This window comes from Ornithorhynchus anatinus, chromosome 2, assembly GCF_004115215.2.
Source record: "Ornithorhynchus anatinus isolate Pmale09 chromosome 2, mOrnAna1.pri.v4, whole genome shotgun sequence".
NCBI classification, from domain to species: Eukaryota; Metazoa; Chordata; class Mammalia; order Monotremata; family Ornithorhynchidae; genus Ornithorhynchus; species Ornithorhynchus anatinus.
The window spans coordinates 138,572,715-138,643,762 of NC_041729.1; the positions used below are offsets into that span (position 1 = coordinate 138,572,715).

Consider the following 71,048-nt stretch of genomic DNA (forward strand, 5'->3'; position numbering starts at 1 on the left):
TGATCTGTGCTCAACACACCAGGGTTTGGCTTGTGCTTTGTAGAGACCGTAAATTCCCATAGGGAATCCTGTCCTCTAAATATGGTAGCTTAGGTTGTCTTTCAGCAGCCCACAACCATTCCTCTTCAACGTTGAATAGTCCTCCCTAGATCTTTCATCTAAACCTCATTAATAATAATAAGAATATGAAGAACTAGAAAAAGTAGTGTTTGTTAAGTATTTACTATGTGCCAAGCACTGTGCTAAAATTCAAGACAGTCAGGTGAGATACTACCCTTGTCCCCTCTCAGGGTCACACCTGGAGAGTTTCCAGTACTCTACCAGTCTCGGCTATAGGAGAGAAAGTCAGAGGTGTACCCATTCCATTCCTAGCTTGGGCAGGGGCTAGTGAGAGGAAGGCAATGTACTACAGGTCAAAACACCCCCATGCTGGGCTGCAGCGGCATGGGAGAGAGTCGAGGGCAGAGATTCAAGCTGACTGCACAGAAGGAGGTAATGGTAAACCACTTCCCTATTTTTACCAAGAAAACTCTATGGATAAACTATCAGAACAATTGCAGATGGAGAGAGGGGCGTTCCGGGAGATGTGTCCGTGGTGTCACTATGGGTCGGAAATGACTTGACAGCATAAGACAAGACAAGACGGCCCTTGTCCCACATTGGCCTCCCAGCCTACGTAGCCATTTTACAGAAGAGGAACTTGAAAAAGAGAAATTGACTGATTTTCCAAAATCATGAAGCAGGCAAGTGTCAGAGCAGGGATAAGAACCCAAATTGTCTGACTCCCAAGTTTGTGCCCTTTCCAAAAGGCCATCTTATTTCTCAAGAACTAACCTGCACCTAGCGAAAAATTCCATGTTATTCCCACTGACTGGATCAATAACTGTTTCCTTTTTGTCAGTCTGTCATATTAATTGAATAATGTTGATATTTGTTGGTATTTGTTAAGTGCTTACTATGTGCAGAGCACTGTTCTAAGCGCTGGGGTAGACACAGGGGAATCAGGTTGTCCCACGTGGGGCTCACAGTCTTCATCCCCATTTTACAGATGAGGTAACTGAGGCCCAGAGAAGTTAAGTGACTTGTCCACAGTCACACAGCTGACAAGTGGCAGAGCTGGGATTCGAACTCATGACCTCTGACTCCAAAGCCCAGGCTCTTTCCACTGAGCCACGCTGCTCCTCCCAATTCAGTGCTTCCTTGGTGCAGAGCACTGTACTAAGTGCTTGGTTGGGTACAGTATAACAATAAACACATTCCCTGCCCCCAGACAGCTTACAGTCTAGAGGGCGTTTAAGGTTTTTGATCTACAAACACAGCAATTTCATTCTTATTTCTGGGGAGGGGGTGAGGTGAGTTTATAAGTATGTGTCACGAAGAAGAGGAGACCAAGCCAAAGAATAAGAATGTCAGGGATGCATTTGAAACGTTCTGGAGACCTGCCGTCTTTTGTGGATAGTTTTCTGGGAATGTGACAATTTGACCACAGCATCTATGGTGATCTTGGGAGCTTAATGCATCTCAGCCCACAGAGTCTACTGAACAGAATTTAGCCAAGTCACAGTTCTTTTGTATCTGTGATGGGAGGCTTTGGTATTTACATGTGTGCCTTACATGAGCTCTGACTGGGCCTCTGACAAGCTTTGCCTGGACCTCCATGGGGAGATGGAGGTACTTTTTTCTCAGGGCAGAAGGGGGAAACAACAGAAAAGTATATCCATAGATGGACCCTTCCTGGTTCCTAACACCCCACTCCTCAGGTCATTCCCACTCTGGGCATTGGAGATTTAGGGAGAAGATGGGAGCCTGAGACCGAGGAAACTTCCCTCCTCTTCTCTTCCCAGACCCCAATCACCTGTCACCCCCTGCACCCCCTTTCCTAGCCATTTGACCTGTACAGTTTGGACAGGGTAAATGTGGAATTGGTATTCCCCACATCCCATGCACTAGGAAAAAGCAACACATCTTTTAAAGCTTGTGGGCCAGACTTCAAAAGTGATGTCACCAGGAACCCTTTCCCTTGTGCGAGTGTCTCTGCTGGGCCAGAATCACTCTGGATACCAGGTGCTACTCTGGGGCTCCCAGCAGACCCAAAGCCCAGCACGTCTTCCTTTTGCAATTGCAAAGTGGCTCTTCCCTGTCCCTTCTCACCATAAATACCCAGGGCATTCATTCATTCATATTTATTGAGCACTTACTGTGTGCAAAGCAAAGTACTAAGTGAAAGAGCCTGAAGAATGAGCCAGAGTCCCACTACAACCCCTGTCGGAGAGGGGAAGCCCAACCCACTTTGCAGACTGGTGAGTACCCAGCCCAAGCAGGTTCAATTTGGAGAGGAGTGGTCCTGAGAAGAATCAGGCCCCTTTGCAGAGTTCAGGAGTCAACAGGGTCAACTCGGAGGGAGGGTCGCAGTGAACCAAACTGATTCAGATCTGTGGAGATAGCCGGTCAATGCCCATTTGTTTTTCCTAGGATTCCTCCACTGCCCCCAAGACCTGTACTCTTATGTGTAAAAGAGCTATGATTTTTTAGCATTAGATCTACTGGGGGAGAGGAGATTCATCTTGCTTTCCCCTGCCCTAGAGGGAAAGCAAACAGCACCTGCAGCCTGAAATCTCCACCAAACCGCCGGAAGACTGGGGCTGGTCAGGCAGCACCGTGGCTATAAGTGAGCCTTCAGATCTAAGCTACATGGAACCTGAATTACTGATCCTCTAGCCACTGCGCCCTGGTGTTTGTTGTTTCTTCTTTGTTTATCATTATTATATTTTATGCTACATTGGTGTTTTATTGTTTCTTCACTCTTTGTGTGTGTTTCCAGGCCCCGTCCATCACATCTATTCTCAGATTGTGAACCCCTGTAGGAGCAGAAACTATATCTCATTCCCACCTCTGTATACTTTCCCAGCACTTAGTACGGTGATCTACAAACATGAAATCCTGAATAAATGCTTAATAAGTTATTACTCTTACTCCATGGGTATGATTTGTTTTTTGTCTATGTGAAATTGCACCCCCAAATTTTCTTTCTATTGTTTCCAGATCATTTCTACTACCTTTGGGGTCAGCTGAGAAGGAACCCACACGCCCATTTCTGGACTAGCTAAACTCTGATCAGCTATTTGTTGGGTAGATGAAATATTTCTCTCTGTCATTTCGATGGCAATAGGGCCTGGTCCTCTACTTCTCTGTTGCCTTTTACTTATTTCTTTTTCTGTTTAGCTTCCTGCTCACTCCGAGGCTGGAAATACCTGAATTTCCCCAGCAGTATGCCTTTCTAGGAGCATGGAACTGTGATTCAAAATCTCTAAGATCCACAAGGCAATCAGAGAGTCACAGAGGCTCAGAGTTACAGAGTTACAGAGGACGGTAACTGTTTTGGAGAGCTGAACAGGAACTCTAGTGAAAGGGCATTAGAAGAGGTGGGTAATACGAAGGCAGTTACTTCAGGGACTTCCCGCCACCAGCCTGTGCATCCCAAAAGGATGTTTCTGTCCATCGGGGCCTCCAATGGCTCCAGTCCCCAGGTCGCCGAGTTCATCCTAATGGGTTTCCCGGGCATTCACAGCTGGCAGCACTGGCTGTCCCTCCCCTTGGCCTTGCTCTATCTCTCAGCCCTTGTGGCCAATGTCATGATCCTGCTCACCATCTGGAAGGAAACAGTTCTGCACCAGCCGATGTTCTATTTCCTGGCTGTCCTGGCCCTGGTGGACATGGGTCTGAGCACCACCATCATGCCCAGGATCCTGGCCATGCTCTGGTTCAATGCCCACACCATCAGCCTCCCAGAATGCTTCATTCAGATTTATGCTATTCATATCTTTGTGGGGCTGGAGTCGGGCATTTTTCTTTGCATGGCAATTGACAGGTATGTGGCTATCTGTCACCCCCTCCGCTACCCCTCTATCATCACAGAAGGCTTTGTCCTCAAGATCACCCTGTTCATGGTGTTCAGAAATGGTCTCCTAGTTGTCCCGGTTCCTGTCTTGGCCTCAGATCGTATTTACTGCTCCAGGAATGAGATTGACCACTGTCTGTGCTCCAACCTGGGTGTCACCAGCTTGGCGTGTGATGACAGGAAGGCCAACAGCATTTTTCAGCTCTCTGTGGCTTGGATCCTGATGGGCAGTGACGTGGGTCTCATCATTCTCTCCTATGCCTTGATCCTGCGGGCGGTGCTGAAGTTGCACTCGGCCGAAGCCGCCTCCAAAGCCCTGAGCACCTGCAGTTCCCACATCATCCTCATCCTCTTCTTCTATACAGTGATCGTGGTCATGTCTATTACCCATAGTACAAAGGGGAAGGTGCCCCTCATTCCTGTCCTTCTCAATGTCCTGCACAATGTCATCCCCCCAGCCCTCAACCCCATAGTGTACGCCCTGAGGACCCAGGAGATCAATGTGGGTATCTTGAAGCTGATCAGGTTGACTGGTGAGAGAAATTGACTCTGGGTCGGCCGTGGCTGCAAGAAGGAGCACGAGTGGCACTCCAAGCAAGGCTCTTTGAGGTCAGGTCAGTTGTATATCTTCACAGTGGTGATCCAGTTCAGTGAGACACATTGAACAGACATCCAGATAGACAAGATCCAATCTCTTCCAATCCCACCATTTCCTCCAAAACCTGCCTTCTAGTGCTGAGATTCAGGGCTGTGAAACCCATAAGGTAAAGGTTCCAGAAACCTTCCCAGCCCAGAAAGTCATCTCCAATTCTTTAGGGTTGAAACAGAAGTTAGGGTAAGTGATTCCATAATTGTACCGTAGCTTTCTAGTCTCTTCTGAATTTTATTTCATTATATATTGAAGATGACATGTCCTAGTACAGTTCTGGTTCTTTATATGTTCCTTGAGGGTAGGGAATATTGTAGCAACTCTATTTTATTGTATTCTCCAAAGGGCTAACTAGAGTGCTTTGGACAGCCTAAATTCTCAGTAACTAGCATTGACTAATTGATTAGTCAATTAGTACAAGCGGGCAGCCCCATGTTATGCTTTGGTTGACTGGTAAGAAACATAAATTGATGGTCATCACTCTGCTCTTTTGTTCACATGCTTCCATTGTGCTACCCATTTAACTTCGCTAAGGCTCAATTATTTCATCTGTAAAATGGTACTTAAGACTGTGACCCTTCTGTAGGACAGGGACTATATTCTACCTGATCAGCTTGTATCTACATCTTTGTTTAGTTCAGTGCCTGGCACCTAGTAAGCGCTTAGCAATTACCATAAAAAGGTTGGGCAGAACTCATAATTGCATATTTTAATTCATATTTGAGAAGCTGCTTGGCCTAGTGGAAAAAGTACGGGCCTGGGAGTCAGAGGACCTGGGTTCTAATCCCACTCAGCCACTTGTCTGCTGTGAGACCTTCGGCAAACTTCTTTGGGCCTCAATCCCCTCATCTGCAAAAGGGTATTCAATATATCTTCTCCCTTCTACTTAGACTGTGAGCTTCATGTGGGACCTGATTATTTTCTCTCTATACCAGTGCTTAGTATGGTGCTTGGCACATGGCAAGTGCTTAACTAATATCTAAACAAAGCATTACTTTCTATAGTAACAGTTGTGTTATTTGTTAATTGCTTACTATGTGTCAGGCACTGTACTCAATGCTGGGGCAGATACAAACAAATCAGGTTGGACAGAGTCCCTATGAGGCTCAGAATCTTCATGCTTATTTTACAGATGAGGAAACTGAGGTGTAGAAAAGTGAAGTACCTCGCTGAGTGTTACAGACCACCAGACCATGCAGCTTCTCTGTAATGCCTAGGCAGATTTGGCATTGAACAATTAGATCCCTAATCCAATTTTAAACTGTGGGAGAGGATGCCAGAGTCCAGGATTGAATATTAAACTGTGCGCAAACTGGATTACTGATCTCCCTCATGTACCTGAGCCTCCTTTGCCCAAACGTTTGATTCGCTGTGGATGTTGACTGTAGATCAGGGTCTTGGAGGGACTCAACTAGGACTCAGAGTAAAAATACAATTAGGAGAAATGATATCAATTTGGATTTTAGGGCGGACTAGCCTTTAGAGTGCCTCGTTCTCCCCTGTCCCGCCGTCAACCACTGGCCCACATCCTACCACTGACCGGATTATCCTCCCTCCTCACATCCACCAAACTAACTCTCTTCCCTTCTTCAAAGCCCTACTGAGAGCTCGCCTCCTTCAGGAGGCCTTCCCAGACTGAGCCCTCCCTTTCCTTCTGCCCCTTCTCTCCCCATTGCCCCTGCTCCCTCCCTCTGCTCTATCGCCTCCCCCCCGCCACAGCACTTGCGTATATGTGTATATATTATTTATTACTCTATTTCATTAATGATGTGTATATATGTCTATGATTCTATTTATCTATTTTGATGGTATTGATTTGACTACTTGCTTTCTTTTGTTATCTGTTTCCACCTTTCAGACTGTAAGCCCAATGTTGGGCAGGGATTTTCTCTGTTGCCAAATTGTCCATTCCAAGCGCTTAGTACAGTGCTGTGCACATAGTAAGCGCTCAATAAATGCAATTGAATGAATGGACTAGCAGAAAGAACAGGGTCATGGGAGTTAAAAGACTGGGGCTCTGATCTCAGTTTGGTCACTCATCTGCTGTGTGACCTTGAGCAAGTCAACTAACTTCTCTATGCCCAAGTTTCTTTATCTGTAAAATGGGGATTAAATCCTCCTTCCTCCTACTTAAACCGTGAGCCCATATGAGATAGGACTGTGTTCTGATCTGGTTAACCTTATATATACCCCAGCACTTAGTACAATTCTATTACAACCCAGCCTGCAGACTTTGTTCCTCTAATGATAACCCTCTCAATGTACCTCGATCTTCTCTCACTCCCTTCTGGGTCGTTCTGACTTGTTCCCTTTATTCATCCCCAGTCCCAGCCCCACAGTACTTTATATACCTGTCATTTATTTATTTTTATTATTGCCTGTCTTCCCCTCTAGACTGTAAGCTCATCATGAGCAGGAAATGTGTTTTTTTATTGTTACACTGTACACCAAGGGCTTTATAGTTCTCTGCACATAGTAAGCACTCAATAAATATGATTGAATTGAGTGAGTGAATGAGTGAATGAATACAATGCTTGGAACATAGTAAGCACCATGCCAAAGTGTAGAGTGGCAGGGATACCAAACATTCTGGAGACCAGTGCTGCTTTGTGGATGATGATGATGATGATGGTATTAAACTCTTACTATGTGCCAAGCACTGTTCTAAGCACTGGGGTAGATACAAGGTCATCAGGTGTCCCACGTGGGGTTCACAGTCTTAATCCCCCTTTGACAGAGGAGGTAATTGAGGCACAGAGAAGTGAAGTGACTTCCCCAAAGTCACACAGCTGACAAATGGCAGAGCCGGGATTAGAACCCACATCCTCTGATTCCCTAGTGCGTGCTCTTTCCACTAAGCCCTGCTGCTTCTCTGGGATCATGATATTCTGGCCACAGCACCTAATGGCACACAAAGTCTGTCAGACCGGATACACCCACTCTTGGGGCCTGCCTGGCTCCCAGCACCCCACTCCTTAGGCCATTCCCACTCTGGGCCACTGGAAATTTAGGGAGATGATGGGGATCTGAGACTCAGGAACCTCCACACCGGTTCTCTTCCCAGACCTCAATCAACTATCATCCCAACCTGGATGGTGTGGAAGCTGTATGTGGAACTGGGGTTCACCACACCTGGTGCACTGAGAAAAAGGGACTTGAATTTCAATGCTGTAGGAACCACTGATGTGATGTGAGTGACTGCTGGGCTGGCATCGCTCTGGCTACCAAGTGTTCCTCTGCGGCTCCTAGCAGCTCCAAGTCCCAGCCCACCCTCCGCCTGCAGCTGAATAGTGACTCTTTACCACTCCATCTCAATTTAAATACTCAGAGCACCATGGCTTCAGCACTGGCAGAACCCAGAGAAGGAGGTGGGCTCCCACTGGAGCCCCCTGTCAGAGACCAGGAGCCCTACCCTTGCAGAACACTGGTGAGTACCCCAGCCCAGATGTGATCGATCCAGAGATAATTGTTTTTGAGAAGAAGAATCAAATTCCTCCTGTTGCTAGAGGGGGTAGTGGAGACAGCTCAGAGGGAGGGTCGCAATTGACCAAATTAAAACAGAACCTTAGAGTTAACTGTTCAATGGCCAAGTGCCTTATCCAGGATCCCTCCATTGCCCACAAGACTTTTTTTTATTTAATTGTAAAAGCCCTATTATTGTACAGCATTAGGTCCATGGTGGAAGTGGGAGGGGAAGAGCCTGCACCCTGTCCTGTCTTTCACCACCCTGGAGTGAAAGAAAATAGCACCTACAGGATGAAGCCTCCACAAAACTATGGGAAGACTGGAGACTGGTGTGGCAGATGCTGTGGCTATGGATGAGCCTTTGAGTGAGCCACGTGGTGCTCGAAATTTTGATCCTCTAGCCACAGCATCCTGCTGTTTGTTTTTATTTTTTTATTGGTCTTTGTGTCTGTGTCTTTGTTAGTGTTTCATTGTTTCATCATTCCGGCAAGGAATGTATCTGTTTATCATTGTACCATACTCCCTCGAATGCTTAGTACAGTGCTCTACACACAACTGACTGACTGATTATATGTCTATTTGCAGGCCTTTCTCCCCAGTTTGTATTCCCAGAATGTGAACCCCTTTGTGGAACAAGGATCGTGTCTCATTCCCACCTCTATATTCATTCCCGTTGTTTAATATGCTCTGCAAGCATGAAATGCTGATTAAATAATGTAACTACTACTATTAAAACTACCGGTACTACTACTAGTATGACTACTTCCACTGCATGGGTAAAATTATTTGGTTTCTGTCCATTTGAAATCGCACCCCAAATTTTTTCTTTCCATTTTTTTCCAGATCATATCTGTCTGCTACCTTTGGGGTCAGCCAAGAAGGGACTCCCATACACATTTCTGGGCTAGTTTAAACTCCAATCTATTGGGAGGTGGAAATATTTTACCTGCCAATTTCCTGGCAATAGGGCATGACCCAAGTCTCTTCTCTTGCCTCTTGCTTTTTTCTTCCCCTGTTTGGAGTATCAGTTAAACCAAGATCTGGAAAAACCTGGGTTTCCCCATTAGTGTACTCTTCTAGGAGCATGGAACTTTGATTTAAACCTCCCAGAGCCACAAGCCGATCTGAGAGTCACAGGGGCAAGAAAACAGTTATTGTTACAGAGCTGAACTGAGACTCTGGAGAAGGGGAATTAGAAGAATTGGCTACTACAAAGGAGGTGACTTAAGTGACTTCCTGACATCAGCCTGTGCATCCCAAAAGGATGGATGTGTCCACAGGGGCGCCAATGATTCCAGCCACGGGGTGACTGAGTTCATCCTAATGGGTTTCCCCGGCATTCACAGCTGGCAGCACTGGCTCTCCATCCCCACGGCCATTCTCTACCTCTTGGCCCTTGTGGCCAATACCATGATTCTGCTCACCGTCTGGCAGGAAACAGTTCTGCACCAGCCTATGTTCTATTTCCTAGCTTTCCTGGCCCTGGTGGACATGGGTCTGAGCTCTACCATCATGCCCAGGATCCTGACCTTGCTCTGGTACAATGCCCGCACCATCAGTCTCCCAGAATGCTTCTTTCAGATCTATTCTATTCACGTCTTCTTGGGGCTGGAGTCTGGTATCTTTCTGTGCATGGCACTGGACAGGTATGTGGCCATCTGTCACCCCCTCCACTATCCTTCTGTCATCACAGAAGGCTTTGTTCTCAAGGCCGCTAAGTTCATGGTGTTCAGGTATGGTCTCCTAGCCATCCCAATGCCTATCTTGGCTGCAAGCCATCATTACTGCTCCAGGAGTGAGATTGACCACTGTCTGTGCTCCAACCTGGCCGTCACCAGCCTGGCTTGTGATGGCAGGAAGGCCAACAGCATTTAAATAATAATAATAATAATAATGTTGGTATTTGTTAAGCGCTTACTATGTGCCGAGCACTGTTCTAAGTGCTGGGGTAGACATAGAGGGCATTTTCCAGCATGCTGTGGCTTGGATCATATTGGGCAGTGACATGGGTCTTATCATTGTCTCCTATGCCCTGATCCTGCTGGCGGTGCAGAAGTTGCGCTCGGCTGAAGCCACCTCCAAAGCCCTGAGCACCTGCAGCTCCCACATCATCCTTATCCTCTTCTTCTACTCAGCAATCATCGTCTTGGTCATTACCCACAGTGCAAAGGAAATGGTACCCCTCATTCTGGTCCTCTTCAATGTTCTGCACAATGTTATCCCTCCAGCTCTCAACCCCATAGTGTATGCCCTGAGGATCCAGGAGATCAAAGTGGGGATCCTGAACCTGATCAAGCCGTGTGGGTTGAGAAAGTGAACCATATCTTTTGTGTGACCTTGGGCAAGTCATTTTACTTCTCTGTACCTCTGTTACGTCATCTGGAAAACGGGGATTAAGACTGTGAAGATGTGCAGGACACGGACTGTGTCCAGCCCAATTACCTCATATCTACCCCAAGCTTAGTAAAGTATCTGGCACATAGTAATTGTTTAACAAATATTACAATTATAATTATTACCCATTTCCTTTTGGCCTTATCTTCATCCTAAGGGAGATTCCATGGAACACCTCTAATTTTCCTTTGAATATTCCTTCCTGGATCTCTCATATAAATCTTTTTAATGAGATCTGTGGTATTTATGAAGGGCTCCTTATGGGCCAAGGACTGGGGTAGATGCGAGATATTTAGGTAGGAAACAGTCCCTGCCGGACTTGGGGCACAATCGAAGTATTTGGGGGGAAACATGTATTTAAAGTCATCTCCATTTTTACTTTTTTCAGGCCTGAAAGAACAGTTAGGGGAAGTGCTTCAATGATTGTTCTGTAGCTTTCTAAACTGGCTCCAGGCTCTTCTTTGTTTCTCCGCCCACCCCGCCGCCCCCCCATCCCCCTATTGTATATGGTACTTGACAAGATCCAGGAAGATTCAGGTCATTTTTCTGTTCCTTGAGGGCAGGGAACATGTCTACCAATTCCATTACATTGTACTCTCCAAGTGCTGAATACATTATCATCATCACCATCAATTGTATTTATTGAGCACTTACTATGTCCAGAGCACTGTACTAAGCCCTTGGAAGAGTACAGTGCTTAGATATTTTATGTCTAGGTCATAAGTCATTTTGAGAAGCAGCGGGGCTCAGCGGAAAGAGTACAGGCTTGGGAGACAGAGGACAAGGGTTTTTATTCCCGCTCCGCCACTGGTTTCCTGTGTGACCTTGGACAAGGTACTTTATTTCTCTGTGTCTCAGTTACCTCATCTGTAAAATGGGAATTAAGACTCTGAGCCCCACGTGGGCCAACCTGATTACCTGATTATCTACCCTCGTGCTTAGAACAGTGCTCGACACATAGTAAGTGCTTAACAAATACCATTATTATTATTATTAAGTGCTCAATAAATATCATTAACTGATTGATTGCTATTTGCTAGAGAATAAGAAGCGCCAAACTAGGCTCTGGGTGGTTCGTAATAGACAGAAATTGATGGTCATCATTCTGCTCTGGGTTTTCCCATCCTTTCATTTGCTCCATCTATTACATCAGACCAGAAGTAGGGAGAGACTCCTATCTTCACTAATACCTCTAGGCTGTAAGCTCTTTATGGGCAGGGAACAAGTCTACTAAGTCCCAGTACTTTTGCCTTGGAGTCAGAGGACCTGGATTCTAATCCCACCTCTGCCACTTATCTTCTGTGACCTGGGGCAAGTCACTTCACTTCTCTGTGCCTCAGTTATCTCATCTGTAAAATTGGGATTAAGACTGTGAGCCCTGTGTAGGACAGGGACTGTGTTCAACCCAATTAACTTTTATCTACTACAGTGCCTGGCCCTAGTAAGTGCTTAACAATGTGTCTGTTTATTATTGTATTGTGCTCTCCCAAGTGCTTACTAAGTGCATTGCACATAGTAAAGCCCTCAATAAATATGATTCTCTGCATATTTATATACTCAGTAAACATCATCGATGGATTGATTGATTGATTGAGATCTCTAAGAGAGTAACAAGCACCCAGCCCAATTTTAGGTTCTGATTGGTTTTAATAAAAGTAAGTGATGGTCACCAATCAGGATGTTCTGAATTTTCACATGTGTCCGTATGCTCCTCCTAGTGCATCAGGCAGACATAATAATAATAATAACAGTTATGCTATTTATTAAACGCTTACTCTGTGCAAAGCACTGTTCTAAGCACTGGGATAGGTGCAAGTTTGTCAGGTTAGACACAGTCCCTGTCTCACACAGAGCTCACAGACTTAATCCCCATTTTACAGATGAGGTAACTGAGGCCTAGAGAAGTGAAGTGACTTGCCCAAGGTCACGGAACAGGCATGTGGCAGATCCAGAATTTGAACCCATGACCTTGTGACTACCAGGCCTGTGTTTTATAATAATAATAATAATGTTGGTATTTGTTAAGCGCTTACTATGTGCAGAGCACTGTTCTAAGCGCTGGGGTAGACACAAGGTCATCAGGTTGTTCCACGTGGGGCTCACAGTCTTAATCGCCATTTTACAGATGAGGTAACTGAGGCACAGAGAAGTGAAGTGACTTGCCCACAGTCACACAGTTGAAAAGTGGCAGAGCTGGGATTCGAACTCATGACCTCTGACTCCAAAGCCCGGGCTCTTTCCACTGAGCCACGCTGCTTCTTTATCTTCCATAATTCCTGGGGCGATTTGGCATTGGGCATCTGGGACCCTGATCCTATCTATGGCTCTGGGAGAAGCTGCCAGAGTCCAGGATTGAATAGTCAGCTGTGGGCAGACTAGATTACTTATCTCCCTCTCGTTTCTGAATTTCCTTTGCTCAACCCATTTGCAATGTTTGCTCTGGATCTCAAGTCCACAGCACCTACTGTGGATTTGAGATCTTATTGTACCACAGTACACCAAATCTGCCAATCAGGATATAACTGATTCACACTTCTCATGTTCATGGGAAGGAACACTAGAGCTTTAGTATTTACATGTGTGCCCTGCAGGTACTCTGACCCATCCTTTGATGAATCAAAATCGGAATCAGAAAAATAATCAATTTGGAGACAAAATGTCAATTTGGATATTATATTGTCTATAATTTCATTAAATATGCTTCATGTTTTTTCTTGGCATTAGAGGTTTCTGGTCTCCTGTGCCAGTTTAACTAGCCCAGAATGGAAATATTTCATGTTGGGTCCTTCCAACCTTTGCCAACACCCCTGGGTATCTGGCCTAAGCTCTCTGGGAGTCCTCAGTTCCCACTGGGATTTCTGCTGACTTAAAACAGAAAACTCTATTAAATTCAATTCCCTCTCACCAACACACATCCGTTTCTCTCTGACCTTATTTCATAGTAAAAGAGAGACCATTAAATACCACCAATTTTCCATTGAATAATCCTCTTTGGATTTCTCATCTAAAATCCTTTTTTAAAGTTATTGTCATTATTATTAATAATAACAATAATATTTGTTAGGCACTTACTATGTGCCAAACTCTGTTACTAAGTGCTGGGGTGGATAGAGAAGCAGTGTGGCTCAGTGGAAAGAACCCACACTTGGGAGTCAGAGGTCATGGGTTTGAATGCCGGCTCCGCCGCTTTTCAGCTGTGTGACCATTGGCAAGTCACAACTTCTTCGTCCCTCAGTTACCTCATCTGTAAAATGGGGATTAACTGAGAGTCTCACGTGGGACAACCTGATTTCCCTGTATCTACCCCAGCACTTAGAACAGTGCTCTGCACATAGTAAGTGCTTAAAAAATACCAACATTAACTTTTCTGTGCCTCAGTTACCTCATCTGTAAAATGGGGATTAAGACTGTGAGCCTCCCGTGGGATAACCTGATTATCTTGTATCTCCCCCGTGATTATAACAGTGCTTGGCACATAGTAAGCACTTAATGAATACCATAATTATTATTACAAGATATTCAGGTGAGACACTGCCCTTGTCCCACATCATACTCATTTTCATTACCCTATTTATTTTGTTAATGAATTGTACATCGCCTTGATTCTATTTAGTTGTCATTGTTTTTACGAGATGTTCTTCCCCTCGACTCTATTTATTGCCATTGTTCTTGTCTGTCCATCTCCCCCAATTAGACTGTAAGCCCCTCAAACGGCAGGGACTGTCTCTATCTGTTGCCGACTTGTGCATCCCAAGCGCTTAGTACAGTGCTCTGCACATAGTAAGCGCTCAATAAATACTATTGAATGAATGAATGAATAGTCTAAGTAGGAAGATGAAATAGATATTGAATCCCTATTTTACAGGTAAGGAACCTGAGACCAAGAGAAATTGAATGACTTGCCCAAGTCACACAGCAGACAACTCTCAGAGAGGGCACTAGAACCCAGATCCCCTTACTTCTAAGATCATGTCCTTTCCAATAGGCCACACTGCTTATCCAGAACCAACTGCACAACTCTTGACAAATTTTACGTGCTTCCTAATAGCTGGCTCTGTTTCCTTTTAGGATTTTTGAACTGTAGACACTGTAATTTCATGCTCATATCCAGGGTGGGAGTGGGAGATAAATTTACAAGTGTGTGTCATGAGAAAGAGGAGACAAAGTCCAGTAATAAGAATGATTGGGATGACAATCAATCAGTAGCATTTATTGAGTGCTTACTATGTGCAGAGCACTATAGAGAAGCAGTGTGGCTCAGTGGAAAGAGCCCGGGCTTGGGAGCCAGAGGTCATGGGTTTGATTCCCGCCTCAGCCACTTGCCAGCTGTGTGAACCTGGGCAAGTCACTTGATTTCTCTGTGCCTCAGTTACTCCATCTGTAAAATGGGGATTAAGGCTGTGAGCCCCACGTGGGACAAACTGGTTACCTTGTATCTACCCCAGTGCTTAGACCAGTGCTTGGCACACAGTAAGCGCTTAACAAATACCAACATTATTATTATTACCAAGTGCTTTATCCTCACTCTCAGCCCCAAAGCACTTTCATTCATCCATTCATTCATTCAATATAACCATATTTATTGAGCACTTACTGTGTGCTGAGCACTGTACTAAGCGCTTGGAAAGTACAATTCAGTAATTAAAGGAGACAACCCCTGCCCATACCAGGCTTACAGTCTAGAAGGGAGGAGCCAGACATCAAAACAAGTAAACAGGCATCAATATAAATAAATAGAATTATAGATATACACACAGTAAAATCAGCACTTATGTACATATCTGTAACTTATTTATTTATCTTAATGTCCTGCTCCCCCTTTAGACTGTAAGCTCGTTATGGTCAGGGAATGTGTCTGTTTATTGTTATATTGTACTCTCCCAAGTGCTTAGTACAGAAAGTGCTCAATAAATATGATCAAACGAATGAATGAATGGGAGAGTACAATGCAACTAAATTAGCTGACACATTTGCTGCCGATAGCAAGTTTACAGTCTGGAGGGCGAGTTTACAGTCTAGATGATATGTCTGAAACATTCTGGAGACCAGTCCTACTTTGTGGGTGGTGCTTTTGGGAATGTGACATTCTGACCACAGCACCTATGGTGGATTTGAGGTCTCACTGCATTGTGGTACGCCAAATCTGTCAAGCAGGATATAGCCGATTCACAGTTCTCATGAGTGGCGAGCCCACAGTAAGCTTCCTTATTAGTGACTGTCTGTGGTCCCGTGAACGACAACAAGGAAGAGACTTGAGAAGGCACTGATGGGCTATACCTAGTGCAGGTGATTGCTGGCCTGTGGGAGTGGGCATGGAGGGAGGTATGGCCTTCTCTCCCTGTTCTATCTGGTAACAGGCCTGGACCAAACAATGATTGCCAAGTAGAACCCCAGATGTGACAGCTAAAGCAAATAAAAGGCATAAAATGCTCTCGCTTTGAGTGGCCAGGGGGCACCTGGAGTCAGCACAGTGGCACACAGAGGAGCATAAGCATTCGAGAAGCAAGAAGGAAGCAAGGTGAGAGCGGCACTAGAAAGCAGCAGAAGGCAGCAGCACTTGGAATCAGAAAGAAGAAGCATTGATAGAAGGGGCTCCTTTGACCACAGCCTGGTATTGGACCCTTGAATGGTTAAGTAAAGGAGAGTACATACGTGTCACTCCCTTGCATGTCAGTAAAACTAAGTAAGAAACTTACCACAGTAACCTTGGTGATCAGAGGTGTGGTTTGAACTGTACTATGTGTTACTGAGGCTCTCCCAGTCCAGGAAGGTTCTGGTTGGTATGAACCGAGGGCTTGTGACATCATGTACATGTGAAGGGACACTAGGGCTTTGGTATTTACATGTGTACCCTGCATGTGCTCTGACCCATCCTCTGACGATCTCTGCCTGGTCTTCAGTAATGAGGTGAAGGTGCTTTTGTCCTAGGGCTGAAAGGGCAATACAAGCACACCCATTCTTGGGTACTGCCTTGTACCCAACATTGCCCACTCTGGGCCACTGGAGATTTAGGGAGAAGATGGGGACCTGAGACCCAGGAACCTCTCCACCTGTTCTTTTCCCAAATCCCAATCATCAAACATCCCAGCTCCTATCCCTATTCCAGCCAACCCAACCTAGATGGTGCCATCAGGGTGAACACAGAATTGGAGCCCACTATATTTAACTTACTAGGAAAAAGGGATATATATTTCAATGCTTGAGGGCCAGATTTCTCAAATGATGTCACCAGGGACCCTCTCTCTCATGTGAATGGCTCTGCTGAGCTGGAATCACTGAGAATACCAGGTGCTACTCAGGGGCTCCCAGCAGCCCCAAGGCCCAGGTCACCCTCCTCCTGCAGCTATAGAGCTGCTTCCTCTTGCCATTTCTCACTATAAAGGCCCAGATCACCACGTCTTTGGCCCAGATGGCCCCTAAAGAACGAGCCAAATTCCCACTGCAGACCCCTATCAGAGGGGAGAAGCCACAGCCCCTCTGCATACCGCTGGTGAGTACCCAGCCAGGCAGTATTGATCTGGAGAGAACAGGTCCGGAGAAGCAGAATCAGATTCCTCTTCAGGCTGAAGGGACTAGCAGTGTCAGTTCCGAGGGAGGGTCAAATTGAGTCTAACTGAACCAGAACTACTTTAGTTGGATGGTAAACAGAGAAGCGGTATTGCTTAGTGTTAAGAGCCTGGGCTTGGGAGTCAGAGGTCATGAGTTCTAATCCCCACACCACAATTTGTCAGCTGTGTGACTTTGGGCAAGTCACTTAACTTCTCTGTGCCTCAGTTACCTCATCTGTAAAATGGGGATTAAGACTGTGAGCCCCTCGTGGGACAACTTGATTAGCTTGTATCTACCCCAGTGCTTAGAACAGTGCTTGGAACATAGTGAGCACTTAAATGCCATCATTATTATTATCATTATTATATGCCTTTCCCGGGATCTATCCACTGCCCACAAGACTTTCCATTGCTATATAGTTATACTTTACTCTCCCAAGAGCTTAGTGCAATGTTCTGCACACAGTAAGGACTCAATAAATATGAATGATCGATTGTGCTTCTTACTGTGCTCTGCAAATAATAAGTACTCATTAAATTAGATTAATTTTATTTGTAATTATTAAAGAGCTATGATTTTACAGCTCTAGCTTCTTGGTGGGAGAGGAGACTGCACTCTATCCGTCCACCACTCCAGAGGGAAGGAGAAGAGCACCTTCAGCTCAAGGCATCCACAAAACCCCAGGAAGACTGATGGGTGTTGTAGTGGTCACTGTGGCGATGGGTGAACTTCAACTCTGAGGCACTTGGAGATTGAATTTTTGATTCTCTGTCTACAGCACCCTACTGATCATTGTGTTTATTACTGTATTTGTCCTTGTGTTTTGATCAAGCCCACATCTTCTGGCAGCCCTCCCCAGTTTGTATTGTCAGATTGTGAGTTCCCCAGGGAACAAGGATCTAGTTTAATGACCACCTCTATATACTTTCCCAAAGCTCACTTCAATGCTCAACATACTTAAGTGCTGAAAAATACTGTTCTTACTTCTACTACATGGGGAAAATCATTTTCCTTCTGTCAATTTGAAATTGCACCAAGAGTTCTGTTTATATTTTTTTCCACATCATTTCTGCTGCCTTTGGAGTCGGCGAGGAAGGGACTTACCTATTTCTGGCCAAGTTAAGCTCCTATCACCTATCCATTGGGATGTAGAAATATTTTCACCTGCCACTTTGTTGGCATCGGGGTGTGGCCCAAGATTCCTCTGTTACCTCCTGCTTGTGTCTTCATTTGCTTTTTTTGTCTTTTCCTGCTCAACCCAATATTTCCCAGCAGTGTGCCCTTCTTGGAGCATGGCATCTTGATTTAAAATTCCCCAGATCCACAAGGCTATTGAAGGGACCCAGAGGAAAGAGGACAGTTACTGTTCCAGAGAGCTGAACAGGGCTCCCAGTGAAGGGGCATTAGAGGGGAAGGATATAAAAAGGGAGTGACTTCAGGAACTTCCAACCATCAGCCTGCGCATCTCAAAAAGATGGTTGTGTCCATCGGAGCCTCCAATGACTCCAACCTCCAGGTGACTGATTTCATCCTAATGGGTTTCCCGGGCATTCACAGCTGGCAGCACTGGCTCTCTATCCCTCTGGGCCTGCTCTACCTCTTGGCCCTCATGGCCAATGTGATGATCCTGCTCACCATCTGGAAGGAAACAGTTATGCACCAGCCAATGTTCTATTTTCTGGCTGTCTTGGCCCTGGTGGACATGGGTCTGAGCTCTACCATCATGCCTAGGATCCTGGCCATTCTCTGGTTCAATGCCCGGACCATCAACCTCTCAGAATGCTTCTTTCAGATCTATGCTATTCACGTCTTCTTGGGGCTGGAGTCTGGCATCTTTCTGTGCATGGCATTGGACAGGTATGTGGCCATCTGTCACCCCCTCCGCTACCCTACTGTCATCACAGAAGGCTTTGTCCTCAAGGCCACCCTGTTCATGGTGGTCAGGAATGGTGTCCTAGTCATCCCAGTGCCTGTCCTGGCCGCAAGGCGTCTTTACTGTTCCAGGAATGAGATTGATCACTGTCTGTGCTCCAACCTGGCCGTCACCAGCCTGGCATGTGATGTCAGGAAAGCCAACAGCATTTTCCAGCTGTCTGTGGCTTGGATCTTAATGGGCAGTGACATGGGTCTCATCATTCTCTCCTATGCCCTGATCCTGCTGGCGGTACTGAAGTTACACTCGGCCAAAGCCGCCTCCAAAGCCCTGAGCACCTGCAGCTCCCACATCATCCTCATCCTCTTCTTCTACTCAGTGATTGTGGTCTTGCCCATTACCCACAGTGCAAAGGGGAAGGTGTCCCTCATCCCAGTCCTCCTCAATGTCCTGCACAATGTCATCCCCCCGGCCCTGAACCCCATAGTGTATGCCCTGAGGACCCATGAGATCAAAGTGGGGATCCTGAAGCTGGTCAGGCTGGCTGAGGTGAGAAAATGACCCTAGTCCCTCATGGTTGCAATGAGACTTTTCTCAACCACTCAGTGTCACTGCAGGATTTGGAAAGCACAAGAAGGAGCAGAAAGTGGTTTCCAAATCTGGTTTCTGGCCACTCTCAGAGGGTGTCAGATGTATATCTTTGCAGTGGTGTCCCAGTTCCCACCTGGCACTGGGACACACTGAACACTGGCATCCAGATAGACAAGATTCCATCCCTTTTAACCCCAGCCTTTCCTTCCAATTCTGCTGCTTAGTCCTGAGACTAAGGCCAGTAAGCCTCATTAGGTCAAGGCTCTTGAAAGCTTTCCAATCTAGAAATTCATCCCCATTTTTATTTATTTCAGGGCTAAACAAGCATTTAGTTGGAGTGTCATAGCTTACTTAACTTGCATACTTACATAACTGGCTTTAGGCTCTTCTGTGTTTTTCTCCCCATTATCTACTATAGCCAAATTGGAAGGTTGCCTAGTCCAGCCTAGATAAATTTTTGGTTGAGTCTTTCCTACCTACCTTTGCCTAGCTCATCTGGAGCTCTGACCTGTGTTTCTGGGGGCTTCTTCTTTCCATTAGGATGTCTGTCCCCCTAAACATGACAGAAAATTGTATAAACTGCTGTTGCCTTTCATCAGCTTTTAACCATTCCTTTTTGATCTTATCTTCATCAAAAGGAAAAATAATCAAGTCCCCCAGTTTTTCTTCAGATAGTTCTCCCTGAATCTCTCATTCCATCCCCTTTAATACTAACCGTGACATTTATTAAACATCTACTCTGTTCTGAATGCTGAAATGAGGATATATGATAATCAGGTTAGACACTGTCCCCGTCCCACATGGGCTCACAGTTTAAGTAGGGGGAGTCAGGTATTGAATTCCCAGTTTACAGCTGAGGATCCTGAAGCACAGAGAAATTAAGTGGCTTGCCCAAAGTCATTTAAAAGGCCAGTGGTGGAGCCAGACTTTGAACCCAAATCCCCTTACTCCCAGGCTTATGTTGTTTCCACTAGGTGTGCTGTTTCTCTAGGACCGCCTGCACAACTTGTGAGAAATTCTGTGTTCTTCCCATTTACTAGGTCAAGAACTGGAACTGTTCCTTTTGAGTGTTTTTGAACTCTAGGCACAATAATTTCACCATTTTTCATGGGGGTTGGGGGTGGTGATAGGGAGCTGCACAAGCTGCACAAGCAGACATGAGTATATCATGGAGAAGAAGAGACCAAATCCAAGAGTCAGGTCAGCTGGCACAAATCTAACATCTAAGGAGACCAAGCCCTGCTTTTGTGTATAGTGCTAATGAGAATGTGACTTTCTGAAATGGTGGTCTTGAGAGCTTTGTGCATTATAGCTGACAAAGTATATCGAATGGGATTCATCTGATTCTATTGTACTGAACTGTTCCAAACACTTAATGCAATGCTCTCCACCCAGTAATCGATCAATAAATACCATTGATTGATTGATTCATCTGATTCAAAGTTCTCCTGGCCTTGTGAAGAGTGTGCCCAAGTTCAAGCCCTGAGCTACATCGTTGAATTAGAAAACCTTTCACAATTAGAGTTTGTGTGTTCTGCATATTCATGATCATTTGTGTATTTATATTTCTGGGCTGCCCTGCCCAGGAAAACCATGTTTCTGAGGACATTGGCTGAACAAATACCAGACACATTCCCTGCCCACCTTGAGCTTATAGTCTAGAGGGGGGAAAATACATTAATTAAACTACATAAATTACAGATAGGTACATAAATGCTGTGGGGCTGGGGTTGGGAGAGATTAAAAATGGAGCAAGTCAGGGAGATACAGAAGAGGTTGGAAGAGCTCTCCATCACCTTGCCCCCTCTTACCTCACCTCCCTTCACTTCTTCTACATCCCAGCTTGCACACTCGGCTCCTTTAGTGCTAACCTTCTCACTATGCCTCCATCTTGCCTGTCCCGCCGTCAACACCTGGCTCATATCCTACCTCTGGCCTGGAACCTCCTCCAATAGGCCTTCCCCAGACTAAGCCCAGCTTTTCCTCAGCTCCCCTCTGCCTCCGTCGCCCTGCCTTGCTTCCTTTGCTCTAACCCCCCACCCCACAGCACTTGTGTATATATATGTACATTTCTATAATTCTATTTATAATTAATGCCTGTTTACTTGTTTTGAGGTATATATAATTTAATTATTTACACTGATGCATGTTTACTTGTTTTGATATCTGCCCCCCCTTTCTAGACTGTAATCCCTCTGAGGAAGAGAATGTCTCACTTTATTGCTGAATTGTACTTTCTAAGCACTTAGTACAGTGCTCTGCACACAGTAAGAACTCAATAAATACGACTGAATGAATGAAAAGGAAAAGAGCACTTATTCAGGGAAGGCCTCTTGGAGAAGATGTGCCTTCAAAAAGGCTCTGAAATGTGTGTGGCGGGGGGACAGTAATTGTCTTTCAGGTATGAAGAAAGAGGGCGTTCCAGGCCAGACGCAGGATGTGGGTAAGTGGTCAGTGGATAGACGAGACCACCCAATGCTCCCATTGCCTGTCCCTATTCTCCAGATTCATTCATTCATTCATTCAATCGTATTTATTGAGCACTTACTGTGTGGAGAGCACTGTACTCATTACATGAGATTCATTCATTCATTCAATAGTATTTATTGAGCGCTTACTATGTGCAGAGCACTGTACTAAGCGCTTGGGATGAACAAGTCGGCAACAGATAGAGACAGTCCCTGCCGTTTGACGGGCTTACAGTCTAATCGGGGGAGACGGACAGACAAGAACAATGGCACTAAACAGCGTCAAGGGGAAGAACATCTCGTAAAAACAATGGCAACTAAATAGAATCAAGGCGATGTACAATTCATTAACAAAATAAATAGGGTAACGAAAATATATACAGTTGAGCGGACGAGTACAGTGCTGTGGGGATGGGAAGGGAGAGGTGGAGGAGCAGAGGGAAAAGGGGAAAATGAGGCTTTAGCTGCGGAGAGGTAAAGGGGGGATGGCAGAGGGAGTAGAGGGGGAAGAGGAGCTCAGTCTGGGAAGGCCTCTTGGAGGAGGTGATTTTTAAGTAAGGTTTTGAAGAGGGAAAGAGAATCAGTTTGGCGGAGGTGAGGAGGGAGGGCGTTCCAGGACCGCGGGAGGACGTGACCCAGGGGTCGACGGCGGGATAGGCGAGACCGAGGGACGGCGAGGAGGTGGGCGGCAGAGGAGCGGAGCGTGCGGGGTGGGCGGTAGAAAGAGAGAAGGGAGGAGAGGTAGGAAGGGGCAAGGTGATGGAGAGCCTTGAAGCCTAGAGTGAGGAGTTTTTGTTTGGAGCGGAGGTCGATAGGCAACCACTGGAGTTGTTTAAGAAGGGGAGTGACACGCCCAGATCGTTTCTGCAGGAAGATGAGCCGGGCAGCGGAGTGAAGAATAGACCGGAGCGGGGCGAGAGAGGAGGAAGGGAGGTCAGAGAGAGGCTGACACAGTAGTCTAGCCGGGATATAACGAGAGCCCGTAACAGTAAGGTAGCCGTTTGGGTGGAGAGGAAAGGGCGGATCTTGGCTCTATTCCCTTTCTCTCTTTCCCCCAAGAGCTTCCCACTCCAGATACGTTGTGCTGGCCAAGCACAGGGAGACTCCTGGAATGGGCTGGCCTTGGTTTTTCCTCCGTCCTTACTCAACAGGCTTAGCAGCGGCCCCGTTCCTGGCCTTAGCCTGCCTGACCCTCCAGCCCCAGACAGAGCAGCCAATTAGGAGTGAAACTGATTGGCATCTACCTTTGTTTCATTCCAAAGTAAAAGGCAGTGGGGACTCCTGGAGAGTTACAAATTCTCAATCCCCAAGATGGTCCCAAGAAAGATCCATGCACTGGGGGCTCTGGGAGGGGAGGAGCAGGAAAACAGTTAAATAGGTGCTTGGGAAAATTCAATGGAAGCACAATATATGTTCCCTACCAATAAGTAGAAGCAGTAGTGGTAATAGTAGTAATAATAGTAATAGCCATAGAAACATTTATTGAGCAATCTCTACGTGTAGCACACTGTGCTACAGGCTTGGGAAATGCAGAATAGGAAGTGACATTTTCCCACCCACAAGGAGCCTGTATTATAAATGAAGAGACAAACTCAAAAATATCCACTTTAGTCAAAATAAGTAAAGGATGTAAATAATTCATAAGTGCCAGAGTTGGATGAAGGCGCGATATAGCTCAGGGTGTTGGGAAAACAACTGGGGAAAAGTTGTTTGAATAGGTGAGATTTAAAGAATGTTGATAGAGCTGTGGTCTGATGAGGGAAGGGAGGGAATTCCAAGGCAGAGGAGTAGCATGAGTAAGGTACAGATAGAAGGTTGGTTTGGGAGGAATGAAGCAGTGTTTAGGGAATAGGAGGTAAAAAGAGCAGATAGGAAAGGTGGAGCTAGATGGTCGGAGCCCTGAAGCTGAAAGTGTTTGATGTGGAGAGACACAGGAATTTGGTGGAGCGGGGTATTGAGGAGAGGAGATATGTGGGCCAAGAGATGTTTCAGGAAGATGATCTCGGCAGCAGTGTGTAGTATAGACTGGACTAGGCCACTCTACCGAGACTGCTCTCTCTAAGGTCACCCATGACCTCCTTCTTGCCAAATCCAATGGCTCCTACTCCATTCTAATCCTTCTTGACCTCTCTGCTGCCTTTGACACTGTCGACCATCCCCTCCTCCTCCATACCTTATCTCACCTTGGCTTCACGGACTCTGTCCTCTCCTGGTTCTCCTCTTACCTCTCTGGCCGGTCATGCTCGGTCTCCTTCGCTGGCGCCTCCTCCCCATCCCATCCTTTAACTGTTGGAGTTCCTCAAGGGTCAGTTCTCGGCCCTCTTCTGTTCTCCATTTACACTCACTCCCTCGGTGAACTCATTCGCTCTCACGGCTTTGACTACCATCTCTATGCAGATGACACGCAGATCTACATCTCTGCCCCTGTCCTCTCCCCCTCCCTTCAGGCTCGCATCTCCTCCTGCCTCCAGGATGTCTCCACCTGGATGTCGGCCCGCCACCGAAAACTCAACATGAGCAAGACTGAGCTCCTCATCTTCCCTCCCAAACCCGGTCCTCTCCCAGACTTCCCTATCACCGTGGATGGCATGACCATCCTTCCCGTCTCTCAGGCCCGCAATCTCGGTGTCATCCTTGACTCGTCTCTCTCGTTCACCCCACACATCCTATCCGTTACCGAGACCTGCCAGTTTCACCTTTATAATATCGCCAAGATCCGCCCTTTCCTCTCCACCCAGACGGCTACCTTACTGCTACGGGCTCTCGTTATATCCCGGCTAGACTACTGTGTCAGCCTTCTCTCTGATCTCCCTTCCTCCTCTCTCGCCCATCTCCAGTCTATTCTTCACTCCGCTGCCCGGCTCATCTTCCTGCAGAAACGATCTGGGCATGTCACTCCCCTTCTTAAACAACTCCAGTGGTTGCCTATCAACCTCCGCTCCAAACAAAAACTCCTCACTCTAGGCTTCGAGGCTCTCCATCACCTTTCCCCTTCCTACCTCTCCTCCCTTCTCTCTTTCTACCGCCCACCCCGCACGCTCCGCTCCTCCGCCACCCACCTCCTCACCGTCCCTCGGTCTCGCCTATCCCGCGGTCAACCCCTGGGCCACGTCCTCCCGCGGTCCTGGAACGCCCTCCCTCCTCACCTCCGCCAAACTAATTCTCTTCCCTTCTTCAAAACCCTACTTAAAACTCACCTCCTCCAAGAGGCCTTCCCAGACTGAGCTCCCCTTCTCCCTCTACTCTCTCTACCACCCCCCCTTCACCTCTCCGCAGCTTAACCCCCTTTTCCCCCCATTTCCCGCTCCTCCCCCTCTCCCTTGCCATCCCCTCAGCACTGTACTCGTCTGCTCAACTGTATATATTTTCATTACCCTATTTATTTTGTTAATTTTGTTAATGAAATGTACATCGCCTTGATTCTATTTAGTTGCCATTGTTTTTACGAGATATTCTTCCCCTTGACTCTATTTATTGCCATTGTTCTTGTCTGTCTGTCTCCCCCGATTAGACTGTAAGCCCGTCAAAGGGCAGGGACTGTCTCTATCTGTTGCCGACTTGTTCATTCCAAGCGCTTAGTACAGTGCTCTGCACATAGTAAACGCTCAATAAATACTATTGAATGAATGAATGGAAGACCAGAGAGTAAGTTAATGCTGGGTGGAGAGGGCCGATCTCCCAGCTGTTGTGCACAAAGAATAAGCAGGATGTGGCTGTGATTTCATGTGAAAGTTGAATGATAGTGTAGAGTCAAGGGTGGCACTGTGGGCTTCTGGGACAAGGAAGATGGTGGTAATAATAATAATTGTGGTATTTTTCAAGCACATACTATGTGTCAAGCACTGAACTAAGCACTGGAGTAGATACAAGATGATCAGATTGGACAGAGTCCCTATACCAATGGGGCTCACAGTTTTAAGGAGAAAGAAGAACAAGTATTTAATCCCCATTTTACAGATGAGGAAACTGAGGCCCAAAGATGTTAAATGACTAGACCAAAGCCACCCACCAGGTGAGTGACAGAGCTGGGATTAAAAGCCAGTTCATTGACTTCCTGGCCCATGCTCTTTCCGCTTAGACCATGCTGATTCTCATCGCCTGGCACTGCTGTCATCATTTGGAGGCTTGCTCTCTATGGGGAGAGACAGACATAAAAGTCTTTACGATAGTGTAATCGGAATAAATCAATTGACTGTAAAATCAATTATACATGTAGCCTCCAGTGCTGGGGGAGACACTGAATAAATTTGTTGGTGCTAGAGGCAGCTGATGCCTGATTGTGATTCGGGGTGTTAGTTATCAGGGAAGACTCTCTAGCCATTCTCTTCAGGTCCAAAAGGAAATCAAGGAAAAATAATTTTCCCTGCTCCAGCCTTGGACACCTAGTTGAAATATGAAGATAACAGAGCCTTTGCCACATTCATCCTCAGTCTCCCCTGACTGAGACCTCATTTCCCCTACTCCTTCTCCCTTCTTTATTGCCTATGTACCTGGATCTGTATCTTTTAAGCATTTGTTATTCACCAGCACCCTCAGCCCCACAGCAATTGTGTACGTATCTGCATTTTTAAATAAATGGATGTCTCCCCCTGTAGATATTTAAAACCTTTGTGTTCAGGGAATGAGTCTATCAACTCTGTTGTATTGTCCTCTTCCAAGAGCTTAATACTGTTCTCTGCACATAGTAAGCACTCAGAAAATACCATTGATTGATTAATTGATTGGCCTCCAACCCTCTTTCCTCCAGCATTTGAATGGGAAACATTTAAGGGTTTCTTTAAGCCATCACAAGTGAGGATGAGCCTTATCTGAAAGTAAGACTCACTGATTATAAGCCAAAAATATTTGTGTAGCCCCTTGAATTAGGTGTTTGGGAGAGTGTAATATCATTAGTACAATCCCTGTCTTCAAGGAGTTTACAGTCTAGCAGAGGAGATTGAATCCTCACCACTGGCTTTAAAGCACTCCACCATCTTGCCCCCTCACTACTCTCCCTCTAAAACCTAGCCTGCACATTTTGCTCTTGTAAAGCTAACTTTCTCACTGTGCCTCCATCTCTCTTACCTCATCGCTGACTCCTAGCTCACATCCAGTCTCTGGCCTGGAATGCTGTCCCTTCCAATTACTCTCCCCCCATTTCAGAGCTTTATTGAAGGCACACCTCCAAGAGGCCTTCCCAGACTAAGCCCCCCTTTCCTTCTCTCCCTCTCCTTTCTAAATCATCCTGACTTGCTCCCTCTGCTTTCCCCTCCCCCAAGCCCCACAGCACTTATATACATATCTGTAATTTGTTTATTTGTATTAATGTCTGTCTCCCCACCTCTAGACTGTAAGTTCTTGTGGGCAGGGAATATGCCATTTTATTTTTATATGATACTCTCTCAAGCACTTAATAAGAGCTCTGCACACAGTAAATGCCCAATAAATACAACTGAATGAATTGAAAATCAAATAATTTACAGATCAAAGGAAGAAGGGCAAAACCAAAAATAAATAAGTGCTTGCTTGTGTAAAAGGATGTATAAATTCACACGAACAGATAGGGTACAGGTGGGTGTGAGTGCAAAGAGAGTAGTTGGCTCAGATATACTGAGGTAGTAGTTGGGGTTATATAACCTGAGGGGATGATAAATTAACCAAAGACAAGCTCAGTAGGCTTCTCAAAACTCTAGCAGATATCTAGGGGGAGCCTAAGGGTTTTCTGCCCCAAAAGTGAGGGACAATGGAAAAACACAGAAGAAATGAAGAAAAGAGAAGAGATAAAGGATGAGATTATTTTATGAATGGGGACAGTTTACTTCTTTTCTGTGGCCATAGAAAATATCCTCCTGAGTGACCAAAAAAAACCAAAGACAAAAAGCTTTTTTACTGCTCCTTGGCCCCTTCAGGCACATCAGAACTACATCTGTTAATTTCCCACTTAACCTTGACCAAGTTGCCATGTTCTATTATTATTCATCATATTATTATCATGATCTGTGAATTGCGTTCCCTGTGGGGCATCGTCCTCAGTGTTGGGGAGAGGTTCAATGATGAGGATTCTGATCTTAGCGATCTGATCTGATCGAGAAGCAGCGTGGCTCAGTGGAAAGAGCATGGGCTTTGGAGTCAGGGCTCATGAGTTCGAATCCCAGCTCTGCCACTTGTCGGCTGTGTGACTGTGGGCAAGTCACTTAACTTCTCTGTGCCTCAGTTCCCTCATCTGTAAAATGGGGATTAAGACTGTGAGCCCCACGTGGGACAACCTGATTCCCCTATGTCTACCCCAGAGCTTAGAACAGTGCTCGGCACATAGTAAGCGCTTAACAAATACCAACATTATTATTATTATCTTAGCAGATCCTAGCAGGATCCCTAGTATCCTCTACTGGATAGGAGGGAGAAGTGGAAGCTGTACCAGTCCTGCCCCATTCCTGGGTGTGAAGATAGCTGCTCCAATCACAACAGCCTCCAGTCACAGCCACCTACCCCCATCCCCAAGATTCCCAAGGTTAAAGCTGGTATGGGTAGCTGGATTGGCTGGTCTTCTAGGGATTAGTGTAGGGGTTAGCCCTTCTCTTGCTAGACTCAAAGGTTTAGTCCCTAGATCCTTTAAGAGCTTTCACTTTTCGTAGTAGGAGTGGACTATTTAGCAGTTCCACCTCCTTCTGATCCATGGGGTGTCTAGTTTCCATGCAGATTGGACTCTGAGAGGGAGGTGGCTTGGTTCTTAGTCAGCTGGGGAAAGTGATGAGTAGGGGAGAAGATCCTCCTGTTGAGAGATCCTGCTCCTCAGGATCAGATGTGGCTGAACTGACTGAAGCAATCTCCTCTGTTCTAGCAGTTTGTCGTTCCATAGCCAGTGCTAGGAGGCTCAGGAAAGCAGCATGGTCTAGCAGAAAAAAAGCAGGAATCAAGAGATCAGGGTGCTAATCCCATCTTTAGCAGTGGCCTGTTGTGTGGCCTTGGACAAGTCATTTAACATTTCTGTACCTCAGTTTCAGTCATTCATTCATTTATTCATTCATTCATATTTATTAAGCACTTGCTGTGTGCAGAGTACTGTACTAAGCTCTTGAGAATGTACAATACAACAGTAAGCACTGACATTCACTGCCCACAATGATCTCACAGTCCAGGGTGGTCTGGGGTGGGAGCAGACAGACAACAATACAAATAAACAAAATTACAGGTGTGTACATAAGTGCTGTGGGGCTGGGAGTAGGGGAAAGAGCAAAGGGAGGAAGTTGGAATGACAAAGAAGGGAATCGAAGATGATGAAAAGTGGGGCTTAGTTTAGGAAGGCCTCTTGGAAGAGATGTGCCTTCAATAAAGTTTTAAAGAGGGGAGAGAAGTTGTCGGATTTGAGGAGAGAGGGCGTTCCAGGCCAGAGACAGGTTGTGGGCCAGGGTTTGGTGGTGAAACAAATGAGACTGAGGCACAGTGAGAAGGTTAGCACCAGAGGAGTGAAGTATGCAGGCTGGGTTGTAGGAAAGAAACTAGGTAAAGTAGAAGAGGTCAAGGTGATAAAGTTCTTTAAAGCCAACAGTGAGGAGTTTTTGTTTGCAACCACTGGAGTTTTTTGAGGTGCCACTCCATCCTAAGGACATGTCCTTAGTATTTTTGTAGAAATATGATCTGGGCATTGGAGCAAAGTATGGCCTGGAGTGGGGAGAAGCAGCATGTGCGGTGGTCAGCGTGGAGGCTGATGCAATAATCTAGGTGGGATAGGATGAATGATTATATTACTGTGGCAGCAGTTTGGATGAAGAGGAAAGAGCAAATCTTAGCTATGTTGTCACGTTGAGAATGACAGGATTTGGGGATGGATTGAATATGTGGGTTGAATAAGAGAGAGGAGTCAAGGATAATGCCAAGGTCAGGGCTTGTGAGACTGAAAGGATGGTGGTGCCATCTATAGTGAAAGTCAGGTAGAGGACAGGGTTTGGGTGGAAGGGTAAGGAGCTCTGTTTTGGACATTTTAAGTTAAGATTGAGGTAATGGGAGGACATCCAAGTAGAGATGTCTTGAAGGCAGGAGGAGGTGCAAGTCTGGAGAGAGAGAGAGATCAGGGGAGGAGATGTAGATTTGGGTATTATCTGCATAGAGATGGTAGTTGAAGCCATGGGAGCAAATGAGTTCTCCAAGGGAGTGAGTGTAGATGGAGAATAGAAGGGGAATGGTAGGAGTAGTACATTTAGCAGTTCCACCTACTTCTGATCTGTTGGGGTGCTTTCAATGGAGATTGGACTCTGGGAGAGAGGTGGCTTTGTTCTTAGTCAACTGGGGAAGGTGGTGAGTTAGGGGAGAAGTGGGTGAAGTTGGGGAACATAAAGGGGCCAGGCTAGGAAGGATCACATGGGACCTCTGATGATGGTAGTGATGGTGGTGGAGATGACAGTGATCATGATGGCCTTGATTCTATTTAGTTGCCATTGTTTTTACAAGATCTTCTTCCCCTTGACTCTATTTATTGCCATTGTTCTTGTCTGTCTGTCTCCCCCGATTAGACTGTAAGCCCGTCAAAGGGCAGGGACTGTCTCTATCTGTTGCCGACTTGTTCATTCCAAGCGCTTAGTACAGTGTTCTGCACATAGTAAGTGCTCAATAAATACTATTGAATGACTATTGAATGAATGATGGATAAATTTGATAATAATAATAATAATAATGTTGGTATTTGTTAAGCGCTTACTATGTGCCGAGCACTGTTCTAAGCGCTGGGGTAGACATAGGGGAATCAGGTTGTCCCACGTGGGGCTCACAGTCTTAATCCCCATTTTACAGATGAGGGAACTGAGGCACAGAGAAGTTAAGTGACTTGTCCACAGTCACACAGCCGACAAGTGGCAGAGCTGGGATTCGAACTCATGAGCCCTGACTCCAAAGCCCATGCTCTTTCCACTGAGCCACGCTGCTTCTCCAATCTGATGAGAACAGTGATATTAGGAATGACAATGGAGCTGCTGCTGATAATAATAATGCTGCTGATGGGACTGTGGGACCTGGGGGGCAGAAATGATGATGGGGATGATGAGAATTGGATAGTAGGATGATCCACCAAACCCAGCAAGAGAGAGAAGTTCTGTAGAACCTGAAACTCCCCAGGTTTGTGGAAATATCTAGGGCCACCTCACCCAACATCTTGCCTTGGAAGCTGAATACATCTCTCCCAGTTCTTAGATGTTATTCTCTCTTTTTACAGAAAAAGAGAATATACAATAGATATTTCTGGCAAAATATTCTTCCTTATTCTAACCTAAATTCTTCTTACTGCAGGGCTCAGTAGAGTTGAGGAGGACACTGTGACTAGACACAATCCCTTGGATTTTTGTTGGCCAAGATCTGAAGAACCTGACCTCAAATGTTGGAAAAGTCCTGAGGGAAATTCTTGATGATAACATCTGGTCCTGAAGCAGGAATCCAATGCTGGGATGCTGGCATTCAGAAGTCTTCAAAGGATTTTCTGTGGATTAAGTGGCAGGGTGGACATGGCAGAGAAGATCACATAAGATCTTTCTGAGTGCACCCATTGCTGGACAGGTCTCCAACTAGAAGAGGTTCATAGGGTAGAGGGAGAGAGGTTAGAAGAGTTAATAATAAAAATAATATAATAATAGTAATAATCGTTCAGCATTTACTGTATGACAAGCACTGCACTAAGTACTGGGGAAAATATAAGTGAACCAGGTTGGACCCAGCCCCTGTCCCTCTTGGGGCTCACATTCTCAATCCCCATTTTACAGATGAGGTAACTGAGGCAGAGAGAAGTGAAGTGACTTGTTTAAGATCGCAGAGCAGAGATGTGGCGGAGCAGAGATTAGCACTCGTGACCTTCTGACTCCCAGGTCCATACTCTATCCATTGTGCCATGCTGCTTCTCATGGTGAAGGAAAGAGTACCTGAACAATATTTCCCTGACCCACTCCTTCCTCTCTTCACCTTTATAGCCACCAGCATGGGCTACACCCTTGTCACTTCCTGCTGGACTCCTTCATCAGCCTTTTTACTGCCCCCCCTCACTTCCAGCCTCTCCTCTTCCCTACCTAACAGTCTGCTTACTGAATCAAACTTCCTAAGGTATAGTTCAGAATTTATCACTTCCTTCCTCAAACTGTCCAGTAACCACTCACTTCTCTCTGCAAATCTGAATTTCACAGAATCAGAGAGAAATTCCTGAGAATTAGATTCATGGTTCTCCACCAGCTATCTCCTTGCATCTCTACTCTCTGTCCCTTCTGAATCCCAACACCCAATCTTTTCTTGTCCCAAGCTAATCTTTGTACAGTTTATCTCACTTGACACTTCATCTGCAACCCATTCCTCACATCCTTCCTCCTCCCTGGAACTCCTTCCCCCTTCAAATCTTCTGAACCATGTTTCTTTACATCTTAAAACACTTCCTGAAAACCCACCTCCTCCAATTACTTACTATGTCCCCTTTTCATTCTATCTCAACAGTCACAATAGCATTTATGTATATGTAAAATAATTTATGGAATTTATTTTGTCATTTATGCTTTCATTTTTTCATTTTCTCCATAGCTAAGCTAGTCCCTGGGGAAAAACAAACGGTAACATAAATAACAAAATAAATGAAATATGCTAAAATTTTCTTCCTGTTCCCTCTGTTTGTATACAATGTGTGTTTGTCTGTGATCCCTTATAGTTCACAAACTTTCCAAAGACAGAAATATATTTTCATTTTATTGTACTTTCCAAGTAATCATGACAGTGCTCCGCACACAATAGAGCCTCAATAAATATGGATTATTACTATGACTATGATAATGATAAGAGGGAAGAGGAGGAGAAGGGGGAAGAAGAGATCAAGGACAAGGAGGATTAGAAGGTTGAGGAGGAAGAGAAAGAGAAGGATGAAAAAAAGGAAGAGAAGGAGAAGGAGGGGAGAAAGAGAAGTAGGAAGCTGAAGAAAAGGCGGGGGAGGATGGGGAGGACAAGGACATGGAGGCCAAGGAAGAAGAAGAGGAGGAGGGGTGGAGGAGGAGGAGAAGGGTGGGTAGAGGAGTAGGAGGAGAAGGAGGAAGAGGAAGAGGAAGACATTAAAGTTTGTGGTGTAGCAATTATTTAGAAGAGAAGGGCTACAATTAGCTTAATCTTGTTATTTAGTGGAAGTGATTGGTTTTATTTCCACTGAAAACAGAACAATCTTAAACTACATTAAAGATAATTTAGGTTAGATAGAAGAAAACATTCTGACAGTGACTATTGTTAACACTATGTTTCATAAATACCGGGATAGTTGCTGAATGGAGATCTTTAAAGAAACATGCCATGCTTTCAACTGTAGTGCACATAGCTATTCTGGGAAGTAGGGGCTCGACTCTTTGATGTCAGAAACCTTCCATCACGTGGCTAGGAGTTCATTATGAAGAGCCCCTGTAGGCTCAAACTCAACCATAGGGACAGTGGTCAACTTTTCCACACTTTTTGTTTTTCTTCTCAGATTGGCTCAAAGGCTCTGAAGAGCCTCAACTCTGGGATTACGATCCGTGTCCCTCTGCCATTGGAGCCTCTGAGCCAGTGAGAGAAGGAAGTACAAATATCTGTGGCCATGCTGGCTGGAGAACCCTCTGGGGAAGAGCCACAGAAACACTAAGTCAAATCTGTACCTTCATCCAACCCATAGCCTGATGCTCCCGAATCTCTTTCTGCCACTTGCCTTCTGGGTTTTTCACACAACCAGGATCGAGCCAGTTTTCTGGTAAGACTTCATCATTTCTAAAACCTCTTCTGAGAGGCCATGGACATGATGTGTTTGCTGTAAATACAACAGGACATCTCACTGTGAGAGGAATATACAGAAACAGGGGGTCGAGGGAGGTGGGGACATTGGCCAAGAAGTATGCACTGGGAACACAACAAGGGGCAAGTGTCTGGGGTAGGGGAGGGATGTTACAGCCCAGAGAATCAAAGGTGGAGGAATAGACCTGACAAAATTCACAGTAGCTGCTCCCCTTGGAAGAGCAGGTTTGGGGATGGAGTTGTATTTTCTGTTTAAAACTACATCAGAAGGATCCAGATGGCCAGGAGATGTCTTTGGGGGTTACTAAATGACATGTGAAATTGTCCCTTTAAGAATGTCATGTGGCCACTGTGGAGCGTATGAATGACTCCATTTTGTAACATAGAAGCCATTTTATGAGCAACGATCATTTGACCTCGTGAACAACATAGAAGGAGAAATTTGAGGAGGAACCAATAGCATAGAAGGTGGACCTTGAGGAAGCACTGAACCGTCTTGCCATCAGGCAGAAGGAGGACTGCTGGAGGTACATGAGGTAAGCTGTCTTGCAAAAACAGCCCATGGGTTGGGTGCGGGGGGAGGGATTGCTGTCCCCCAGGGCTTTAACTGGTAATGGCTTGAGAGAGCAGGCAAGTCAAAGCAGCGAATTAGGACCCGCCGCAACTCATGTGAAACAACTAACATGAGTGGATATAAGGGGGGGGGGGGGGCGGTGGCGACCAACCAAATAAGATAGCAAGCTTGGGCCGAACTCAAGGGCCGAACAGCTGAAGCAGGTGGTTGTCATGAGCTAAAGAATCCGACCCCAGTGGGTGGCAAAACCACATGACCCAAGATGCCTATGGCATGACCGCCAAGGACCATCTAAAGACTTGCACCAGGACCATGCGCTGTGAGCAGCCAGATGCCTTGAACTATTCTGATGTGAGACCATCTGCATGAACCTGAGGAAAACAGTCAGACAACATAACTATGTATGTATGAGTTTGTGTCTGTGTAAATACATTTACCCCTTCAGTTAGACTAAGAATCGAATAAAGCTTTATGCTTTATACTGTGGTGGTTTGGTTTCACTGTGGTTTGACTTGTCATTGAGTACCTGATGGGGTGAGAGAGTATCAGGGATTCTATAAGTGCCAGGTGGGGTGAGACAGGGACAAATCTATAGGAGAGATGCCTGACAGGAGCAGGGATGGACTTAAAGACTTATGGTGACGTTGATGGTGACTTACCTGAACGTGTGAGCCAGACTCATGACAGCCACCAAAAAGCATAGGATCAGGAGCACAGTCCATGCTACCTCCATGAACCCTAGGAGATTAATGGAACAAGGAAGACAGGGGGTGTGGGTGACCAGGGGGAATTTGGATAGAACAATGTGGGAAATCACTCCTTCTGCCTACAGGTTTGGGGAAATTCTAGATCCTGTGCTCAGAAGTGGCAAGAGATCAATTTCTTGGCTCAGCACAGGCAGTGTCATGGAGAAATACTGTTTTCTGAACACCAAGATTGGGGGATATCTACAACTCCTGAGCTGGAATGAGTCACCTGCCTTCTAAGATTCAGGCGGAGTGAGTACCTGATCCAGCCCAGGCAAATTGGCAGCTGTGAGATCTGAAACTGTAAATGCTGCCTTTCTCCTCTCCCCACCCTTCTCAGAGCACCAAGGCTGATGCAGAATGTGGCAGACATTGTCATTTTGCAACAGCTCCAGCTTCACCCCAATGCTTTTCACCCTGAATGGCATCCCAAATCTGGAGGCCCTACATGCCTGGCTCTCCCTCCCTTTCTGCTCCATATATGTCATCGCCATGGTGGGGAACTGTGGACTTCTGTACCTCATTTGTCATGAGGAGGCACTGCACCAGCCCATGTACTACTTCCTGGCCATGCTGTCTTCCACGGACCTGGCCATGTGCAGCAGTACAATACCCAGAATGCTCCTTCTCTTTTGGTTCAATTTAAGGGAGATCGACTTCAGCACCTGCCTAGTCCAGATGTTCTTTGTCCACACCTTCACAGGGATGGAATCCGGAGTCCTCATGCTCATGGCCCTGGATCGCTATGTGGCCATCTGCTACCCTCTGAGATACTCCACCATCTTGACCAACCCCGTCATCGCCAAGGCTGGGCTGGCCACTTTCCTCAGGGGGGCCTTTCTGATCATTCCCTTCACTATCCTGACCAAGAGACTGCCTTTCTGTCAGAGCCATGTCATCCCCCACACCTACTGTGACCACATGTCTGTGGCCAAGTTGTCCAGTGGCAACATCAAAGTCAACACAATCTATGGGCTGATGGTTGCCATTCTAATCGGAGGATTTGACATCTTCTGTATCTCCGCATCCTACACCATAATCCTCAAGGCCGTGGTGAGCCTGTCGTCGGTGGAAGCTCAGCGCAAAGCTTTCAGCACCTGCACTGCTCACATCTCTGCCATCATCATCAGCTATGTTCCGGCCTTCTTCACCTTCTTCACCCACCGCTTTGGGGGCCACACCATCCCCCACCATGTACACATCATCATTGCCAACCTGTACCTGCTGCTGCCCCCGATGATGAACCCCATCATCTATGGGGTGAAGACCAAGCAGATCCGGGAAGCTGTGGTCAGGCTGTTGGGTTGGAAAACGGCATTGACCCCTAAGAGACCAGATTGACCTTAGTTCAACTGGGTTGAGGAATAATAATGTTAAAGATAATGATAACAACAATAATGATAATAACATTTTACTTGCTTACTTTGTGTCAGGCACTCTACTAATCTCTGAGGTAGGTAGAAGATAAGTAGGTTGGACACATTCCCTGTTCAATGCATTGCTTACAGGCTCTAAAAAGGAGGGAGGAAAAGATGTTGAATTTCTTTTTAACCTTAGAAGAAACTGGAGAAGAAATAATAATAATGAAAAACTGGAGAAGAAATAATAATAATAATAATGATGTTGGCATTTGTTAAGCGCTTACTCTGTGCCAAACAATGTTCTCTGCACTGGGGTAGATACAAGGTAATCAGGTTGTCCCACGTAGGGCTCACAATTTTCATCCCCATGTTACAGATGAGGTAAGTGAGGCACAGAGAAGGTAAGTGGCTTGCCCAAGCTCACACAGCAAGTGTCAGAGATGGGATTAGAATCCATATCCTCACTCTCAATTAGGCCACAATGGTTTTCTCTAAGGGGAAGGGTCTTCCTCAAAAGAGGGGGCCAAGGAATGAAGAAATCAACAGTGGCATTTAGTATATCATCCACATCTCCTTGGTTTATGCCAAGAAGAATATCCATCTATCTTTGTCATAAATGTTTACTTTGGAAAGTATGTACTCTAAAATTTGGATTTGATTTGTATGATCATCCTGTTGGCCATTCCTGTCCTAATCTCCCACTCCCTTCTGCGTCTCCCTGACTTGCTTCCTTTTGCTCTCTCCACCTCCCAACCCCACAGCACTTATGTATATGTCTGTCATTTATAAATTTGTATTGCTGTCTGTTTATTTGTACTGATGCCCATCTCTCCCCTCACCCTCCCCAGACTGTGAGCTCATGCAGTAAGGGATTGTCACTGTTTATTGTTGTATTATACTTTCCCACCTGCTTAGTACAGTGTTCTGCATACAATAAGCACTTAGTAAACACAACTGAATGAATTTATCAATAGTAAAGGATATCTGTCAACACTATTTGTAAACAAATACTAATGGTTGGTTCCCTGGGACTGAAGATTATTCCTAGATGTATGGTTGGTTAATTAGCCAATCAATCAATGGTATTTATTGAGCGCTTACTGGGTGTAGAACATCGTACTGAGCATTTTCCAGCATCCTGCAGGCAAAGAATCATTCACCATCTCACCAGCTCCAAAAGTCTGGCTAGCAGCACTGTAGAAGGCACTAATTCCAGTTCAGGGCTGTAACCAGTGATAAGGCTTGAAGAGAAGTGAGACCGGGCTGTCGGTTTCTTTTGTTTTTGTTTCTGGATGACCAAAAGTGGCCGTCGAGCTTGGGTCCAGGGCTGTTAGATTTGGGAGAAACCACTCAGAGTTAAGAGCACAAGTGGAACAGAGAGTGATACTCTACTAGTCTGCAGCAGGCTGAGTGACATTTTAAAGCCCTAAGGCTAGGAGGCGGGAGGGGGATATTCATTTGTGACCACAATTGATTTTAAGCCTTTGGACTTAGTTTTAAGTTCTGTTTTGTGATTGCTCTCCATTTTACTAAATGCTTATGATGTGTTAAGCCCTGGGGTAAATACAACGTTACATTGGACACAGTCCCTGTACCATAAGGGAATAGGCTATTCATTCATTCATTCATTCATTCATTCAATAGTATTTATTGAGCACTTACTATGTGCAGAGCACTGTACTAAGCGCTTGGAATATACAAATCGGTAACAGATAGAGACAGTCCTTGCCCTTAGATGGGCTTACAGTCTAATAAGGGGAAACAGACAAGAACAATAGCAATAAATAGAATCAAACGGATGAACATCTCATTAAAACAATAGCAAATAAATAGAATCAAGGCTATGTACATTTCATTAACAAAATAAATAGGGTAATGAAAATATATACAGTTGAGCAGATGAGTGCAGTGCTGAGGGGATGGGAAGGGAGAGGGGGAGGAGCAGAGGGAAATTGGGGGAAAGAGGGTTTAGCTGCGGAGAGGTGAAGGGGGGGGCGGAAGAGGGAGTAGAGGGAGAAGGGGAGCTCAGTCTGGGAAGGCCTCTTGGAGGAGGTGAGTTTTAAATAGGGTTTTGAAGAGGGGAAGAGAATTAATTTGGCGGAGTTGAGGAGGGAGGGCGTTCCAGGACCGCGGGAGGACGTGGCCCAGGGGTCAACGGCGGGATAGGAGAGAACGGGGGGCGGTGAGGAGGTGGGCGGCAGAGGAGCAGAGAGTGCGGGGTGGGCAGTAGAAAGAGAGAAGGGAGGAGAGGTAGGAGGGAGCAAGGTGATGGAGAGTCTTGAAGCCTAGAGTGAGAAGTTTTTGTTTTGCACGGAGGTCGATAGGCAACCACTGGAGGTTTTTAAGAAGGAGAGTGACATGCGTGGAGCGTTTCTGCAAGAAGATGAGCCAGGCAGGGAGTGAAGAATAGACTGGAGTGGGGAGAGAGAGGAGGAAGGGAGATCAAAGAGCAGGCTGACACAGTAATCTAACCAGGATATTACGAGAGCCCTTAACAGTAAGATAGCTGTTTGGGTGGAGAGGAAAAGGTGGATCTTGGCTATATTATAAAGGTGAGACCAGCAGGTTTTGGTGACAGATCGGATGTGTGGGGTGAATGAGAGAGCTGAGTCAAAGATGACACTGAGGTTGCGGGCTTGAGGGACGGGAAGGATGGTGGTACCGTCCACAGTGATAGAGAAGTCAGGGAGAGGACAGGGCTTGGGACAGGACAGGGCTTGGGCTTGGCAAGGCTATCTTTCCCCATATTGCATACAAAGAAACTGAAGTCCGGAGAGGTTAAATAACTTTTCCAAGGTTACACAGTAGGCCAGGCCAAGTTAGGACTTGAACCTGGGTTTCCCAACTTCCAGCCATGTGCTATTTCCATTTGGCCATACCAGGTCCCCATACTCGTGGGATGCTAATCACAATAATAATTATTATGAAATTTCTTGACATTTTTTATTTAATTGTTATGTTCCAAGCCCTGTGCAAAATACATGTAGTCAGATAAGTCCTGGTTTCTGTTTCTTCTGGGGTTCCCTGTCTAAGGAAGGAGAAGAGATAATTATTTAATCCTTATTTTACAGATGAGGAAACTAAGGCACATAGAAGTTAAGTGATTTGTTCAAGGTCATACACGGCAAACCTGGGATTAGACACCCATACCCATCATCCTCATCAGTTGTTCTTTTTAACATTTAACTCCCTCCTCAGGCCCCCTGTCCTCTCTGCTCCCCCATCCCTCTCCCCCAACCATCTGGCCACCTACTTCAATAAGAAAATTAGTACCATCAAGTCTGAGCTCCCCCAAATCACCCCTCCCCCTCCTCTTGGACCCCTTTTCAACTTTCCCATCCTTCCCAGCAGTATCTTCAGAGGAGATCTTCTGCCTCCTCTCAAGTGCCAACTCCACCCCCCACCCTATCACGCCCCACATGTGCGTCAGACTCAATTCCTTCGCACTTTATAAAAACTCTCGCCCCTTTCCCCCCTTCCCTCCTTTACTGCCATCTTCAACTGCTCAATCTCCAGTGGTTTCTTCCCCACTCCCTTCAAACAAGCCCATGTCTCCCCCCTCCTAAAAAAACCCTCCCTTGACCCCACAGCCCCCTTCAGTTACCACCCCATCTCCCTCCTACCCTTCCTTTCCAAACTTCTGGAGTGAGTTGTCAACACTTGCTGCCTCAAATTCCTCTCCTCCGACTCTCCTCCAATTTCCCTCCAATATGGCTTCCACCCCCTCCACTTCACTGAAACTGCTCGCTCAAAGATCACCAATAGCCTCCTTCTTGCCAAATAAAAATAATAATAATAATAGTAATAATAATAATAATGGTATTTGTTAAACACTATGTACCCAGCACTGTTCTAAGCACTGGTGGGAAGATACAAAGTAATCAGGTTGTCCTATGTGGGGCTCACATTCTTAATCCCATTTTACAAATGAGGTAACTGAGGCACAGAGAAGTTAAGTGATTTGCCCAAAGTCACAAAGCTGCTAAGTGGCAGAGCTAGGATTAGAACCCATGACTTCTGACTCCCAAGTCCATGCTCTTTCCACTGAGCCACACTGCTTCTCCAATGGCTCCTACTCCATCCTAATCCTCCTTGACCTTTCAGCTGCCTTTGACACTGTCGACTATCCCCTTTGCAACACATTATCCAACCTTGGCTTCACTGACTCTGTCCTCTCCTGGTTCTCCTCCTATCTCTCTGGCTGTTCTTTCTCAGTCTCTTTTGCAGGACTCTCCTCCCCTTCCCATGCCTTAATTGTAAGGATACCTCAAGATTCAGTTCTTGGTCCCCTTCTATTCTCCACCTACACTCACTCACTTGGAGGACTCATTCAATCCCATGGCTTCAACTATCATTTCTATGCATATGACATCCAAATCTATATCTCCTCCCATTTTCTCTCCCTCCCTACTGGCTCACATCTCCTCCTGCCTTCATGACACCTCTACTTGGATGTCCTCTCACCACCTAAAACTCAACATGTCCAAGACAGAGCTCCTAATCTTCCCTCCCAAACCCTGTCCTCTCCCATACTTTCTCTTCACTGTAAAAGGCACAACCATCCTTCCCATCTAACAAGCCCACAACCTTGGCACCATCCTTGACTCTGCCCTCTCATTCACCCCACATATCCAATCCATCCTCAAATCCTGCCGGGCTCACCTTCACAACATCGCCAAGATCCGCCCTTTCCCCTCCATTCAAACCTATATAACATTAGTACTATCACTCATCCTATTTTGACTGGATTACTGCATCAGCCTCCTTTCTGACCTCCCAACTTCCTGTCTCTCCCCACTTCCATCCATAGTTCACTCTGCTGCCCGGATTATCGTTCTACAGAAATGTTCTGGGCATCTCATCCCACTCCTCAAAAATCTTCAGTGGTTGCCTATCAATCTACATATCAAACAAAAATTCCTCACTATGGGCTTCAAAGCTCTCCATTACCTTGCTCCTTCTTCTACCTCCCTTCTCTCCTACGCCTAGCCCGCACACTCTGCTCCTCTGGTGCTAACCTTCTCACTGTGTCTCGATCTCGCATTTCTCGCCTCTGACCGCTGACCCATGTCTTACCTCTGGCCTGGAACTTCCTCCATCCTCAAATAATTATAATTCTAATAATTATGGTATTTGTTAAGTGCTTATCATGTGCCAGGCACTGTTTCCTCCAAAGCATCACTCTTCCCCGCTTCAAAGCCCTACTGAAAGCTCACCTCCTCCAAGAAGCCCTCCCAGACTAAGCCCCCCTTTTCCTCGGCTCCCCCTCCCTTCCACGTCACTTCAACCTGCTCCCTTTGCCCTTCTCCCCCCTCCCAGCCCCACAGCACTTACGTATATATGTGCAGATGTCTAAATATAATTTATTTATACTGATGCCTGTTGAATTGTTTTGATGAGTATCAATCTCTAATATATTAGACCTATTTATTTATATTGATGCCTATTTACTTGTTTTGATGTCTGTCTCCCTGCTTCTAGACCGTAAGCCTGGTCTCTACTGCTGAATTGTACTTTCCAAGCACCTAGTGCAGTGCTTTGCACACAGTAAATGCTCAATAAATATGAATGAATGAATGAATGAACCAACTTAGTTCTCTTGATGCCCAGTCCTATGCTTTTCCCCCTAGACCATGCTTCCTCCCACTTCTCTGCCATTTTCTGTGTCTACTTATTGTTTAAACCAACTCCATAGCTTTAAGAAAATATTTTTGCCTCTGTTTTTCTTACATTAGAAAGCACCCTATGGAATATCACTGTTGATAATTGTATATCATTTTTTATTCAGCTATGTTATCCTGATATATCAGTATGATTTCCTATTTCGTCTTTGTTCTTCCTCCTGATTCCACTATTTGTTAATACCTTTTGTCCATCTGTCTATCCTCTTGCACTGTAAGCTTCTTGAAGTCAGGAAATGAGTATCTTATTTCTGTCATACTCTCCAAATGGTTAGAATAATGCTTTTTCTGCAAATTCAATAAATTCCACTGGCCGAATGGTCATCTGGTAAAGACCTGTGTAAAGAATAATGCTCAATACTGTGCTTAGCATACAATACATTCTCAGGACAGAGCTTTCCCCAAAATAAGCTTTCACTTAATATAAATAAATTATCAATATGTAGTTAAGTGCTTTGGGGCTAAGGATGGGGTGACTATCAAGTGCTTAAATAGTATAGATCCAAATGCATAGGTGATAAAGAAGGAGAGGGAGTCAGGGAAAAGAGGGCCAAATTGGGGAAGGCCTTTTGGAGGAAATGTGACCTTAATAAAACTTTGAAGTTGGGGACAGTGGTGGTCTGGTGTATATGTAGGAGGAGGGCATTCTAGGCCAGAGGAAGAATGTGGTAATCTAGTCAGTGATGAGATAGAAGAGATGTAAAAACGAATTTCCTGACCATGAATACGGAGACAGATAAGTGGTAATGATGGAGTCCCTTGGAATAGGGAATAGTAGACAATACTCAGCTCTGAGACTTCAGAACCGAGAACCTGCACATAGGAATAAATTTTAGAGCAAGTAGCTTGCTGCATCAATGACTAAATAGAATCTCTTTACCACAAAGTCTCTATAGAAAGAACAGACTAGTCTGTCCCAACTGAGGGAAGCTTTAGAGGCAGACAATAGACCTTTGGACTATACAAGGGTGGGAACAAAGAGAGCCTCCTTCTTGCCAAATCCAATGGCTCCTACTCCATTCTAATCCTCCTTGACCTCTCTGCTGCTTTTGACACTGTCGACCATCCCCTCCTCCTCCATACCTTATCTCACCTTGGATTCACGGACTCCGTCCTCTCCTGGTTCTCCTCTTACCTCTCTGGCCGGTCATTCTTGGTCTCCTTCGCTGGCTCCTCCTCCCCATCCCATCCTTTAACTGTTGGAGTTCCTCAAGGGTCAGTTCTTGGCCCTCTTCTGTTCTCCATTTACACTCACTCCCTCGGTGAACTCATTCGCTCTCACGGCTTTGACTACCATCTCTACGCAGATGACACGCAGATCTACATCTCTGCCCCTGTCCTCTCCCCCTCCCTTCAGGCTCGCATCTCCTCCTGCCTCCAGGATGTCTCCACCTGGATGTCGGCCCGCCACCTAAAACTCAACATGAGCAAGACTGAGCTCCTCATCTTCCCTCCCAAACCCGGTCCTCTCCCAGACTTCCCTATCACCGTGGATGACACGACCATCCTTCCCGTCTCTCAGGCCCACAATCTCGGTGTCATCCTTGACTCGTCTCTCTCGTTCACCCCACACATCCTATCCGTTACCAAGAGCTGCCGGTTTCACCTTTACAATATCGCCAAGATCCGCCCTTTTCTCTCCACCCAAACGGCTACCTTACTGCTACGGGCTCTCGTTATATCCCAGCTAGACTACTGTGTCAGCCTTCTCTCTGATCTCCCTTCCTCCTCTCTCGCCCCGCTCCAGTCTATTCTTCACTCCGCTGCCCGGCTCATCTTCCTGCAGAAACGATCTGGGCATGTCACTCCCCTTCTTAAACAACTCCAGTGGTTGCCTATCAACCTCCGCTCCAAACAAAAACTCCTCACTCTAGGCTTCAAGGCTCTCCATTGCCTTGCCCCTTCCTACCTCTCCTCCCTTCTCTCTTTCTACCACCCACCCCGCACACTCCGCTCCTCTGCCGCCCACCTCCTCACCGTCCCTCGGTCTCGCCTATCCCGCCGTCGACCCCTGGGTCACGTCCTCCCACGGTCCTGGAACGCCCTCCCTCCTCACCTCCGCCAAACTGATTCTCTTTCCCTCTTCAAAACCCTACTTAAAACTCACCTCCTCCAAGAGGCGTTCCCAGACTGAGCTCCTCTTCTCCCTCTACTCCCTCTGCCATCCCCCCTTCACCTCTCCGCAGCTAAACCCTCTTTTCCCCCCATTTCCCTCTGCTCCTCCTCCTCTCCCTTCCCATCCCCTCAGCACTGTACTCGTCTGCTCAACTGTATATATTTATTACCCTATTTATTTTGTTAATGAAATGTACATCACCTTGATTCTATTTAGTTGCCATTGTTTTTACGAGATGTTCTTCCCCTTGACTCTATTTATTGCCATTGTTCTTGTCTGTCTGTCTCCCCCGATTAGACTGTAAGCCCGTCAAACGGCAGGAACAGTCTCTATCTGTTGCTGACTTGTTCATTCCAAGCGCTTAGTACAGTGCTCTTCACATAGTAAGCACTCAATAAATACTATTGAATAAATACTATTGAAGAGAAGCCCCTGAAATCACATGCCCCCAAACATAGGCAGTTTTAAACCTTTCTGCCTTCCTGAAATAGATCCAAACTGGTCTCAAACCCTGACCCCCTGGGCTAGGGTCCTCTCTCTCGCTCTCTCTCTCACCCTAAACTAGAAGGAATTGAAAATACAAACACAAGAAGAGATCTTGCTAAATAAGGAATCCTACTGGTAATTCAGTGTACTGTTATGGTTGAGTTTAGGTTTGAAAAAAGGCTGGGAAAGATCAAGAGAAGGACAACCAAGGTCAAGGAGATAAGAAACTTCCTTGTGGCCACTCTCGGCCCATGAGTCAAATTGCCCACAGGCAATGGGATCTTACTAGGTAAACCTAAAGGACAATCACCTGCCAATGTGCAAAGATACTGATGCCTTTCTGGCTTTGGTTTGGGTTTTTCCTTCAAACAACTGACCATTAATTGAAGTGGTGGGGACTCCATCTCTGGAGATCTTTTTAGAAAGGACAGGCACTGTTCTAACTGTTCTGGTAGGGGACAGTTAGATTATAAAATAAAGCACTGAGAAAATCAGTTTAAAGGCAACAAATCCAAAGAGTTCAGAATGGATCCAGCAGACTCCACTGGACAGCTTTACCTGGCAGGGAGGGCAGCTGCGTGGAAAGTTGGTTCTTTCCACCCCAACCCAACACTTCAGTCAAGAAATGGTTCTTATCTCCTCTTTGCCTGGGAAGTTACTTGTTGGTACCTTCGTGGCCTCTAAGCAAAGAATTGAGTTCTCCACAACTGCCCCCCCCGTGGGCTCTGATTTCTCTAATAATGATGGTGGTATTTAGTTAAGCAATTACTATGTACCTGGAACTGTACTGAGTGATTGGGTGGGTACAAGAAAATCAGATTAGACATAGTCCTTAACCCACATAGGGATCATAACTTTTAGCGGGTGGAGAATAGGTATTGATCCCCATTATACAGTTGGAAAACTGAGGCAAAAAGAAGTGGAGTGATTTGCCCAAGGTCACCCATCAGGCATGAGGTAGAGCAGGGATTAGAACTCATGTCCTCTGTTGAATAGAGCTGAACTCTTTCTATTAGGCCATACTGCTTCCATTAGATTCACAGAGACGAATTAAGAGGGGGAAAGAGGACCTCAACAACATTTCCCAGACTCACTCCTTCTACATCTTTAGAGCCACGATTATGGTCCAAACCTTCATCATCTTTTGCTTGACTAATACATCAGCATCCTTACTGACTTCCTCATCTCCAGCAACTCCCCTTCCCTACCTTACATTCCATTTACCATATCAAACTTCCTAAAGCACAGTTCATAATTGATCACTTCCTTCCTCAAAATCTCCAATGATCACCCATTTTTCTCTGCAAATCTGAATTTCACAGAAGCAAAGGGAAACTCCACCAGTTATAGCCTTATATCTCCACTCTATGCCCCCTCTGAATACTGGCCTCCAGTTCTCTCATATATATTCATTGTGTGTCTGCCTGCATTCTCTTTTGCTTCATAAACTTCTCAAAGAGAAGTGTGTTTTCACTTGTATTTTGCACTTCCAAGTGATTATTACAGTGCTCACTACCCAGTAGGTGCTCAGTTAATACTAATTATTAATATTCTTATTATAATGGTATAGGGGAGGAGGAGGGAGATGAGAAGGACAAGGACAAGGATGAGGAGGATAAAGAGGAGGGAGAGGAAGAGGATAAGGATGAGGAGAATGAGGAGGACAAGGAGGAGGGCAAGGATGAGAATAATGATAATAATAGTAATGTTGGTATTTGTTAAGCACTTACTATGTGCAGAGCACTGTACTAAACACTGGGATAGATACAGGGTAATCAGGTTGTCCCACAAAAGGCTCACAGTTAATCCCCATTTTACAGATGAGGTAACTGAGGCACAAAGAAGTTAAGTGACTTGCCCACAGTCACAAAGCTGACAAGTGGCAGAGCTGGCATTTGAACCCATGACCTCTGACTCCCAAGCCCAGGCTCTTTCCACTGAGCCATGCTGCTTCGAGAAGGAGGAGAGGGAGAAAGAGGAGGACGAGGAGGATAGAGGAGGATAAGGAGGAAGAAGCTGAGGAGTGGAAGAAGAAGAAGAGGAGAACTTATTAGAAAAGGCTGGGAGGGGGGCAGGGAATATTCAGAAGACAAGGTCAAGCATTAAGCTAACCTTATTATTTTATGTAAGTGAGAGAATGCCATTATCTCCACTAAAAACAGAACAAACTGGAGCAAGGAGGATTTAGGCTAGACAGAAGAAAATGTCCTGACAGTGAGGATTGTTAACCTTGTGTTTGATCAATACTAGGATAGTTGCTGAATAGAGATCTTAAAAGAAATATGCCACAATTTCATCTGGGCTGCACATAGGCTTTCTCAGAGATAGGGGGCTGGATTCTTTGATATCAGGAACCTTCCCTTGGATGGCTAAGAATTCATTATGAAGAACCCCTGTAATCTCAAACTCAACCATAGGTACAGTGTTAAACTTTTACATACTTTATGTTTTTCTCCTCAGGTTGGCTCAAGGTCTTTGACGGGCCTCGGGTCTGGGAATACAATCTTTGTCCTCCCTTCTGGGGCCTCTGAGCCAGTGAAAGAAGGAAGTACAAAGGTCTGGGTCCTTTCTCTGCTGGAGAGCCCTGTGGGGGAAAGCAGCAGAGACACCATGTAAAATCCCTGTCCTGGTCCAACCCATAGCCTGAAGCTCCTGATTCTCATTCTGCCACTTGGCTTCTGGCTTCTCCACACAGCTGAGTTCCAGCCTGGGTTCAAGGTGAGACTTTGTCATTTCTACTCCCTCTTCTGGGTGAATGGGTATGCATGGACAAAGATGGATTTGCTGTAAAGACACCAGGTCCTCTAATTGTGAGAGGAAGAACCAGGAACGGGGGTCAAGGGTCATGCTTTGATCCCTCTGTACACCTGCAGCCAGGAATGCACTGGGCATCCACCGAGGGGCATCTGTCAGGGGTGGGAGAGGGATGGTCCACCCCAGACACTCAAAGGTGGAGGGATAGACAGAACAGCAGTCACAGGAGCATCTGGGACATGAAGAGGTCTCCAAAGAAGAGAAGGGTGGGGGATGGAGTTGGATTTTTCTGGTTAAAACTAGATCAGGAGGATACTTACAGAGTGGAAGGGAGTTGAGGAAGGGCACCAGATGACCAGCAAATGTCTGTGGGTACTGCCAAAAGGCATTCGAGAAGCAGAGTGGCTCAGTGGAGAGACCCCCGGCTTGGGAGTCAGAGGTCATGGGTTCAAATCGCAACTCAGTGATTTAACAGCTGTGTGACTTTGGCCAAGTCACTTCACTTCTCTGTGCCTCATTTATCTCATCTGTCAAATGGAAATGAAGACTGTGAGCCCTACATGGGACAACCTGATGACCTTGTATTTACCCCAGTGCTTAGAACAGTGCTAGGCACCTAGTAAGCGCTTAACAAATACTAACATTATTATTTAGAGAAACAGCATGGCTTAGTGACAAGAGCCTGGGCTTGGGAGTCAGAGGTCGTGGGTTCTAATCCCAGCTCCATCATTTGTCAGCTGTGTAATTTTGGGCAAGTCACTTGAGTTCTCTGGGCCTGTTAACTCATCTGTAAAATGGGGATGAAGAGTGTGAGCCCCAGGTGGAACAACCTGATAACCTTGTATCTATCCCAGTGCTTAGAACATTGCTTGGCAAATAGTAAGCACTTAACACATGCCATCATTATTATTATTACTATTATTACTATCATTTGGCGTTGTCCCTTTAAGAAAATCCACTGACCAACAGAAAGCCTAGACATCTTGTCCCAACTATGACCCCTCAGCTGGACGATGGAACCAGGAAGACTGGGTGGGGAGCGGGTGATGGGGTGGGCCCGGGGGCGGGTTAGAGGGAGGTGGGGGAATTGTGATGGGACAATGTGGCCAATCATTCTTCCTACCCACAGGTTTGGGGAAATTCTGTATCCAGCTGCCCAGCAGTAGCAAGAGTTTAATTTCATGGCTCAACACAGGATATTTCTGAGAGAAATATTGCTTTCTGAACATCAAGATTCTGGGATGACTACAATGCATGGATGGGCAGGAATTACCTGTCTTCTCTGCTCCAGGTTGGGTGGCACCTGATCAGCCCCAACAAATTGGCAGCTCAGAGGTCTGGGACTGTTAATGCTGCCTCTCTTCTCTTCCCACCCTTCCAAGAGTGCCAAGACTGGTAGAGAATGTGGCAAGCATGTCATTTCCCAACAGCTCCAGCTTTGTCCCAATGCTTTTCACCCTGAATGGCATCCCAAATCTGGAGGCCCTGCATGCCTTGCTCTCCCTCCCTTTATGCTCCATGCATGTCATCACCATGGTGGGGAACTGTGGACTTCTGTACCTCATTTGTCATGAGGAGGCACTGCACCAGCCCATATACTACTTCCTGGCCATGCTGTCTTCCACAGACCTGGCCATGTGCAGCAACACAGTGTCCAGAATGCTCCTTCTCTTTTGGTTCAATTTAAGGGAGATCAACTGTAGCACCTGCCTCATCCAGATGTTTTTTGTCCACACCTTTATGGGGATGGAATCTGGGGTACTCATGCTCATGGCCCTGGATCACTATGTGGCCATCTGCTACCCTCTGAGACACTCCACCATCTTAACCAATGCCATCATTGTGAGAGCTGGGCTGGCCACTTACCTCAGGGTGGCCATTCTGAGCATTCCCTTCACTTTCTTTAACAAGAGACTGCCCTTCTGCCATGGCCATGTCATCCCCCATACCTACTGTGACCACATGTCTGTAGCCAAGGTTTCCTGTGGTAACATCAAGGTCAGTGCTGTCTATGGGCTGACAGTTGCCATTCTTATTGGGGGATTTGACATCATCTGCATTCCACATCCTACACTGTGATGGATTTGACATCATCTGCATTTCCGCATCCAACACTGCGATCCTTAGGGCTGTGGTGAGCCTGTCTTCAGCAGAGGTGAGCACAAAGCCTTCAGCACCTGCACGGCTCACATCTCTGTCATCATCATCACCTATGTCCCGGCCTTCTTCTCCTTCTTCACCCACCGCTTTGGGGGCACACCATCCCCCACCACAAACACATCATCATTGCCAACTTGTACCTAGTGCTGCCTCCGATGATGAACCCCATTGTCTACGGGATGAAGACCAAGCAGATCCAGGAAGCTGTGGTCAGGATGTTGGGTGGGAAAAGGGGCAATGACCCATGATGCCTGACCTCAGAGACCAGAAATGAGCTGGGGAATAATAATAATAATACTGCTAGTAATAACAATAATGATAACAAAAATCATGACAGTGGCATTTAAGTGCTTACTGTGTGTCAGGCATTTGACTAAGCACTGGGGTAGATACAAGATAAGTGGGTTGGACACAGTCCCTGCTCAACATGTTGCTTACAGTCTAAATGGGAGGGAGGATAGGTGTTGAATTCCCTTTGTTCAGAAGAAGAAACTGGAGGACAGGGAAAGTAAGTGACAGGGAAAGTAAGTGACTTGCACTAGCACATGCATTAAGTGTCAGAGTTGGGGTTCAAACTCAGATCCTCACTCTCCACTAGGCTATATTGCTCCTTAAGGCCAAGGGCCTTCTTCAGCGGAGAAAGCCAAGGAATGAGGAGATCAGCAGTGATGTTTGATGTGTTGTCCAAAGCTCCTTATTTCATGACAGGAAGAACACCCATCTGTCTTTGGCATAAATGTTTTCTTGGAAAATATTTGGATTGGATTTGTGAAATCATCCTGTTGGCCTGTTAGAGAAGCAGCGTGGCTCAGTGGAAAGAGCATGGGCTTTGGAGTCAGAGGTCATGAGTTCGAATCCCAGCTCTGCCACTTGTCAGCTGTGTGACTGTGGGCGAGTCACTTCACTTCTCTGGGCCTCAGTTCCCTCATCTGTAAAATGGGGATTAAGACTGTGAGCCCCTATGTGGGACAACCTGATTCCCCTATGTCTACCCCAGCGCTTAGAACAGTGCTCTGCACATAGTAAGCGCTTAACAAATACCAACATTATTATTCGATTAGACTGTAAGCCCATCAAACGGCAGGGACTGTCTCTATCTGTTGCCAACTTGTTCATCCCAAGCGCTTAGTACAGTGCTCTGCACATAGTAAGTGCTCAATAAATACTATTGAATGAATGAATGAATGTTCCCAGAATTTATCAATTCTAAAGACTGTTTGTCTATACTATTAGTGACCATATACTGTGGATTGATTCTATACTATTACTGACCATATACTATGAATTGATTCCCTAGAACTGGAGATTACTCCTAGACATCTAGCTAGTTAACCATTCAATCAATTAATAGTATTTATGGAGTCTTTCTGTGCACAGAAAACTGTACTGATCACTGACCAGAGTCCTGTAGGAAAAGTCATTTAGCCATGGAACTGGCTCTGAAGGTCTGGATAGCAGTACCAGGTGCAGCACCAATTCCGGTTCAGGAGCCACAGCTGAGGTAAGGGTTGAATAGAAGTGAGGGAGTGTCATCATTGTCTTCTTTAGTTCTGGGCTGAGTGAAGGTGGCTGATGAGCTTGGGCCTGGAACTGGGAGATTCAAGAGAAACCATTTGGAGTTAGGAGCACATATGTAGCAGAGAGCAGTACTCTGCCAGTCTGGGTAAGCTGAGCTCAAACCGTTTCAAAACGTAAGACTGTCAGACACTGGCATAAGAGGTGGGAGCAGGAGCATTTAAATTGGAGACAAGCACTGGTTTTATGCCCTTCAGATCTAGTCTTGAGATGATTTCAATATGTGATCACTCGGTCATTTACTAAGTGCTTCCAGTGTGCTAAACCCTGGGGGTAAATCCAGGGTTAAGAGATAGGACTAAGTCCCTGTCCTACATGTGTATAGGACTATCTTGCCCCACATTACAGATGCTCATGTTGAGTTTTAGGTGGCGGGCCGACATCCAGTTGGAGACATCCTGGAGGCAGGAGGAGATGCGAGCCTGAAGGGAGGGGGAGAGGACAGGGGCGGAGATGTAGTTCTGCGTGTCATCTGCATAGAGATGGTAGTCAAAGCCGTGAGAGCGAATGAGTCCACCAAGGGAGTGAGTGTAAATGAAGAACAGAAGAGGGCCAAGAACTGACCCTTGAGGAACTCCAACAGTTAAAGGATGGGAGGCGGAGGAGGCACCTGCGAAGGAGACCAAGAATGACCGGCCAGAGAGATAAGAGGAGAACCAGGAGAAGACAGAGTCCGTGAAGCCAAGGTGAGATAAGTTGTAGAGGAGGAGGGGATGGTCGACAGTGTCAGGCAGCAGAGAGGTCAAGGAGGATCAGAATGGAGTAGGAGCCATTGGATTTGGCAAGAAGGAGGTCATGGGTGACCTTAGAGAGAGCAGTCTCGGTAGAGTGGAGGGGACGGAAGCCAGATTGTAGGGGGTCCCGGAGAGAATGGGAGTTAAGGAATTCTAAGCAGTGAGTGTAGATGACTCGTTCTAGGATTTTGGAAAGGAAGGGTAGTAGGGAGATAGGGCGATAACTGGAAGGGGAAGTGGGGTCGAGAACGGGTTTTTTTAGGATGGGGGAGACGTGGGCATGTTTGAAGGCAGAGGGGAAGGAGCCATTGGAGAGTGAGTGGATAAAAATAGAAGTTAAGGAAGAGAGGAGGGCAGGGGCGATGGTTTTTATAAGGTGAGCGGGAATGGAGTCCAAGGCGCAGGTGGAGGGGGTGGCACTTGCGAGGAGGGAGGAGATCTCCTCTGAGGATACTGCAGGGAAGGATGGGAAAGTAGGGGAGAGGGTTGGTGATAGGGAGGGGAGAGGAGGAGGGGTGACTTTGAGAAGCTCAGACCTGATTGTGTTGATTTTTGTGATGAAGTAGGTGGCCAGATCACTGTGGGTGAGAGATGGGGGAGGGGGAGGAACAGGGGGCCTAAGGAGAGAGTTAAAGGTCCGGAACAATTGGCGGGGGTGACGGGCATGGGTGTCAATGAGGGAGGAGAAGAAGTTTTGCCTGGCGCAGGAGAGGGCAGAGCTAAGGCAGATATAGGGTAATCAGTTAGTCCCACGTGGGGCTCACAGTCTCAATCCCCATTTTACAGATGATGTACCTGAGGCACAGAGAGGTTAAGTGACTTGCCTGAGGACACACAGCAGACAAGTGGTAGTGCTGAGATTCGAACCCACATCCTCTGACTCCCAAGTCTGGGTTGTTTCTACTAAGCCATGCTGCAGTTCCACATGCTTACTGGATGCTAAATATAATAATTATGACATTTGTTATGCGCTTTCTACGTGTCAAGCCCTGTGGTAGATATAATAATAATAATAATAATAATGTTGGTATTTGTTGAGCACTTACTATGTGCCGAGCACTGTTCTAAGCGCTGGGGTAGACACAGGGGAATCAGGATGTCCCACGTGGGGCTCATAGTCTTAATCCCCATTTTACAGATGAGGTAACTGAGGCACAGAGAAGTTAAGTGACTTGCCCACAGTCACACAGCTGACAAGTGGCAGAGCTGGGATTCGAACTCATGGCCTCTGACTCCAAAGCCCGTGCTCTTTCCACTGAGCCACGCTGCTTCTCTAAGCTGATCAGGCATGGTCCTTGTCTCTCCTGGGACTCCCAGTCTTAGGGAGGAGAAGAGATAATCATTTAAACCCCATTTTATAAATGAGGAAACTGAGGCACAGAGAAGCAAGTGACTTGGTCAAGGAAAATGGCAGACCCAGATTTAGAACCCAGGTCTCTTGATGCCCAATCCTGTGCTTTTTCCACTAGGCCATGCTGTTCCCCAATGTCTTTGCCACTTTCTGTGTACTTACCTCCTGCTTAAAGCAACCATATAGCCGTAGGGAAATATATCTGTTGCTTTTTCAGATACTAAAAAAGTATTGTGTGTGTTGTATTATAGGTATTCACATCAGAGTTTGGAACCTCAAAATTGATAATTGTAGATCATTTTTTTATTCAGCCATCTAATCCCGCTATATTAATCTTGTCTTGTTCTTTTAAGTCATTTCTGACCTAGAGCGACACCGGGAACACATCTCTCCCAGAACGCTGCCGCTCTCCATCTGCAATCGTTCTAGTAGTGGATCCATAGAGCTTTCTGGGTAAAAATACGGAAGCGGGTTTACCATTGCCTCCTTCCAGGCAGTCACCTTGAGGCTCCCCTTAGCGGACCTTGAAGCTCTGCCCTTGACTCTCTCCCATGCTGCTGCTCCCCAGCACAGGTGAGTTTTGACTTGTAGAAGATTACCTTCCACTCGCTAGCCACTGCCAAGTTAGAAATGGGTAGGCTGCTGTCTGACTCTCCCTCCCATACTTCCTATATGGACTCTGTTCTTCCTTCTGATTCCACTATTTGTCAATTCCTTTGGTCTGTCTGTTTATGCCACTGCACTGCAAAGCTTCATGAGGTCAGGAAGTGAGTGTCTTGCTTCTGTCATACTTTCCAAAATAGTGAGGAAAATGCTTTGTTTTTTCTGACATTCAATAAATTCCACTGACTGAATGGTCATCCAGCAGAGCCCTGTGCACACAGTAGCACTCAATACATCCCCCTGCACGCAATATATTTTCATTACAGAGTTTCCCCAAAAATAGGCTTTCAAGAATTACTGATGTGTAGTTAAGTGCTTTGGGACCGATAGGCTAAACAAGTGCTAAAAGGGTACAGCGCAAAGTGCTTAGTTGAGGCAGAAAAAGACAAGGAGGCAGGAAAAACAAGACTTAATTGGGGAAGGTCTTTTTGGAGGAAAAGTGGCCTTAATAAGATTTGGAAGATGGGGAGAGTGGTGGTCTGTTGTATATGGAGAAGGAGGGAGTTCCAGTACAGAGGGAGGATGAGGGAAAGTCATCAGTGCTGAGATACATGAAATGTCAGAAAGCTACTGACCATAAATACAGAGACAGATAAACATGGGCACGGATGACTGATCATGATGGAGTTCCCTGTAGTGGGGGAAGATAGATATGTCACAGCCCTAACTTCAGAACGGAGAACCAACACAGAGGAATTAATGGTAGAGCTAGTGGCTTGCATCCATGACTAAATAGAATCTCTTTCCCACAAAATCTTTAAAGAAAGGACAGACCCTTCTGTCTCAGTTGAGGGGAGTTCTAGAGGCAGAGGAATGGACTCTAAGAGGATGGGAACAACGTTTGAATGACTAGGAGGCCCTAAAATCACTTGCTTTCAAATACAAGCAATCTTGCCATACATCCCTTCTCTCCTTCTACATCCCAGCCTGCACACTCCGCTTTTCTGGTGTGTTAACTTTCTCACTGTGCCTCTTTCTCTCCTGTCCCGCCTTTGACCTTGGCTCAAGTCCTGCCTCTGGCCTGGAACAGCTTCCCTCCTCAAATTCTCCAAATGACCACACTTCCCCTCTTCAAAGCTCTACTAAAGGCTCACCTCCTCCAAGAGGCCTTCCGAGACTAAGCTCTCCTTTTCCTCAGCTCGCCTTCCCCTTTGCCCTGACTCATCACTCCCTTAGAGAAGCAGCGTGGCTCAGTGGAAAGAGCACGGGCTTTGGAGTCAGAGGTCATGGGTTCGAATCCCGGCTCGGCCACTTGCCAGCTGTGTGAATTTGGGCAAGTCACTTAACTTCTCGGTGCCTCAGTTACCCCATCTGTCAAATGGGGATTAACTGTGAGCCCCAAGTGGGACAACCTGATTACCCTGTGTCTACCCCAGCGCTTAGAACAGTGCTCGGCACATAGTAAGCGCTTAACAAATACCAACATTTATTTTTATTTTATTTACCCTTCTACCCCCCACCCCACAGTCCTTGTGTATATATGTACATATCTATAATTCTATTTATATTAATGCCTGTTTACTTGTCTGGATGAATATATATATATGCCTATAATTCTATTTATTTATATAGATGATATTGATGCCTGTTGACTTGTTTTGATGCCTGTATCCTCCCTTCTAGACTGTAAGCCCACTGTGGGCAGGGATTGTCTCTATTGCTGAATTATGCTTTCCCAGCGCTTAGTACAGAGCTTTGCACACAGTAAGCGCTCAATAAATATGAGTGACTGAATGAATGTTAAATGTTTTTGCATTGCTGAAATTTATCTAAAGTGTTCTCAGTCCCTGCCATCCTGAAATAGGGCCCTGTTTCCCTCTCCCCTTGGGCTCTAAACTAGAAGGAGTTGAAAATGCCAACATTAATAGGGGTCTTGCTGACTAAGCCATCCCACCAGAAATCTAGTGTGTTGTTATGGTTTTGAGTTTAGGTATGAAAAACTAGAGCTGGGGATGGTCCAGAGAAGAACAAACAAGAAGTCAAGGAGATAAGGAGATTCCATGTGGCCACTCTCTGCCCATGAATCAAGGTAGCCACAGAAAAAGGGTTCTCATTTGACAAACAGGACAATCACCTGCTGACATACAAAGGAGAGCTCTTCATGCCTTGCTGGCTACGTTTGGTTTGGGTTTTTCCTCCAAACAACTAGCCATCGGTCGAAGTGATGGGGGTCTACTCTGAAAATCCTTAGGGAAAGAACCGGCACTGCCCTAACTGTTCTGGTAGGGGACAGTTAGAATATAAATGAAAATACTGAGAAAACAGCTTAAAATTCAACAAATCCAAAGAGATCAAAACGTATCCTGCAGATTCCCTGGGCAGCTTGATTCTGGCAAGGAGGACAGTTGGGTCGAGAGCTGGAATCAGAGTTCTTCTCTTTTTGCTTGGTAAGTTACTTTACTAAGTCCCTCGTGGGCTCTCAACAAAATAATGACTTCACCACACCCCCTACCATATTGGGCTCTGATTTCTTAATAATGATGATTTTTTTTGTTAAACTATTACTATGTGCTAAGAGGTGCTAAGGGCTTGGGTAGATACAAGATAATCACGTTGGACAGAGTCCCCGTCCTATATGGGGCTCATAATTTTAGAGGGGTGGAGAACAGGTATCAATCCCCATTTTACAGATAGGAAAACTGAGGCAAGGAGAAGAAGAGTGACTTGCCCAACGCCACCCTTCAGGCATAAGTAGAGCTGAATTTAGAACCGAGATCTCTGACTACCAGATCTGAGCTCTTTCTAATAGGTCATGCTGCTTGCGGAGGTGCAGAGAGGCAAATGAAGAGGGGAAAGTGGATCTTTACAACATTTCCCAGATCCACTCCTTCCCCTCCATCTTTAGAGCCACCACCATGGTCCAAGCCCTCGTCATCTCTTGCCAGACTAATAAATTGGTGTCCTTACCGGCAACCTTATATCCCCTTCCTTACCTTACACTCCATTTACGATATCAAGTTCTCTAAACTACAGTTCAGAAATGATCACTTCCTTCCTCAGAATCTACAGTGATCACTCACTTCTGTCTGCAAAGCTGAATTTCACAGAATCAAAGAGAAACTTCTGAACATGAGATTCATGGATCTCCATTGGCTGTATCTTTACATCTCTACTCTCCACCTCTTCTGAATCCCAGCTCCTTATCTTTGCTTGTCCCAAGCTACCCTTCTTACATGAAGAAATAACAGCATAATTGAATAAGTAATAGCATTTGTGACAAATTGATAACATCTATTTGTTTTCTTCCTGTTCCCTCTGTATGTTGATGATGTGTGTCTGCATTCCCTTCTGTTTCCTAAACTTCTGAAAGAAAGAAACATGTGTTTTCACTTTTACTGTACACTTCCAAGTGATCACTACAGTGATCGCTACCCAGTAGGTGCTCAATTAATACTGATTATTAATATGCCTATGATAATGGTAAAGAGGAGGAGGAGGAGAACGATGATGCGGAGAGAGGGGTGAGGACAAGGATGAGAAGGAGCAGGAGGAAGAGGATGAGGATGAGGAGAATGAGGAGAACAAGGAAGAGTGCACGGTAAAGGAGGATGAGGAGGAGAAAAAGGAAATAGAGGAGAAGGAAGAGGAGGAGGAGGAGCACGTCTCAGAAAAAGCTGTGTGGGTAGGGAATATTCAGAAGACAGAGTCTAGCATTAAACTAACCTTATGATTTATGGAAGTGACTGACTTTAGCTCCAATGAAAACAGAACAAGCAATGGAAGAAAGGATGATTTAGGCTAGACAGAAGCAAATGTTCTGACAGTGAGGATTGTTAACACTGTGTTTAATCAATACTGGGATAGTTGTTGAAAGGAGATAAATAATAATAATAATGTTGGTATTTGTTAAGCGCTTACTATGTGCAGAGCACTGATAAAAAAGGAAACATGCCATGCTTTCAACGGGGGGGAACACAGCCATTCTGGGAGGCAGAGGGCTAGACTCTGTGATGTCAGGAACCTTCCATCAAGTGGCTAGGAGAGCCCCTGTAGGCTCAAACTCAACCATAGGGGCAATGGTCAATGTTTCCACACTTTTTGTTTTTCTTCTCAGATTGGCTCAAAGGCTCTGAAGAGTCTCAGCTCTGGGAATATGATCTTGTTGCTCTGCCCTTGGAGCCTTTGAGCCAGTGAGAAAAGGAAGTACAAACATCTGAGGCCATTGTTGGCTGGAGAATCCCCTGGGAAAGGGCCACAGAAACACTAAGTTAAATCCGTACCCTCATCCAACCCATTGCCTGATGCTCCCGAATCTCATTCTGCCACTTGCCTTCTGGGTTCTTCACACAACCAGGTTCTAGCCAGTGTTCGGGTAAGACTTCATCATTTCTAAATCCTCTTCTGAGATGCAATGGACATGATGTGTTTGCTGTAAAGACAACAGGACATCTCGTTGGGAGAGGAAGATCCAATAAGAGGGGTCAAGGGAGGCAGGGACATTGGCTGAGATGTATGAACTGGTCACCCAACAAGGGGCATCTGTTTGGGAGGAGGGAGGGGTGGTACAGCCCAGAGGACCAAACGTGCAGGAATAGACCCAACAAAATTTACGGGTACCTGCTGGGACATGAAAGAGATATCCATGGAAGAGCAGAGTTGGGGATGGAGTTGTATTTTCTGTTTGAAACTGTGTCAGTAGGATCCAGAAGTCCATCCGATATTTTTAGGTGTTGCCAAATAACATTTGGCACCGTCCCTTTAAGAATTTCCACCAGCCACTGAAGAGTGTAGGGTCAGGAGCACAATTCATGCTTTCCTCCAGGAGTCCTCAGTTGACTGATGGAATGGAAAGGGTGGGTTCGGGTGACAGAGGGGCATTTGTATGGAACAATGTGACCAATCATTCCTTCTACCTGCAGGTTTGGGGAAATTCTGGATCCTATGCTCAGATGTGGTAAGAGATCAATTTCCTGGCTCAGCATAGGCAGAAATACTGGGCTGAAATGAGTCATGTTTCTTCTGAGCTCAAGGTGTTGTGGGCAACTGATCCAGGCCAGACATATCACCAGCCAGGAGATCTGGGACTGTTAATGCTGCCTCTCTCCCTTTCTCACCCTTCCCAGAGCACCAAGGGTGATGCAGATGTGATGGGTATGTTATTTCCCAACAGCTCCAGTTTCACCCCAACCTCATTCACCCTGAATGGTATCCCAAGTCTGGAGGCCCTACATGCCTGGCTCTCCTTCCCTTTCTGCTCCATGTATGTCATTGCCATGGTGGGGAACTGTGGACTTCTGTACCTCATCTGTCGTGAGGAGGCACTGCACCAGCCCATGTACTACTTCCTGGCCATGCTGTCTTCCACGGACCTGGCCATGTGCAGCAGTACAGTGCCCAGAATGCTCCTTCTCTTTTGGTTCAATTTAAGGGAGATTGACTTCAGCACCTGCCTAGTCCAGATGTTCTTTGTCCACACCTTCACAGGGATGGAATCCGGAGTCCTCATGCTCATGGCCCTGGATCGCTATGTGGCCATCTGCTACCCTCTGAGATACTCCACCATCTTGACCAACCCTGTCATCGCCAAGGCTGGACTGGCCACTTTCCTCAGGGGGGCCTTTCTGATCATTCCCTTCACTATCCTGACCAAAAGACTGCCCTTTTGTCAGAACCACATCATCCCCCACACTTACTGTGACCACATGTCTGTGGCCAAGTTGTCCTGTGGTGACATCAAAGTCAACACAGTCTATGGGCTGATGGTTGCCATTCTAATCGGAGGATTTGACATCTTCTGTATTTCTGCATCCTACACCGTGATCCTCAGGGCTGTGGTGAGCCTCTCTTCAGCAGAAGCTCAGAGCAAAGCTTTCAGCACCTGTACTGCTCACATCTCTGTCATCATCATCAGCTATGTTCCGGCCTTCTTCACCTTCTTCACCCACCGCTTTGGGGGCCACACCATCCCCCATCACATACACATCATCATTGCTAACTTGTACCTGCTGCTGCCCCCGACGATGAACCCCGTCGTCTATGGGCTGAAAACCAAGCAGATCCGTGAAGTGGTGGTCAGGCTGTTGGGTGGGAAAATGGGATATTAACCCTTAAGATACTAGAACTGACCCTTACCCTGGGGGCCTGTTTCTCCCTGCTCCAGTCTATTCTTCATTCCGTTGCCCGGCTCATCTTTCTGCAGAAACGCTCTGGGCATGTCACTCCCCTTCTTAAAAACCTCCAGTGGTTGCCTATCGACTTCCTCACAAAACAAAACCTTCTCACTCTAGGCTTCAAGGCTCCCCATCACCTTGCCCCTTCCTACCTCTCCTCCCTTCTCTCTTTCTACTGCCCACCCTGCACGCTCCGCTCCTCTACCGCCCACCTCCTCACCGCCCCCCGTTCTCGCCTATCCCGCCATCGACCCCTGGGCCACGTCCTCCCGCAGTCCTGGAATGCCCTCCCTCCTCACCTCCGCCAAATTAATTCTCTTCCCTCTTCAAAACCCTACTTAAAGCTCACCTCCTCCAAGAGGCCTTCCCAGACTGAGCTTCCCCATTCCCTCTGCTCCCTCTGCTCCCCTTCTACCCCCCTTCACCTCCCCTCAGCTAAGCCCTCATTTCCCCCTTTTCCCTCTGCTCCACCCCCTCTGTCTTCCCCTCCCCTCAGCACTGTGCTCATCCGCTCAACTGTATATATTTTCATTACCCTATCTATTTTGTTAATGAGATGTACATCACCTTGATTCTATTTATTTGCTATTGTTTTAATGAGATGTTCATCCCCTTGATTCTATTTATTGCTATTGTTTTTGTCTATCTGTCTCCCCGATTAGACTGTAAGCTCATCAAAGGGCAGGGACTGTCTCTGTTACCGATTTGTACATTCCAGTGCTTAGTACAGTGCTCTGCACATAGTAAGTGCTCAATAAATACTATTGAATGAATGAATAAATAATAACAATAAAGATAATAATAATAATAAGAATCATAATAATAACATTATACGTGTTTACTTTGTGTCAAACACTCTATCAAGGTCACACTGTTCCTGTCCAGTGAAGTGCTTACTGACTTTAAAGGAGGGAAAAAAAGTGTTGAATTCCCTTTTTTCCTATGAAGAAACTGAGGAACAGAGAAGGTAAGTGGCTTGTCCTGGCTTCCACAGCAAGTGCCAGAGATGGAATTAGAACCCCTCTTCGCTCCCATTAGACCACAGTGTTTCTCTATGGGGAAGGGTCTTCTTCAACAGAGGAAGCCAAAGAGTGAAGAAATCAACAGTGGCAAATGCACGTCTGTCTTTTGAATAAATGTTTTCTTTGGAAAGTATGTGCTCTAAGATTTGGATTTAATCTGTACGATCAGCCAGTTGGCCTTTCTGTACATGCATCAATACAAAAGGGCATTTTTTAACACTATTGACAAATACTAATTATTGCTTCCCTTGAACTGGAGATTACTCCTAGACATGCAGCTAGTTAGTCAATCAATCAGTGGTATTTATGAGCGCTTACTGTGTGCAGAGCACAGTACTAAGCACTGTTTAGTGTCCTACAGGAAAAGTCATTCTCTATTTTGCTGATTCTGAAAGTCTGGATAGCAGCACCACAGGTGGCACTGACTCTGGTTCAGGAGCTGCAACTGGGATAGGGGTTGAATATCAGTGAGACAGGGCTTTCAGTTTCTTGTCTTTTGTTTCTGGATGACCAGAAGTGGCTGGTGAGCTTGGGCCCAGGGCTGGGAGTTTCGGAAGAAACCATTTGGAGGTAAGAGCCCAGGTGGAACAGAGAGTCATACTCTTCTGGTTTTCAGGAGGCTGAATGACAGTTTAAAATCCTAAGGCTGTCAGATACTGGCCTAGGAGGAAGAAGGGGGTGGTTCATTTGTGACGAGGCCTCTAGACCTAGTGTTAAGGCTGTTTGTTATGTGATCACTATCTATTTACTTAGTGCTTATGATGTGCCAAGCTCTGGGGCCAATATGATGTTAGGAGCCTAGACACAGTCCCTGTACCATATGGGCATAAGGCTATCTTTGCCCATATTAAAGATAAAGACAGTGAAGTCCAGAGTGGTTAAATAACTTTTCCAAGGTCACACAGTAGGCCAGGAAAAGTTAGAACTCTAACCTGGGTCTCCTGACTGCCAGTCAAATGGTGTTTCCACTTGTACACACCAGCTCCCCATGCTTGTTAGATGCTAATAGTAATAATCATTATTATGACACTTGCTGACATTTGTTATATGCTTACTATACGCCAAGCCCTGCACAAGATATGATGTAGTCAGATAAAACCTGGTCCCTGTCTCTCCTGGAGTTTCCAATCTAAGGAGAAGAGATAATTACTTAATCCCTGTCAATTACTTAATCCCTTGATAATTACTTAATCAAGGTCACACAGCAGGTCAGTGAGAGACCTGGAATTAGAACTCAGGCTTCTTGATGCCCAGTCCTATGCTTTTTCCCCTAAGCCACACTGTTTCCCATAGTCTCTGCTATTTTCTGTGTCTTACCTACTTTTTAAGTCAACTCCAAAGCTTTAGGAAAATATTTTTGCTCCTGTTTTTTTTTAATACATCAAAAGCACCCTGTGTGTGTTCATTCATTCATTTAGTTATATTTATTGAGCACTTACTATATGTGAAGCACTGTACTAAGCATTTGGGACAATACGATACATCATTAAACAAACACATTCCCTACCCACATGAATTTAGTCTGTTTGTTAAGCGTTTATTATTTGCTAGACACTGTCATCAGCACTGGAGTAGATACAGCTAATCAGGGTGGACTGTGTCTTACATGGGGCTCATAGTCTCAATTCCCATGTTGCAGATGAGGTAACTGATGAGGTAACTGATGAGGTAACTGAGGCCCAGAGAAATGTCTTGCCCATGGTCACACAGCAGACAAGTGGCAGAGGCAGAATTAGAAGCCAGGTCCTTCTGACTCCCAGGCCTGGACTCTATCCAGTAGAACATGCTGCTTCTCTTCAAAGTTGTTCCCTAAGGCCATCTTCTCTGAAGGTGAAGTGCCTTCACCTTCCTGTTGATGTCATACCAACAACCCCTTTAGCTTTTTCTACTGCTCTGCTGAATGAATCTATTTGTAACTCTCACCTATGTCGATTGTCTTACTCTTAGTGAAATGTCTATTGTTTTCCTCATTCGACTGTAAAATCCTTGAGGGCAGAGATTAGGTTTTACTTCCTTTACCTCTTTCCCAGATGCCAGGCCTAATGCTCTGCACCCAGGGACAGCTTGGTCACATATCTCCTCCCAAACAAAGAGGTAGTAAGGGAAAAATCTATGGCCAAGACCTCCTAAAACCGTGCAACTTCCTTTTTCAGCACATTATCCTACCTTTGGATCGTGTGTCCAGTCTAATCTAGCTAATCTGATGATTGGCAAGCAGCTTGTGGGCTCATCTACCACAGGTTGAAGGGCTCTGATACCTTATTATTGTAGCACTTGTTAGTCAATGACGATATGCCAGACCCTGTTCTAAGCTCTGAGGGAGATATAAGACGATGGGGTTAGACATAGTTCCTGTCCCACAAAGGGCTCACAATCTTAATCTACAGGTTGGAAATAACCCCTGCTCAATGAGTTTTTAAAGTCTAAATAGGAGGAGGATTAAGTGTTGAAATCCCTTTATCCAGAAGAGGAAACTGTGAGAGAGGGAAAGTAAGCTATTTGCATAAACTCCTGCAGCAAGTGTCAGAGATGAGATTAGATTCTCGCTCTCCACTAGGCCACATTACTTTCTTGAGGTGAAGGACCTTCTTCAGAAGAGGAGTCCAAGAAATGAGGAGGCTAACAGTGATGTTTGATGCATGGTCCAGAGCTCCTTGGCATGTGCCAGGAAGAAAATGCATGTATCTTTTGTGTAAATGGATTTTTTTGGAAAATATTTGCATTTGAGTTGTAAAATCATCCTGTTGGCTGTTTCTTGACTTCATCGTTACTAAACTGTATTTGTCAACATTATCAATCAACAAATGCTAATGACTGATTATCTGGAACTGGAGATTACTCCTAGACATATGACTAGGTAATTAGTTAACCAGTTGAAAGCATTTATCAAACTCTTACTGAGTCCTTACTCTTCTGTACTTCCTGTACTAAACACTGTCCAGGGTTTGGAAGGAGAAGTTATTAGCCATCTTGCCAGCTTTGAAGGTCTGGATAGAAGCACTAGAGGCGGCACCAGTTTCGGTTCAGGGGCTGCCTTGGAGGTAAGGATTGAATAGATATCAGGCAGTGTGGTCAGCCTTTTCTTTTGTTTTGGGATGAGTGAAGGTGGCTGGGGAATTTGGGCCCAAGACGTGGGAAGTCAGGAGAAACCATCTGGAGTTGGGAGAACAAATGAAACAGAGAGCAATACTTGGCCAGTTTGGGCATACTGAGCTCAGACAGTTTAGACAACTAAGACGATCAGACACTAGCATAAGATGTGGGAGCGGGAGCATTCATTTGTGACCAGAATTGATTTTATGCCCTTTGGATCTAGTTTTGAGATTATTTTATTATGTGATTACTGTGGCATTTACTATGTGCTTAACATTTGTAAGCCCTGGGGTAAATACCGGGTTATGAGATAGGATCCAATCTCTGTCCCACACAGGCATAACACTACCACGTCCCACATTATATATGAGGAACTTGAGGTCCAGAGAGGTTAAATAACTTTTACAAGGTCGCACAGTTGGCCAGCTAAAGATGGGACTCAAACCTGGGTCTCCTGACTCCAAACTTGAGCTATTTCCATTCAGTCTTACCAGCTCCAAACGCTTCTTAGATGTTAAGCATATTTATTATAATTATGACTGTTATGTGCTTACTATGTGCCAAGCCCTGTGGTAGATGCGATATAATCTGATAAGACATGGTCCTTGTCTCTACTGTGGCTCTCAGTCTAAGGGAGAAGAGATAATAATTTAATCCCCATTTTAAGGATGAGGAAACTGAGGCACAGAGAAGTCAAGTGACTTGCTCAAGGCAAATGGCAGACCCAGGTTTAGAACCCAGGTCTCTTGATGCTCAATAATAATATGGAGCCAGGATTAGCTGATTCCCAGGCCCATGCTTTTTCCACTAAACCACACCCCTTCTCTCTCATCATCATCACCACCATCATCAGTCTTGACATATCTTCTGTGTACATATCACATGCTTGGGAGCTCACAATGAAAATAGAAAATATGGTCCCTGTCTTTGAGGAGCTCACAATTAAATGGGAGAAACAGGCAAACACTGATATCATATCACGTAGTGGGGACAAGAGGGAAATATAGTGCTAAATTGTCTTGTCTTATGCAGTCGAGTTGATTCCGACCTATAGTGACACCACAGACACATCTTCCCCAGAACGTACCGCTTTCCATCTGCAATCGTTCTGGTAGTGTATCCATAGTTTTCTTTGTAAAAATACGGTAGTGGTTTACACTGCCACCTTCCACATGGTAAACTCGAGTCTCCGCCCTTGACTCTCTCCCATATTGCTGCTGCCCAGCATGGGTGAGTTTTGACTTGTAGCAGATTGCCTTCTACTCGTTAGCCACTGCCCAAGCTGGGAAAGGAATGGTGAGGCCTCTGCTTGACTGTCCCTCCCATAGCCGAGACTGGTAGAGTACTGGAAACTCTTTGAGGACAGGAATCATTTCTACAAACTCTTCTGTATTTACCTAACGCTTAGTGCAGTGCTCTGTCCATAGTGCTCAATGAATACCATTGATTTGACTGATTGATTTCTCTGGAGAATAAGAAATATGTAGTGGGTACAGAACATGGAGTTATTTACATTTAAAAGCTTGTCAATTTCGTGTCACACCAAAGTATCCCTCAACAGTGTAGAAAGACTTAGCAGGGTATCCTGTCACAACCTTCAGCCAAATTAAGATTATTATTCCATAATATGGCAAACTGTCTATTGGTTCCTCTCTTGGGGTAAGATTGGCAGCATCTCATTCCCTGGCAATGTGCTGGTATTTATGGATGTCTCCCTGATAAATTTTCTAGCTGGAGCATCCAAGTCCCAGTATTGGTTGGTGCTTAAATCTAGGAATCTCCTGTTATGTCCTATTCCTCTGGGCATCCAACTGGGTAACACTCTGGGATATATTGTGAGGCTGCACATATGTGATTCATCCTGATGCTACTATACTATACTATAGGATGCAGCATGGTGTAGTGGATAGAGCACAAGCCTAGGAGTCAGAAGGTCATGGGTTCTAATCCCGGAGCCACCACTGTTTGCTGTGTGACCTTGGGCAAGTGACTTCACTTCCCTGTGCCTCACTTTCCTCATATGTAAAATAAGGATTGAGACTGTGAGCCCTAAGTGGGGCAGGGATTGCGTCCAACCTGATTTGCTTGTATTCTCCCCAGCACATAGTACAGTCCCTGGCACATAGTAAACACTTAACAAATACATAATCATAATAATAATAATTATAGTACTACCAGACAACTTCACATGGCTTTGCACTGTGGGAACAGAACAAGTGATAATTCAGGGCTGCAAGGCAAGGGACAGAAAACCTGTAGGCAACAAAGCTGTGGGGAAACACAATTGCGATGCATGGTTGATTTTAGTTCTTCCCTCTTTCCTGGGATTAGCCAGATAATGCTAATTATAATAATAATTGTTTTTGTCTGTCTCCCCCAATTAGACTCTAAGCCCATCAATGGGCAGGGACTGTCTCTGTTGCCGATTTGTACATTACAAGCACTTAGTACAGTGGTCTGCGCATAGTAAGCGCTCAGTAAATACTATTGAATGAATGAATAATAATAATGGTATTTGTAAAGCGGCTACTATGTGTCAAGCACTGTTCTAAGTGCTGGGATAGATACAAGGTAATCCGTTGTCCCACATGGGGCTCACAGTTCTAATCCCCATTTTACAGATGAGGTAACTGAGGCACAGAGAAGTGAAGTGACTTGCCCAAAGTCACACAGCTAATAAGAGGCGGAGCTAGAATTAGAACCCATGTCCTCTGACTCCCAAGCCCGTGAACTTTCCACTGAGTCACTCTGCTTTGTCCAGGACTTTTCTCTACAATTCTGGAGAGAATCTGGGTTCCAGAAGGGGGACACAGAGGAGATCATTTTTTTCTGTGACGGCACTCCGAGCTTAGACTTTGGACTTTTGTACTCTCCCAAGCGTTTAGCACAGTGTTCTGCACTCAGTAAATGCTCAGTTAATGCCACTGATGATTGAGTGATCGATTGACTCATTGATGGATTGACTGGAAAATCCTATTTGGTCTGCAGGCCCAGAACTACTGCAAGGATCATGTTGGAATGACTCCCTGGGGATTCCACAAAGATGACGTTATCTGATCCATTCTCAGTCAAGCATCATTATTGTTATAGTTCTTTGAAGGATTTGTTTCTGGATTGATGTAGCATCTTTTCTAAAGAGAAATCACAAAAAATATTACTGGGAAAAACAAACTGATTCTACTTGAATAGGCAAGCAAAAATGTATTTACTTTAGTCCATGATAAATGAAACAAGGAGAATGGAGTCTCTTCCAGTAATGTCCATGGACAATAGAAATAACAACAACACTCAATCCCACCCCTCCTCCTTTCTCCTGCTAGGGGAACCAGGGCTGGAAGCTGCACACAACTGACTGGGTTTCCCCTTCTGTGCCATGTACCTGATCACTCTCATGAGTAACTGCACCATCCTGTCCGTGATCAAGATCAAGCAGAGCCTCCACCAACCCATGTTCTACTTCCCGGCCATGCTTGCACCATTGATCTGGGCTTGTCCTCAGTCACCATCCCCAAGATGTTGGGCATTTTCTGGCTCCACCTGCGGGGGATCAGCTTTGGGGGCTGCCTCACCCAGATGTTCTTCATCCACATGTTCACCGGAATGGAGAGCACGGTGCTCGTGGCCATTGGTTACGACCGCTATGTGGCCATCTGCAAGCCTCTCTACTACTGCACTATCCTCACCAATAAATCCATTAGGGTATTCTTAGGATTAGTTGTCCTGGCGAATTGCTCTCTGATGATTGTTTTCCTCTTGAGGTTGCCCTGCTGTGGGCACCGAATCATCCCCCACACCTATTGTGAGCACATGGGCCTTGCCCGGTTGGCATGTGCAAGTATCAAACTGAACATCTTTTATGGTTTATGTGTCATCTGCCTTTTTCTTTTGGACATACTGCTGATCTTCATCTCTTACATGAGGATCCTCCACACCGTCTTCAGACTCTCCTCCCAGGACGCACGACTCAAAGCTATAAACACTTGCATCTCCCACATCTGTGTCATGCTGGCCTTCTTCACTCCAGTCCTCTTCTCCTTCTTTACCCACCACTTTGGACACAACAAAATCCACGGCTACATCCACATCCTCCTGGCCAACCTGTACGTGGTCATCCCGCCTGCCCTCAACCCCATCATCTAAGGGGTGAGGACCAAGCAGATCTGTGAATGTGTAGCCAGCATTTTCACAAAGAAACCATCATTATGATCAGAACAATCGGGAAAAAGTCCATCTGATCATTCCCTCCTGGTTTCCATAGTGCAAATAGAAGCTAATAATATATTTAGGGATTGGCACCAGGTAACTCATTTTTTGAATTTGATGAAGGCACTGCTAGTAGTAAAGAACTCTCTGTGGAGTGGAGGTGTCTGAAAAAAACCTATGTTGGCAAAATCTACAGGAAGGAAGGTGGTAGACCAGCCATCTCAAATCAAATTTGTGATGGTAGCATTTTCCTAGTCCTGGGTTTATGCCATAGAATTTCCTCACACTGAACACGTCCAAGTTTTGGTAACTCACCACTCGCAACCTTACACCCTACTTTATGGAGTATTTCCTGCTAAGACTATCCCCAAATTGAAAATCTTTTACTGTCACTACTGAGCAATTTGAAAACTTACCCTAAAATCAGGTATGGAATCAATTAGGATTCAGCTGTCCAACCCAGTGCTATGGTAGAAAAGTCAGCAGCCTTATCAGGTTTCTGCCCCCTGCCCTAAAGAAGAACATAGATACCTAGAACACAAGACCCATAGATATTTCTTTTTTATTAAAGTAGTTTCCACAAACTAAAGGTAGGCTTGAAAATTAGCTAAGAGGATTAATCAATAGTGAGCACTGAGAAAATATGAATAGTAGAAATTCTAAGCAAGATCAGCCACAGCTCAAAGGAGCACAACAGAAAATCCAGGAACAAAAAGCAATATTTCTCTACTTAAGGCTCCATCCTCAACTCATTTTTCACAGCTGGGAATACCACACAGTTTACACTGCCCATCCATTTTCAGAGGAGGCCTTTTCTCTAAGCTCTGCCTAGTCAAGGACAGAAGCTTTTCATCTGCCTCTATTCCATCCTTTCTCTAATCCTGATCCTGCACCCAGTTCCCATGCTCCATCATTGCAGGTACCTGCCATTTTCTCCTAACTCCTTTATCGAAACAGACAACAATTTGGAGCTTGTAAAATAGCAAATCACTTTCCTTTAGGGGATCCTTGATGGAAGCTTAGACCTTATCAATCATTTGTAACTATTGCATGCTCACTGTGTGTACAGCACATTGTAATGTATCTGTTATCTTGTTATATTGTATTCTCGCAAGCACTTAATACAGTGCTCTGCACATACTAAGCGCTCAGAAAATGTGATTGACTGAATGGCTGGCTGACTGACTAAACACTGTGCAAAGCACATGAGAGAATACAACATAATGTCGGTAGACACATTTCCTGCCCATTCCAGCCTGCACACTTGGTTCCTCTAATGCCAACCTTTTCACTCTACCTCAGTATCACCTATCTCACTGCTGACTCCTTGCCCACGTCTTACTGGAACACCTGGCCTGGAACAACCTCCCTCCTCAAATCTGACAGGCAATTACTTTCCCCCCTTTTAAAACATTATTGAAGGCACATATCTTCCAAGAGGCCTTCCCAGGCTAAGGCCCACTTTTCCTTATCTCCTTCTCCATTCTGCATTGCACTGACTTGCTCTCTTTGCTATTCCCCCCTCCCAGCCCCACAGCACTTATGTACGTATCTGTAATTATTTATTTGTATTGATATCTGTCTCCCCACCTCAAGACTGTAAGCTTGTTGGGGGCAGGGAATATTTCTGTTTATTCTTGTATTGTACCCTCCCAAGCGTTTAGTATAGTGTTCTGTGCACAGTAAGTGCTCAATTAATATAACAGACTGAATGAATGAAATTACAGTCTACAGGGGAAGACAGACATTAATCTAAGTAAGTAATTGAAATTACAGATGTACACATAATAATAATGCTGGTATTTGTTAAGCATTTACTATGTGCCAAGCACTGTTCTAAGTGCTGGGGTAAATATAAGGTAATTAGGTTGTCCCATATGGGGCTCACAGTCTTACTCCCCATTTTACAGATGAGGTAGCTGAGTCACAGAGAAGCTAAGTAGTTGCCCAAGGTCACAGAGCAGACAAGTGGCAGGGCCAGGATTAGAACCCAAGTTCTCTGAGCATCCCCTGAACCCCAGCCCACGTTCTTGCCACTAAGCCATGCTGCTTCTCTTAGCTGGGGAAGATCTTTATAAGGGAAGGCCGTGATCTTGGGGTTACCTCCAAAAATAGTTAGTTGTAGTAGTAATAGTCGTAGTAGCTGCAGCAGTCATAGTAATGGTATTTATGAAATTCCTACTGCATACATTGCACTGCATTATGTACAGGGGCATGTACAACACAAGTAAAACATGCATTTCTTGTCCACAAAAAGCTTACAATCTACTGGGGAGGCAGATGTATACGATTTACACAAATAAGGGAAATGATGGAAAGAAGAAGGGTCTGTTGTCAACAGCCACCCCAACCCTCCAAAATGTACAGTGCTCCTGTCAGAGATACGCCCACCCCTTCCCGCCAAAAAAGGGAAAGAACCTTCTCATCATTCTGGTATAATTACCAATCCAAAGAAATGGCATGGCAAGAGGTCCACAACAATGCAGTTAACTGGCTCGCCTTTATACTGGTCCAGGGATCAATGGACTCTGACCCACAGAGCAAAGATAATTGTCCCCTGGACCCCTTTTATACCCTCCAACACTCCTCTGCCTCTCCCTAGTTCTGCCCTGAAAGTGGGCTTCCTCACTTCGGACATCAGCCCAGTGGTCTGGGGAGTTCCATCACCTTGCCCCCTCCTACCTCACCTCCCTTCTCTCCTTCTACTGCCCATCCTGTATACTCTTCTCCTCTGCCGCTCACCTCCTCACGGTCCCTCGTTGGCACCTCTCCCGCCATCAACCCCTG

At 45.7% G+C, this 71,048-nt stretch overlaps 5 protein-coding genes and 2 pseudogenes across 5 annotated transcripts; all 7 read left to right on the forward strand.

Annotated features, from left to right (window-relative positions):
• The first annotated feature begins 3,485 nt into the window (after window positions 1–3,485).
• On the forward strand, window positions 3,486–7,741 carry LOC100093570 (putative olfactory receptor 56B2). Its single transcript, XM_001521780.4, has 3 exons — window positions 3,486–4,431; window positions 4,676–4,733; window positions 7,612–7,741. The coding sequence occupies exons 1-3, from the start codon at window positions 3,486–3,488 to the stop codon at window positions 7,739–7,741; spliced, it is 1,134 nt and encodes a 377-aa protein (XP_001521830.4).
• A 481-nt stretch (window positions 7,742–8,222) lies between these two features.
• Window positions 8,223–10,329, forward strand: LOC100680865 (putative olfactory receptor 56B2). Its single transcript, XM_007663962.1, has 3 exons — window positions 8,223–8,341; window positions 9,293–9,879; window positions 9,974–10,329. The coding sequence occupies exons 1-3, from the start codon at window positions 8,223–8,225 to the stop codon at window positions 10,327–10,329; spliced, it is 1,062 nt and encodes a 353-aa protein (XP_007662152.1).
• Window positions 10,330–18,429: 8,100 nt separating this feature from the next.
• LOC100093566 (putative olfactory receptor 56B2) lies at window positions 18,430–19,389 on the forward strand. Its single transcript, XM_001521777.2, has one exon. It carries the CDS (start codon window positions 18,430–18,432, stop codon window positions 19,387–19,389), a length of 960 nt encoding a protein of 319 aa, XP_001521827.2.
• Window positions 19,390–35,312: 15,923 nt separating this feature from the next.
• LOC100078416 (olfactory receptor 52N2-like) lies at window positions 35,313–36,293 on the forward strand. Its single transcript, XM_007659353.3, has one exon. It carries the CDS (start codon window positions 35,313–35,315, stop codon window positions 36,291–36,293), a length of 981 nt encoding a protein of 326 aa, XP_007657543.3.
• A 12,470-nt stretch (window positions 36,294–48,763) lies between these two features.
• LOC100078449 lies at window positions 48,764–49,758 on the forward strand (annotated as a pseudogene).
• Window positions 49,759–58,926: 9,168 nt separating this feature from the next.
• On the forward strand, window positions 58,927–59,877 carry LOC100086094 (olfactory receptor 52N4-like). Its single transcript, XM_001516229.2, has one exon. It carries the CDS (start codon window positions 58,927–58,929, stop codon window positions 59,875–59,877), a length of 951 nt encoding a protein of 316 aa, XP_001516279.2.
• Window positions 59,878–67,394: 7,517 nt separating this feature from the next.
• On the forward strand, window positions 67,395–68,198 carry LOC100085884 (annotated as a pseudogene).
• The last annotated feature ends 2,850 nt before the right edge of the window (window positions 68,199–71,048 follow it).

Bases quoted from the DNA above. Each gene is read 5' to 3' on its own strand.
- LOC100093570 (XM_001521780.4), top strand. From the start codon at position 3,486: ATGTTTCTGTCCATCGGGGCCTCCAATGGCTCCAGTCCCCAGGTCGCC. The intron at 4,432-4,675 runs GTGAGAGAAATT...TAAAGGTTCCAG, and splicing joins GAAGCTGATCAGGTTGACTG to AAACCTTCCCAGCCCAGAAA. The intron at 4,734-7,611 runs GTAAGTGATTCC...TTCTCTTCCCAG, and splicing joins GGGTTGAAACAGAAGTTAGG to ACCTCAATCAACTATCATCC.
- LOC100680865 (XM_007663962.1), top strand. From the start codon at position 8,223: ATGGTGGAAGTGGGAGGGGAAGAGCCTGCACCCTGTCCTGTCTTTCAC. The intron at 8,342-9,292 runs GTGTGGCAGATG...ATGTGTCCACAG, and splicing joins TATGGGAAGACTGGAGACTG to GGGCGCCAATGATTCCAGCC. The intron at 9,880-9,973 runs GCATTTAAATAA...TAGACATAGAGG, and splicing joins TGATGGCAGGAAGGCCAACA to GCATTTTCCAGCATGCTGTG.
- LOC100093566 (XM_001521777.2), top strand. From the start codon at position 18,430: ATGGTTGTGTCCATCGGAGCCTCCAATGACTCCAACCTCCAGGTGACT.
- LOC100078416 (XM_007659353.3), top strand. From the start codon at position 35,313: ATGTGGCAGACATTGTCATTTTGCAACAGCTCCAGCTTCACCCCAATG.
- LOC100086094 (XM_001516229.2), top strand. From the start codon at position 58,927: ATGTTATTTCCCAACAGCTCCAGTTTCACCCCAACCTCATTCACCCTG.